Source organism: Plutella xylostella, chromosome 6, assembly GCF_932276165.1.
Source record: "Plutella xylostella chromosome 6, ilPluXylo3.1, whole genome shotgun sequence".
Lineage (NCBI taxonomy): Eukaryota > Metazoa > Arthropoda > Insecta > Lepidoptera > Plutellidae > Plutella > Plutella xylostella.
The window spans coordinates 735,769-807,857 of record NC_063986.1 but is presented as its reverse complement, the minus strand read 5'-3'; the positions used below and the strand labels follow the sequence as shown (position 1 = coordinate 807,857).

The following is a 72,089-nucleotide window of genomic DNA, read 5'->3' as shown; positions in this document are numbered from 1 at the left end:
ATACGTACCTCCCCATTATCTTTGATTACGGGGACTATCGGGGTTCCGTAGTCAGAATGATCCACCCTGTATATACTACCATCGCTTTCTAATCGGGCTAATTCCCGTTCAACTCGCGCCTTGAGTGCCAGCGGTACCGGCCGCGCGCGAACATAAATCGGTTCGTTATCAGTTATCTGTAGGCGAATTTCTTGTTTACACGTTCCTAACTTATTAGTAAACACATCTGGAAATTCCTTACATAATTGGTTCACGAATCCGTCTTCCGTTATCTCATTTAAATTAATTTGCTGAATTTGGAGGGCGCGCATCCACTCCCTGCCCAGTAGGGGTCGACTACCATTTCTTATAATTTGAAGTGGGAGGTCCTTAGCGGTTACGTCACCCAAGGTCACATTTACTGAGATATATCCGAGAGACTCGATTCGTGCACCTGAATAACCACGTAAAATTAACCCGTCCTTTTTTATAATTTTATTTGGAAAAGCCGTTTTGTAAAAGTCCTCACTGACGGCCGACACCCGGCTGCCGGTATCAATCTCACATTTAGTTTTAAGTCCATCGATCGAAACAGTTACAAAGTATGGTTTGTTACCTTGTTCTGACACTAGTACCTGGAACATGTCCTCTTCTGACTCTTCACTTAAGTAATGTTGCCGACCCGACTGTCGGCCACTATCGCGCACTTCTTTACACATCACTTTTAAATGGCCTCTTTGATTACACAAATCACAATTAAATTGCTTGTATCGACACTTCATCGCATGGTGTGGTTTTCCACACCGCCAGCACTGTGGGCGCGGGCCTGCAGCCTCGCCGCCGCCGCCGCCGCCCATGTTGCCCGTGCTAGGGCGGCGCGCCCTGTAGCCGCCGCCGCCGCCGCCGCCGCCGCCGCCCGCGCCGCTTCGCGCGCTCGCATGATGCAGGCCCTCGCCCGCCTCGCCGCCGCCGCCGCCGGAGCTGGTCGCAACCCTCGTGTTGCCGCTCACCTCCGCATGCCGTTCTGCAGCCTCTAGAGCCAGCGCCAGCTCAACTGCCTCTTTATATTGGATTGATTTCTCCGCAAATATTCTGGACCTCATGGCCTCGCTAGCCAGCCCGGAGACAAATTGATCGCGGAGGTTTTCCTCGAGGTTGCTCGCGAAGTTGCACGTGGATGCCAAGTGTTTTAGATGTTGAAGATATTCGACCAGCGGCTCGCCCGCACGCTGTCGCCGCAAGCGAAACACGTGGCGCTCCGCAATTTCCGAGCGCTGGGGTTCCAAGTGCTCCGTCACCAACTTCACTAGATCCTCAAATGATTTTGCCTCTGGAAGATCTGGAGAGCACAGGTCACACATGAGTGTGTACGTAGCTTCCCCTACCACAGTGATCAGCATCGGCACTTTTAACTCGTCTTTGATTTCATTTAATATTATAAATTGTTTTACGCGACGAATGTATGCTGGCCATTGTTTTGAGGAAAGATCGAAAGGCTCCAACTTCCCGATAGGCATTTTTGGTTTAGATTCGCGACTGTTCTCGAACAATTAAAATAGGTTAATTATTTATCCGCGCTCGTCGCCAGTGATACGTCAATGAAAGACAGTAAGTGCGCTCAGACTGGTTTATTGAATAGGAACACACACACATAGATACAATCCTTACACTTCTTTAATCTTCATCATTAGCAATAAGTACTCTTCAAGTATGTCCTCGGTCATCCTACATAAAACTACCACCTACCACCCACAGAGAACGAGTGTTTCTATAAACATCCCCCACGGTTTCACCAGTATTCCCTAGAGCTTATTGGAATGTCGAGGTAGAAGGTAAAATTAAGATTATGAAATATTAGGAAGGTTTCGTGTTAGAACTATCAATGATAAAGTTACAACATAACATACAGATTTCATTTATTTTCATTTTGAACGTCAAGCAAATCTACGAGTAGTTTGCAACCCCTTAAATGTGAAGACATTTCGGTTCACCCTATCTATGCCAAGTGTTTCTCCTTTAATAAAAATTTAAGAGTCAGAGTAGACAATTTTAGATAGTTGGGGACTTCCACTGCTTAATTTCAAACCTGTTGACAAGATCGCTCCATACGCGATGTCACTATCTGTGGAAATCTAATCGTGATTCGACGGAAGTCAGTGAAATTACCGATAACAGCGCGCTCAGCTGATAGCTGATAGCCGTGTTGGCTAGCAACATTAATTGTCTGTGATTATCATCTATGTTTTCTATATTTCATATCATTGTCTATGTTCAACTTCCTCTTCCGTCTCTGCTCTTCACACGAAAATACACGGATCAATCACAATTCCCGTTTATTATTACTCCCACGAGCTTCAAGCACCCCCAGGGCCTACAAACCAACCACATACAGTCCACTCCGCTCCATGGTCCTTCTCGGATCGAGGAGTAAGCTGGGAAGTACGACAAACGCAAAATCCGTGCGAACTATTTTCGAGCTTCGCGCCATACAAGTTCAAAAAGGGCGCCATCTTGCAGCTCCACGCAAATTATCCATCGTGGTGTGCAACAAGAACGCAGCGGAAGGTGCAATTTCGATCGTCGAGGTTGGCAAGACTGCGCTGAGATCAGCGCCACCAACAACCAATCAGCGAGCGCGAATCTGCGAGTCTGCGCTGAGAACAGTGCCATCGACCAATCGGCGCGCGCGATTCTGCGGGCCGAGAGCATCCGGCGCACGAAGATACCGCCGACTGTCAGCCGAGCCGCCGCAGCCGTCAAAGTCGCAAACGCAAAAAGCAAAACAGAAAAAAAATCAACTCACGCCGCCATTTTTCGGTTGACATCGAACAATATTTAAGTATTAGTGACTATAAGTGCTAAAAGTTAAGTGGTGCAATTGTATTTACAACCAAAAATGGATTTAAAAAAGCTTAAATCCGCAAGGGGCTTCGTAAAAGGTACCATTACACGTTTATATAGCTTCGTTAGAAATGAGTTGTCACAGTTGCCACTAGAAACTTTGAAACTTAAATTGGATAAAGTAAATAGTGCATTTCTGGAGTACGAATCCCTCAGCAAAGAAATCTTGTGCATAGATCACGAAGATTCTGAGGATTTCGCAAGTGTAGAAGACCAGTTTTATACGATTGCCACCATTTTAAACAAAGAGATAAATTCACGGTCACCACCTCAGATTCCAGCGGCAACTGTACATTCAACTCCAGCTACAAGTGCAATAAAGTTACCTCCTATAGATATACAAACTTTCACAGGTAAATTCATAGATTATGTACCATTTATAAACATATTCATGTCACTAATTGACAACAACAATAGTCTAGATAACATCCAAAAACTGTATTATCTCAGATCATTTGTGAGAGAAGAGCCTTTTGATCTCATCAAGAACCTGCCATTGGTAGGTGAAAGCTATCAGGAAGCTCTTAAACTCCTTAAAAATAGATATGAAAATAAGAACAGAATTGTCAATGAACATATATGCAACCTTCTAGATTTGAGGACAGTAGGAAAATCTACAGCAAGCAACTTAAGAGAGTTTGTATCAGCTATTAGGCAACAAGTAGCCGCCATAAAAAACCACAATCCAAACATCATATACTGGGATCACATACTAACATGTATAATTCTGCGCAAATTAGATGGTTATACGTCTCGGGCATATCAACTCGAGCGGGACCTGGACGCCGAACCCAGCCTGGAGGATTTACTCTGCTATCTGGACAAAAGGGCTCTGGCGCTGGAGGGCACCGACCAGGGTCTTCACCAACAACAACCCCAAGCAAGATACGGGAAGGTAGCAGCACACGCAGCCGCAGCTGACAAGCCGCCAACCTGCTTAAATTGTAAGTCGACAAATCATAAGCTATTTAATTGCAAACAGTTTCAGTTGATGGCGAGCAAGGAGAGGATAGATTTTGTTAAACAAAATAAGCTGTGCAATGTCTGTCTTGGTGCGCATTTTTCAAAGTGTAGGTTTCACTTCAGATGTGCTGAGTGCAAAGGACCCCACAACACTCTGGTGCATTACAATGAGCCTGCCCTCGCACCTCCTGTTACTTTAACAGGCAATAATAACAGTAATGTACTTTTACCCACAGCTAGAGTGAAGGCTATTGCAAAGGATGGTACAGAGGTTCATTTCAAAGCACTACTGGACAGTGGATCTCAAGTTTCAATAGTCACCTCAAAACTAGTCCAGCTCTTGGGTTTAACTCCCAAACAAAGTGCCACAAATATAATAGGCATATCAAATGCAAAGAACCATTTGAAATACTGCGTCCCGTTGGAGATTCATTCACTGAAATCAGCCTTCAAGACCACAGTAACCTGTCACGTCACCGATCAGATTACCTCTCAACTGCCCCAATCTAAAATCAATTTAGATGAGTTACAGCTTCCATCTAACATTGAATGGGCAGACGAGCAATTCAATGTGCCAAGTGACATTCACATGTTAATGGGTGCCAACATAATGTTTCAGGTGCTATTGCCGGAGAAGAGCAGTGTGACTCCTGCCAACAACAGCGGGAAGCAGTCGCCAGCTCAGAATGATCTGCACATCTTTAACACACACTTCGGCCACATCATCGGAGGGAGTCTGCCCACAGGTTCCATTAAGGGTCAAATATTATGTAATAAGGTAGTGCTAAAATGTGAAATGGATCTCAATGAAACACTAGGCCAATTTTGGACAAATGAAAAAGTACCTGAAATATTTTCAGAGAAGTCTCCAGAACATGAGCTCTGTGAGCAAATATTCCAAAATTCAGTAGAACTCAAAGATAAACAGTTTCAAGTTCCATTGCCCTTGAAATTACCTCTGTCTGAAGTAAAAGAGACACTAGGTGATTCATTTAATTTGGCTCTGAAAAGATTTCATAACTTAGAAAAGAAATTAATGGCAAACCCAGAGCTATTCATGCAATATAAACAATTCATACATGAATTTTTATCTCTTGGTCATGGTCACTATGTCGACATTGAGATGTATGACATCAATAAACAGGCAGCTTACTACATGCCTCACCATGCAATAATTAAGCCAGAGAGTAAAACAACAAAAGTACGCTCGGTGTTTGATGCGAGCATGAAAACAAACAAAAAAGTATCATTGAATGACTTACAGTTGAATGGTCCTGTGGTTCAGAGAGATCTATTTGATATTATGCTGTTGTTCAGATTAGGTAGGTATACCATTACCTCAGACATCAAGCGCATGTTCAGGAACATCCTGGTAGATCCAGCGTTCACATCGCTGCAAAACATTCTCTGGAGGGACGATCCCAGTCAACCAATAAAATGCATTAGACTAGATAGGGTAACCTATGGTCTCAAGAGTTCGAGTTATTTAGCTACTAGATGTTTAATAGAACTAGCTAACAGGTATGAGAATGAATATCCCTTAGCTGCATTCATACTAAGGAACAACACTTATGTCGACGACGTGTTATATTCTCACAATGATTTAGCCACAGTACGTGAAGCTAAACAACAATTATGCTCATTATTGAGTTTAGGCAGTTTTAACACTCATAAGTGGTCCTCCAACAACGAGTTGGTTTTGTCAGATATACCATTGGAGGATCAACACTTTGACAGTATTGATTTGCAAAAAGACAACTACAATATGAAAACCCTAGGTCTTCAGATTAATACTAAAGAGGATAATTTTATCATAACTTCACCAGGAACGTTCGATACAAATCTACTCACAAAAAGAAGCATACTTAGTTATATAGGTAGGTGCTACGATCCGATCGGTTTCATAAATCCGATAATAGTAGTAGCAAAATCAATAATGCAGAAGTTATGGATCAACAACACAGATTGGAATTCATGCCCTCCAACTGATGTAGAAAGGGAATGGATCCAATTCACCGAAGACTTAAGAGTCATGGAACCAATTCAAATCAATAGAAATGTAAGGTTTTCAGACGAAGACACAGTGGAGTTGATCGGGTTTGCAGATGCATCCAGTTCCACGGCACACGGTTGTTGCATCTATCTGCGAGTAACCACCCCAACAGGTAATACCACGTTACATCTACTCTGTTCTAAGTCTAGAATAAACCCTATTCAAAAAAAGGGGATGACAGTGCCAAGGCTCGAATTGAATGCCGCACTATTGTTATCTAAATTAATGTCGAAAACATACGACACATTAAAATTAAAAGTTAATGTGAGCAAAGTTTACTTATTTAGTGACTCACAGATTGTCCTAGCATGGCTCAAAATGGAATTAACGAATTTACAAGCATATGTCGCAAACAGAGTAAATGTAATCCGTCAGCACACCGTCAGCTGGCAATGGTTGTATATTAGTACTGATAATAACCCAGCTGACCTCGTAAGCAGAGGCGTCAGGCCGCATGAGCTGTCAAGTTGCGAGCAATGGTGGCATGGCCCACGTTTCCTGAATGACAGTGAGTATAACTTTCCTATTACTGAAACGAACACTTCATCTGATTTACCAGAAGTGAAGCACTGCTTGGTGCTCTCCAGCGACCACGGGTCTCACACAGGCCCGCTCGAGTATGTATTGGAGCGCTTAGTCAGCAATTGTTCTGATCTTAGAAAGATGGTTAGACTCTTAGCATACATATTGCGATTTCTAAACAATATAAATAAAAATAAAACTAAAATAAATCACGACTATTTGTCTAGTGCTGAATTAAATTCCGCTTTAATGCTTATAATAAAGTACGAACAACATAAATATTTCGAAACAGAGATAGATTCTTTGTGCAAAAATTACAATCTAAAAGGAAACTTGTCAAATTTACATCCTTTTGTAGATAACGAAGGCCTCCTGCGCGTAGGTGGTAGACTTGACCATGCTGATATAACTTACAACCAAAAACATCCAGTTATATTACCAAGAGAATCTCACATTACTACACTGCTTATTAGAAGTGAGCATGAAAGACTACTGCACGCAGGCCCTAAGCTATTATTATCTAGTTTAAATCAAAGATTTTGGATTTGTAATGGATTATCAGAAGTTAAAAAAATAACTCACAAATGTATTACATGTTTCAGACAAAAGGCTACAGTAGCCAAACAACTCATGGGTTCATTACCGGCTAGTAGAGTAACCTCTACCAATAGAGCTTTCGTGCGAGTAGGTGTAGACTTCGCTGGACCTATCGATGTTAAATTGTCACGCGTAAGACGCTCAGTAATTGGAAAAGGTTACATCTGCGTTTTTGTATGTTTTACAACAAAAGCTATTCACCTCGAGCTAGCTTCAGATTTAACCACCGACACGTTTCTCGCTTGCCTGCGAAGACAAATTTCGAGGAGAGGTCTTATGACTGAAATACATTGTGACAATGCTAGCACATTCAAAGGTGCCAATAATCAATTAAACGAACTCTATAAGTTGCAAAGCTCACAAAATCACCGTCAGCAAGTTTATAATTTCGCTTCTCAACAGGGTATTCAATTCCATTACATACCATGTTATTCACCAACGTACGGAGGCATATGGGAATCGTCCGTGAAAAGTACAAAGTACCACCTGAAAAGGGTGATAGGTAAAAATGTGTTAACCTACGAACAGTTAAGTACTGTGCTGTGTGAAATCGAAGCAGTCCTCAACTCTAGACCGTTGCTACCATTGACCGCTGACCCAACTGACTACTCTTACCTTACACCAGGTCATTTTTTAATTGGTAACGCCTTAATGATGTACCCTGAAAGCGATATCACTAATATCCCACAAAATAGATTAAAGTTTTGGCAAATTTGTACTCAAATCAAACAATCATTTTGGAAAGTCTGGCACAAAAACTATTTAAATGTATTACAAAATAGACCTAAGTGGAAATTTGATGTATGTAATGTTAAACTAGGTAGTCTAGTTATTTTAAAAGAGGACAACGCACCTCCAATGATGTGGCCCTTGGCCAGGATTGTAAAACTCTTCCCCGGGCATGACAGCAAGGTTAGAGCTGTAGAAGTGAGAACTCCTAATAATAAGTCTCACATTAGGGCTATAAATAAAATTTGCATATTACCTATTGAGGATAATATTTAGTAAGTAATTAATTTTAAGTACTTGTTGATGTAGTTGTAATTCAACCTAACTTTGATGTTATTGTTAAACTGTTTTGTTAACACCATTGTTATTATTGTGTTTTATTAGATAACTACATGTGTAATTTCCCTTTGTTGTTAATATAGTATAACATCAGTTGTTAATATACTTAATGTTGTGTTTTGAATGTTATTTCCTAATACGTATAGGTATATTATTAAAAAACCATTATTGTAAAAGTAAATTGATACCTAAAGGTGTTAAGTACATAGGCACAGAGTTATATTTCATACATTTATTAAGAAAAATATTATTTGTTTTCTCATCTTGTGAGGCCGCAGCATGTTGGCTAGCAACATTAATTGTCTGTGATTATCATCTATGTTTTCTATATTTCATATCATTGTCTATGTTCAACTTCCTCTTCCGTCTCTGCTCTTCACACGAAAATACACGGATCAATCACAATTCCCGTTTATTATTACTCCCACGAGCTTCAAGCACCCCCAGGGCCTACAAACCAACCACATACAGTCCACTCCGCTCCAGCCGTGTGTGGCTCGCACTGTGCTGACAAACACACTGATAAGGTGATTTTGTGCGCGTGTACTTACCATACATAATACCTATATGTACATACATATACTCACGCCTGTCTCTCAGAGGGGTAGGCAGAGACTATGGATCTCTACGTGCCACGTTCCTAACATACCACTTTCGCTTCCTTCACAATACTCCATATTCATAAGTCTCTTTCAGACACATGTATAATATTATTATACATATAGGAATTAGGTATGTAGTGAAATTTTCACAACTACGAACCTACCTACAAAATAATATATAGGAACCTCCAGAGGTTTAAGTTTAACTCTCTGTAGTTTCAATAAAATGGCAAATTGTTATTACATTTAGGTTTCAGGTTACAGTGATACAACTAGTCATTGTTAACAGTATACTGTAGGTAGTTCTAAGACTTAAAAAATAATGATCCACCACGCCACGTAGAAATAACTTTTACCTACTACTTACTTGTAAGGTAAAAGTTATTTCTTGTGATAAACTCTGAAGAGAACAAAACTGACTGATTTTATTTTATTTCAAAAGCTCTCCTGTGATTTTTAAGTTTGAAAGCTCACGAAACAAGGTGGATATTTTAGTTGAATTTGATCTGTACAACCAGCACGAGTGTTGTGGTTGACCGCTAATGTACCGCGTCAGGTGAACTAATCATACTCACTGAACATGATTACTGATTACTGATTGATTACAATAAAACTATTCATCGTAAAAAATCCATGTAGGTTTTATGTTTGTGGTTTAGGCTGATGTAAGTAAGTAGTTATTAAGTAGTAGAGTTTATGTAGTAAATCATATTAAAATTTGTTTTATAATGCATGGTCTTATACAATTGCTGACTATGTTATTTTATATCATACAGAGTGTTGCATAAAAAGAGTATACTAAGCCGAAAGGGGGTGACTCAGGGTGTCATTCTGAACATCTTATAAGTTATGTATAAGCTTAGTAAGTATACTCTTTTTGAAACACCCTGTATTGTGATTGTTATACCTACTTACATTGAAGATATAACCCAAAATTATATTTTTTTAGCAGGAAACGCATTTAAAGTTTTGACTTTTTATCAATCTGTCGTGACAAAAAATAGTCATCCAAACAACAGACACATTTCCTCGCTGCCCCGTGTCCCTAGAACCTCAATAAAGCAATAAAACCACTACGGTCTTGGGGAAGTGTTGTTTGTGCGTCGTCTGTCGCCCGCGATCAACATTCACACGTCACGGGTATCCGTTTCACGTTTTATGATGGAGGTTTAAAGTAACAGATAAATGGCGCCATGCACTTTCGATGTCTGAAAACGATTTTTTGTCCAATCAAGCTGAAAAATTGTATGAAAATTGAAATAGGTAAGTAATGATTAAAAGGTAATACCTAATTCAGTACTTAAGGTTATCCGTTTAGGCAGGTAGGTACAATACAATATAAATAATTTAATGTCCTTAACCGAAGTCCTAAGATGAGCATGTTGCTCAAATTAATAACCGACTATAGAGACGCCCAACATGCGTGTTGCTTTGTATCGATATTTGTTATCGCATTTGATATTAAAAATGTACTAAGTAGGTACATGTACGCTCATATTATAATATTTATGTGTATAATTCTCGATAATATGCCAACCTACATACATAATGGTTTTTAAAAACCGAATCGTAAGTATTTGAAATATAGTTTTTTTTAGAATTAGCCGCGAGTTGTGAAATATGCTTATTTAAAATATTAAAAAAAAACAAACACTCACACCTTGTACTAGTGTACTCCCTTGCGGGGTAGGCAGAGGTGCATTGCTGCACCCACTTTTCGCTAGAGTGTTATGTTAGTCCCACCTAATGTAATAGGGGGCGGGCCTATTGCCATTTTACGGGCACATCCAAGACCCGAGAGGAAATATCTGTGTTTAAACAAATATCTGCCCCAGCCGGGAATCGAACCCGGGACCTTCGGTTCAGTAGTCAGGGTCACTAACCACTACGCCATTCGGTCGTCAAATATTTTTAATATAATTTGATTTTATAGTTATGTCGCATTGCGTTGTATCGACAAACCGATATATCGATACTCATCGGCGTCTCTCTAACCAAATATTAAACCAACAAGTCAAAAACCCGTGACCGAATCAAGATAGCATCGTGTCACACTGTCGCTCGCGCAGGACCGGAAAATTATCCTTTTTATTTTATATTTTTGGCTATCACATCACAACACAATAGCTGTTCTCTGCTGACATTGTTTAAAGTTGTAGCCTGTTATACATAATTATGTGGGTTCATCTCATAAACTTATTAGACAGTTCCACCATTCTGTGATTTCTGTGTATACTTATACGGATTTGTTTGTGTGTAAAATGCTATTCTGTGCGAATTCCATGATATGCAGTTGCTTCTCCTACGTACTCCCTACCACTTTCACTAACTGTAACTCTTGTAGCTCGTATAAATAATTATCTAATTAAAAATATGTAATGTGACTCCTTTATTTATAACGATTCAGTAAAATGTTAAAGAGTCGAGGGATTATTTAAAATATAATAAGAAATATGATTTCGTATTTCTCATTGGCTTAATAAGCATGTCCTGTTGTCTGTCCACTGACAGGGCTCGTTATTTGGCTCCGTACCGTATCGGATGTGGGTTTTTGACGTTTTGGGACAACGTGGTTAATGTGTGATGTCATCTGCATATTGAAATGTTGAATAAAGCAGCCAGTGATGTCGATAATTTTGCAGATTTTGTTATTGACACTTACAAAATCATGCTGAGCTTTATTTAACGAGATTTTTTACTGATTTCTGTAAAGGACGGATTTTATAAACAACTACCAATAATAATTAGTACCTACTTAAATATTTAAATCAATTTTGCAGGTTGTACTGAAGATCTGTACGAATAAGAGTTACACATATAACTTATGAGTTATAACTGTTATAAGAATAAAAATATCGATAGTGAAAAGCTGGCAGGCACTCTATAATCTTATACATTTTAATGTAACGCCTGAATATTTGACTGTAGCTGTCTCCCAACACACAAACTTTGATACACAAAACGGTATAGCCACAAAGGAAAGCATTTTCCAGCCACAATAATATAAATGCACAAACGCATTTGAACCTGACCACTATCTGTTTCAAGGTGAGTGTAGTCACGCGTCCGCTGCATGCAATTTCCTGCCGTGTCCGCGCGCGGACGACACTATCAGCCATCACTCCAGCACACAGGGTGCGCCACCTCGCAACACCCTGTGTATCCGCCGGCTGATTGCTACGGGGTGAATTAAAACTGATTTGGATTTAGTTGTAGTGTGAGAGTTTTTTTTATGTTGACAGCATTATTGGCGGGTGAAAAAGTGATAAAGGATAAAATAACTAAATAATGTATTTTTCTGGTAACATCTGATCATAAAAAAAACACATCTGTTCATCTAAAGGAAAAATTACATTCAGTGTGTTCGATAATATAAAAAAAACCGAAATGTTCGCGTTTCCATCTGCATCTCTACATCTTCTGTCATTTATTGAGGTCATCATAGAGGTTTCATCATAATGACCCATACCCTATACCAGTGTTTTTCAACCTTTTTCATGACGCGACCCCCCTGGTATTAAAAAATATTTCGCGACCCCCTTGACCCTTCGGTTTTTTTAAACATTTAGGTATGTATAAAGGGGCCAAAAAAAATTGGGTTTTGTTTTATTGGCGACCATTTAAAAGGTCCTAAATATAGTCAAAGTATCTTATTAGTTATTTATTTATTTATTTAAACACTTTATTGTATGTATACACAAATTACACAGTTTAAAGTAAAAGTTAACAAGTACAAGAAAGAACAATACAAGTATATATATACAAAGGCGGACTTATCGCCTAAACGCGATTTCTTCCAGTCAACCTTAGTTATGTTAAAAATGTGTTGCAAAAAGGGTATATATATAAGCCGAAACCTACATGTGCATCATGGTATATCTAAGTCGGAAAATGAAATCAGAATTTCATAACTCGCGAAAAGAATACCCATTTTGCAACATCCTGTACAATTCATTTCTGTTATTATTAACAGCCTCTGTATTCACTTTGAAAAATCTGAAAAGAGTAATATAATTAATTTAGACGTAATTTTGAAAACCATTATACATTCTGTGTAAAAAGTATCGGGACCCGATCAATAGACAAAAAATTATTGTTATTCATCCAAATTTATTTTATCACCTTCAAAGTATGCTCCTTCAGAAACGATACACATACGCCAACGAATTATCCAACCATCACAACATTTTTTTTAAACGCATTTTTTAGAGTTGTGTTTAGTTTTCGCGGCGATTTTTCCTTACATTTCCCAATTTTATCTTCTATCGATTGAAAACAGTGCCTCGAAGTGGTATTTTGAGTTTTGGAAAAAAGAAACTAGAAGCGTGATACATACCTGGTTAATATGGTGGATGCTCGATGGTATTTGTTGAGTTTTGGCCCAAAAATTCATTCACAATGATGGTCATTGTGCGAAGGCGCATTATCGCGGTGAAAATCTTTCTAGTTTTTTTTTCCACACATCTGGCCTTCTTTGTCCAATTTGCTGTATTAAATTCCACATAACGCGCAAATAATATTCTTTCTGGCAAGAATTCCGAGTGCACAACACCACGACAGTCAAAGAAAACAGTCAACATGACTTTGACTAACAATCGATGGAAGACAAAAAGGAAAAATCGCCGCGAGTACTAAACACAACTCTGGAAACAGCGTTTAAAAATTTTTTGTGATGATTGGATAATTCGTTGGCGTATGTGTATTGTTTTTGAAGGAGCATACTTTGAAGTGATAAAATAAATTTGGATGAATAACAATATTTTTTTGTTTTATTGATCCAGTCCCGATACTTTTTACACAGAGTAGTATTTTATTAAAGTTAATATTATTTTCTGCATTCATTGAAAGCAAACATGACCTGAATCAATCAAAAAACCTTCTCTAATTTAATAATTTACTGTGGAAGGTAAGATAAAGTAATAGTAGACTCGAGCTAATTGTAGGTACCAACAAAAGATTTCTCGGGAAAACTACAGATTTTGGCCAGATTTAGTAGTAGTTTGCTATAATAATCTATGCTCGCAAGGATTGAGTAAAATGCCTATAAATGATCGCTGATCTATCATATATACAATATCAAGAAATATTAATTAAATTAATTGTCTTTATATGGTTTTTTTTTCACTGAAATACCCAGTTATTTCGATCTCTGGCGACCCCCCTACAGAAGCTTCGCGACCCCCCAGGGGGTCGCGACCCACAGGTTGAAAAACACTGCCCTATACCATGAGACATTATGGCAGTTTGATATTATCGACTCATATCTGCTCTGCTCCACCATGAAGAAATAATTAGGTCTGTACTTCCATGGTACTTCCGAAGTACCTCAGATTAATGATGATCTGGCGCTTACACCGCGGGCGCGCCTCGTACGGACGTAGACGGAAGATGCAGATGATCTTAAAATAATGGCAAAAAATTGGGGACCAACACCGATTCGGAAAACTTAAACTAGTTACATAACACTTAATATTACTATTTTGCATAACAGCCATGTAGTAGTTATAAGTTATCGCATATGGTGGAATTCAGATCCATTGGACTCTTGTATTGGCTCAAAAGACTTGAGTTTTCACTATCGCACTCTACCTTAAACTCTTATTCCCTCCATCCAAAGGTTGTCTGGCAGAGATCGCTTTTAGTGATAAGACCGCCTTTAGTACCCTAATTAAGTTCATCATCATTAGCCTACAGCAGTCCACTGCTGTACGTAGGCCTCTCCCAAAGCACGCCACTAGATGCGATATTTAGCTTTCCGCATCCAAATTAAGTTACAACTTGTGTATTTTATTAATCTTTTTGGGTGTACAAATAAAGTGTATTCTATTCTATTCTATAATCGGTTTTGTCTATGGTGGAAAATCCCAACAAGTTACTGTGACTTGTTGGGAATTTTTATTTTTATAATCCCAACTAGTTACAGTGTTACAGTTGTATGTGACACGTTGGGAATGAAGGAAAAAGGTGTTTCAACGAGTAACAGAGTGTGGACTGATGGGAATTTTGAACATAAAATTCCTAACGAGTAACAGTGTGACTGGTTGAGGTGTGACTGGCTGGGAACAAAGGTTTTCTACGTATTGTTTTATTTATACTTACCAAGTTCCTCAAAACATGGATCCACCTGACCGCCGCATCATTCCGGCTCATTGATCAAAATATCCAGTGGGTATATAAGAAATTAACAAAATTGACGAAGAAGATTTTTTCCTACCTACATTTATTCGCTTCCAAAAAGCTTAAGCCCATATCAGTAACAAACAACAATAAAACCACGTAGAGGCTTCGCCAACAATGCAAGCCGCATCACAATGGGCATCACACGGACGAACGGTAGCTGCTGTCACACATAATGCTCTTAAACTTTGTTGTTAAATGTTGAAGTGTTTTTTACTTCTTTTGTACAGTTTTGTACTGTGACTCATTCGATATGGAGATATTTTTGATATATTTATGTGTTATGAATTAAACTGTAGGTACCATAACCAAGGCGGGTAGCCGGTAGTGGCTGGATGAGGAAGGCCGAGGACCGAGTGTTGTGGCGCTCCTTGGGAGAGGCCTATGTCCAGCCGTTGGATGATTATTTGTAAAAGTATCTGAGCAGAAATCGTTAACGGAAAACTTTGCTGATCATTTTGTCAAAGGCACTTCTCTTAGTAGGTATTAACCTAGTTTATTGAGGAGATACAATAATAATTTATGCCACTTATGTTTTAAAACTTTATTTTTTTATTTGTAAATCTAGGTAGGTAATTAAATTTAATACAACTTACGTTTATTTTACAAAGGTATACTCGTGGAGGTAGATGCCTCGATGTGTGAATATTTTACAAATACATATATTTATTCTCAAAGTTTACATACATTTGGGTATTCTGGAATGATTGGGTGTTACAGACTAGTCTACGCACATAGTAGGTATACACATTATATACATATAAATGAGATTGGTGTATTTCGTTATGTACAAGTTAATTCTTTAAATCTAAACAATGAACATTATTTATTTTACTAACTACTTATACATAGTAGGAAATAAAATAAAAGCCGCCTACCATTCCTTCATGAAATATCATAATCATAATTTAATATTGTACTTCTTAATATTTAGATTATTTAGTAGGTATTTCCTAAAATGGCTGGAATTAGTAACATATCCTCAAAAAGTCGTTTGAATCAATGAATATCATAAAGCTCACTTAGATTTGTAAGGTGAACCTACAATAGTGAACAGTTCAGTTCTGAACACACAAGAGACTTTCATTAAATTGACTGAAATTAGAATTAGTTATTACATTTGATATTTTTTTTCACTCAGTTCCTAGCTCTGAATTAGTACCTCAATGATCTGAGACTTAAACTATGAAGAGTATTCATTTACTGATATCTATTTTATCAAATTAATAGCAACACACGGTATAAAAATCGATCTTTACTTCTTGGGCAGATTTAAAAAAAATGAGCTGAATAGAAGCTGGAACCTCAATCATATTTTGTGATCTATACAACAGTCAAAGACACATGCCTAAATTTCTTTGAAAATTATCTATATTATTCATTTTATATGTCTGAGTATACTTGTAAAAAGGTTACCAGATCAGGGCCTCAAGTCTGCTAAGGAATAGCGACTTAATGTTGTGTCGCCTGAATGGTTTTCCGACTTTAGGTATCCGTTTTATCTTGGTTAGTGATAAGTAGAACAATATGAAACACTTATTACTGTTTATTAACGTTAGTTCTTTAGAAAAGATGCAATAAATATTTTCTAAAACGCAGATAACGAATATACGAGTACCTATCTGCTTTGCTAAACCCATGCTGCCGACACACAACTTTTTCGTCATTCCTTAGCAGACTTGTGGACCAGATTTGACAGCGGTATTTCCCCAGACGAGTTAACTTGGCACTTGGCTGACAAGAACCATTGGATGAAGATGGGCAATCCTTGATCTAATCAACATGAAATCTAGCTCTTATAGCCCAGGTGCCAAGGTAATTAGCCCGAGTTGTACGAGAGTGTCAGCGCTGACGCCAGTATACAAACTTCTACGAATAGAGGATGTTGCAAGAGAGTAAACCGAAAAGGAGACATGGGGAGATTTAGGGGGTAATTCTAAAGTCTTCTGGCTTATTATACTCTTTTTAAGACTCTAACGTCTTCCCGTTGACCACCTCTAAACCCTCACTTGCGAAAACTGCCTGACAACCCCGCCATCTTGTCAGACTCTCGTCCGCTCCACTTGCGCCTGGAAGCCGGCGGCGTCGGACGCGGTGTAGCGGACAGTCCGCACCTTGTTGTCCGCGTCCAGCAGCCGGTAGTACCCGCGGACCACGTCCCCGGAGCGCGACTCGTGCGCCATCTTGGAGTCGCCTGTCCGGCCGTCCTGGAAACGAGATGGGGATAGGTTTAGGGTTGTCGATACTATCATTTGTACACCAATACTATACAGATCATCGAGTTATACAGGGTGTTGCAAAATTGGTATACTAAGCCGAAACCTACATGTGCAGCATAGTATATCTAGGCCCGAAACTGAAATCAAAATTTGGAAATTCGCGTAAAAAAAAAATCCATAGTAAAAAAGTCACGTGACTAAAAAAGTTTCTATGGAAAATGTTTTTTTTTTTCTAGAATTTTCAAATTTTGATTTCAGTTTCAGGCTTAGATATACCATGCTGCACATGTAGGTTTCGGCTTAGTATACCCTTTTTGCAACACCCTGTAGATACAGTTGTTCGTGCCATGATCATCGAGTCATAGGTAGGTGAAGAAGCAACTTGCTCGATACTGGGAATGGGTGGACGCGGAAAGCATCTGATTACATCCAGTAACAATTTAAGATGACGATGACGAGTGCTCCAATTGAAGCCATCCATTTGGACGAAACAATGTTAATTTTGAGAATTCATCATTTGGCTAGGCAGAACCTACGTACCTACTTTATTAAGATTTCATCACTATGCAAAACCAATCAGTGGTGGTCCCCACCCAGAAACAAAGCGCTGGAATGCGACCAGCAAGGTCTAGGTTTGTGCGCGCAACCTCCATCACTCACTCTATACACGACTAACGAAGTAATCACATTTCGATACAATAATTGGTCTTGACCGTCGCCATGTGAGGGCAAGTGCGTGGCCGAATGCTGGTCGATCGGCGGGTGAAGGGCATCCGGAAACACCCATGTCAAACAAGGACGCAAAAGTCACGGTTTCAAGTTTTGGCTATGAATGAGTGAAAGTCACCTATCAATCATACCCTAAATGATAAAATGCAAGTAAAATATGGTTATGATAATGATATCCTAAATCACCTTGGGACTTTCGAAAAAGACCTGAAAAATTCACGAAACCTGCTAACCTGCTTGATATTTTATATTGGGTAAAGTCTCGATTTGTAGTTTCCGTGAGTCACATAAAGGGTCCCTGCTGAAAATCAGCGCTGCAGGTACATTATGTACTTGCAGCAATTGCTGAGCTCGGGGCCTTTTTGGCGCTGCGCTGATGCACCATCTACACAGGCTGGCCAATATTTAAGTTATTTTATTTATTTTTTAGGAATTTAGTTTAGTTTTTATTTTTATGTCATTTTTTTCTGGTGTTATTAATTTTATATTCAAATAGTATCTGATGTTTTGTTGTATAATTATGTTTTTGTTTTGTTGTATTTTTCGGTGTATTTGTGCAGCACCAAATAAAATCTTTTTCTTTCTTTTCTTTCTTTCTTATAAATATTCAGGTATTTTTATGAACTCTCCATAGTTTGGATCTTATTAGCTTAACCGATTGTTTAGTTATTGATGATGGTGTCGATGATATCTTTTTGAACAATCCTGTATGAAAAGTAACTTTGATTTTATTTGAAAATGGTAACCTCGATGCGCGTAAATTATAGTGGTATCGACCTTCATGAATTAGAAATTGAAGTTCACACTATGTAGATACAACGTGTATAATTAACAAATTGGCAAGGTGCCAACACTTACACGCCCCTCAAGCAGTAATTGTTTCATTAAAATTCCGTATTATACTTGTTTCAACGAAGGTCCAATAAATTTTACGATATTGCCTATTTGCATTTTGAATGTATTTATCAAATACCATCCATCTCATTATTATTTACTGAACAGAATAAAACTGATTAGATTTGCAAAGAACTTAAGATTTTATAATTATTCAAGGATAATAGATAATTTAATATTACTTATTAGGTATTTACCGTTTTGGACTTATCCATTATTACAGTAAAGTATGCTTCAATAAAATAACTGGATTGCAAAAAAGTTTATTGGTCTCTTAAAACATGTCGTTTTGAAAGTGCCCAGCATGCAGGTAAGCCAGATGCTGGGTACTTCAAGTATTGTTGAAAATCAAAATCAAAGGAAAAAGAAACATACATTTAGGTACGTAATCTACACTTTTCTATCACATTGGTCTTCTTTGACTCTTAATAAATCTTTGTCCATGCAAACTTAAGTACATACAAAATGTATGGGAAGTAGATTTTTACAAGTACAATAAGCTTTAAGCTCCTGGAGGTCGTCCATGTACCTAGTTAGTAGTTACCTTCACTATCAGGTTCGCAATCCGACACGGATATAAACACCCAATTGGTTTGCTCCTAACATAGATAAATATCAATAAATTACGCACAATATCGAATCGCTCCTATTGCCAGCCTGGGGGGTCACTCTACAGGGTGTTGCAAAATTGGTATTCTAAGCCGCAACCTACATGTGCAGCATGGTATATCTTAGCCCGAAACTGAAATCAGAATTTGGAAATACGTGAAAAAATAACATTTTCCATAGTAAAAAGTCACGTGACCAACAAAGTTTCTATGGAAAATGATATTTTTTCGCGTATTTCCAAATTCTGATTTCAGTTTCGGTGTCACGCAATCGGCACGCTTAAAATAACGATATCTTTAGTGCCAATTTCTCCATAGTCGGTTATCTAACCGACAGGGATTGATTTATAAATTAAACGTCATCTCCATATAAAATTCATGACAGATGTGTCAAAAGTCAACCTCTAATACCTGCTCTAACCGACTATGGAGAAATTGGCACTCCTGTTGTAGTTTCGCAAAAGCAAATCTGCAGCGCTAACCACGACTTTATTTGAGTGCGAATTCTTGTTCATTCGTTTAGATTTAGAGAATGACCCCTGGCTATGCGTAGATATTAGAGGATATTATGTGATACTGATAAAGCCAGGTATTCGATTATCAGCCGCAGTGAGCTTGATCTAGTTAAGTAAGCACTAGACTCAGGTTTACTACAATGTAACAGAAATATTTAAATCTAATAAATACCTATCTTGTTCAGCAATAAAATGGCACAACTTAATGATTGTGTGTGAAGTCTACTTTTAAGGGCACTTCTATAGTTTAATGTACTTACGTATTTGTGTATGTAAGCCGTAAGCTGACAAGTTACGTAGAAACTTCGTAAAATGTAAAAATATGATACGTAATAAAGCCAAAAACTCGCCGTCGTAACAACCTTATACGGGTAATACGAGCATGTTTGCGGATAAACGAGTTATATTTCGAGGTTGCTTACTGTCGGAACTTTCGTAAGTAACGTCACCGTCACGATCACGTAGGCACTGCCCTATAAGCACAGGTCACTCTAGCTTACGGAAAACGAAGATTCAGAACGCTGCAGTGCTAACCACTATTCTGTTTCGTTGCAATAAACGTATCGATTGCATGACAACTATCGTTCGTTCGTCTTTTGCAATCTAGAGTATCCCTTCTGGATTTTGGTGTGACGTTTCATTTTACGTAATGACTGGCTGAGCGACTGTAACCTTAACATTTTAACGAGTGCAGTGCACTGATTTTTGCTGGGTATCGAAGGGTAGCCACTCTTACAATACATTTACATTGTCAGTATGGGAAATTCTGAGTAGTGAAGACAAAGATGCAAACACATACCTCAAACATAATACGATTTCCACTAGGCTAGGAGAGAAATGTCCCATAGACATCCCACCCAAACTTAATAATAAATCAGACAACGAACGAAGTAAATGCCCTCCAAAATCTCCGGGAACACGAGTCACTCAACATTTGAGCAATGAAATAAAAATAATATAAAACGTACTTTTCCATAATTACCCAGAATAAAGTATTAAGCTACAAGCCCGATGTTAGTGGCTCACCGTATAGTAAAATCGGTGCTGACCATGGCATTGCGTAACGACCACACCTCTCCGCTTTGTTGGCTGCGCGTAACATGGCTGTACCGATGGCAAAAAGGCGATGACGAAAACACAATTTTTCCTGAGATTTGAGAGTTACTCCTATGAAAGTTGCTTATTATGATGGGTACATTCGCTGGCCAATGTGAATGTCACTGATTGAATTCCTCCCCGTATACTTGCAACGATGTATTTATTAATGTTATACCTGAAAGAGGGGTGGGTGGATGCTTGTAAAGGTCTGTACCGTGCAGATGATAATGTGTGCACAGACTCACGAAATTTCAGTAGGAAAGAAAAGTACGCACCCGGTATTCAGGAAACTTTGGGCTCACTTTAATTTACTGAGTACGTAATGTTTTTTTAAAGGTACTTTTATCAATTTATAATGTTTAGAAGAATGTTAAAGTTTTGTAAGAAGTATGTTTTATTCTGATTGATATTGCTGTATTTCCCTTTTCTTTGGAATGAATGTCAGTTAAGCAAACTGAAAAAACTTAAATTTGCATATTTGGTAAGCTTTTTTGCTATCGACCCCGGCAGTTTCGTTCAAGAGCGCACTCACTGCACGCATTAATGAATGGCGGTGATCGTTCGTTCTACAAGTTACTGTTACTATAGTTTTTTTTATATTTTTTCTATCTCAGGCTATGTCAAGGTCATTGACCAATCAGGCAGAAATGGCTTCGAATCAATGATTACTAGTTTCAATCTTCTTATTGTGAGATAGTTGTGAATTCAACTAGGTGTGTAATTTCGGTGTCCACTGCGGAATTATGTGTTTTGTAACCCATTTTCTGTATAAGGTTTCGTTATAAATATTGTTGGCATGGCAAGTTGGCAAGCCTATAAATTAAGTGATATGCAAGCCTTCTGCTCTTTGTTTACCATGTTTATTTATTTATTTATTTATTTATTTAATAACTTAAAACCTATCATTACAGCTACTCCAATGCGATAGGCAAGCAAACAGTTTTTAGTTAAAATTAAACCCTAGAGAGTTTAGAGCTTCTAGAGATCCTTGTGCAGGTAAGTACAGCTATTAAGTGTTTGTAACACAGTACTAAATATCTTTCTAACAGATTCATAGTTATAAGTACTTATTTAATCTATTAACCTAAGTACCTACTTCTAGTTCGATTACTGTCAATAAAATCCCACCTTTAATGTTGTGATATATTTTTTCTTTCATCGCATAGTAACTTAATTATAGTTCTCGTGTTTGCAAACGTTGCTAAATCTCATTCATAATTTGTGAAACAGCCCATTAATAATTCACTATAGAAAGGCTATAATTTACATCCTACACCTAACTAACGATTATTCTAAGTGCAACCTTCACATTAATGGGCCAAGTAAAACGTCTAAAGAGAAATAACTCCTAACTACTCAATAATTTTAGTTGCTAAGCCACCCTGTTGCTATGAGAAGTAGACCTGCATAATTATAGGCATTTATGATTGCAATAAAGATCAATTTCGTTTGCACGTGTTGAAAGCTCGTGTTAAAACAATAAGCAGACAATAGTTGAAATATATCCGTCAAGATTTAAGATAATGACAGCCAGTCATTATGTCTTGTGTTTAAATTAAAGGTTAATTTGACTGTTCATTCTATAATGTTGACATGAAAAGGTCATTATTTTGTTTTATTAATAGTAAACGAGAGCAATTTAATCTATGAAAGACATTTAACTGAATTAATAATATTAACAAAACAACCCACTGCTTTTCTGCTTATTGTCAGCTTTTACAAATACAAATTCAAGACATTACAGAACTAAATTTTGCTACCTTTAACTCACTTTAACTGACGGAAAGCATGAAATATCTATGACCTTTTAGTAATGTACTGACCAAAAGTTTTTAGGAAATACAATTTACGCTCTTTTTGACTAAAAACAAGTTAAGGTAGTTGCAAAATTTTGATTGAACGATTCCATCGATGCATGAAGTTGTTTTGCCAACGAATTTCACACTTTCCCGCGATGCGAGACATTGAATTGCTGATCAGAAACTCTAGAAATACCTTTTTTACGTTCATGGGTGTTAATAATTTACCAAGCATAGAAAACGTCTCTGTTTTGATTCAAAAGCAGATTAATCTTAATCTTTATAAACTTTATTATAAAGTTGAGTTTCTGAGCGCTGAAGATAATAATCTCATTCGAGCACGGTTACGTTTTATATTAAACTAGCTGTTCCCGCGCGCTTCGCTTCGCCTTAAAAAGTTTTCCCGTGGGAATTCCGGGATAAAAAGTAGCCTATGTTTTTTCCCAGGGTCTAGACCGTATGTATACCAAATTTCATTCAAATCCGTTCAGTAGTTTTGGCGTGAAAGAGTAACAGACAGACAGACACAGTTACTTTCGCATTTATAATATTAGTAAGGATTGTATTGTCTTTTATAGTTGTTGCTCATACTTAGGTAGGTACTTAATCTTCTTCCATGGTTTATTTACGTTACTTCCAAGTTTACGAAACATTATTAAACTGTGTAGACTGTGGTCTGCCCGTGTGAGATCAGATGATACGCCCGCAATCCTGACCTTAATTTGCCTTAATGTAGAGCGCAATGATTCGCACATATAATATGTTTTATAAAAGTTAACGTGCCGTGAAATTAGTAAATACTTACTTACATTATGCCACTGGCTCACAGGATCTTATAATTTGTTAAGTATTTATCGTCTCATTTCAAAACAACCATTAATGAAGATCATAAATTCATAATTCGTCAGAGACCTATGAAGATGCTAAGTTGCTGGCTGATGATGACTAAATGAATCTTAGACAGGCAGTCCATTATGGTTGAATGCAGAACACCAAGAACAAAGTATTGCAGCGCTAATTGCGTGTCATCGTCCAGCACTGGACGACTATTTCATTGGGTAACGATGGCACACGTCACGTCACCTTAAAACCTATCCATTTCTGACCCAAGATATACAATACCAATTCAACTTACATGCACTTTATAAGCGTAGCTGTACTTAGGGGCCTTGTCCTCCGGCTGCCTCCGGTAGTGGGCGAGGTTCAGCGGGCTTTCCTTCACGTACTTGATCTGCCTCAGCTGGAAGGGTTCCCGGTCTGTCAGCAGCATATGGTCTGAAGGTACATGCACGTGCTTGAACCCTCGCAGATCCAGTGGAGCCCGCGGACTGTCGTGCAAGAAGCCGTAGAGCAAACCCGGATCTTTCGTCACCTCTTTCGGGAGATCATTGGCAGTTTGCGAGACAAACGACACTGCGTTCTGCTCGTATTGAGGATAAGTTCGTTTGGGTACCGAGTAGTCTATGTTAATCGGTCTGCCTAGTCTCTGGTAGGCTCGCGCTTTGTCGTACTCGGACAGTTTCGTGTCTGGGTCGTCTACGTACGCTGCTAGAGCGTCGTCGAGGTGTTTGTAAGTTTTGTAAGCATATTCCGGCTTGGTGGCTCCGGGGCCGGTGTCGTCGTATTTGTTCTCGACGGCGAAGCGGATCTGGGCATCGGACGCCGCCGACCGGTGATCGAAGGCGGAGGTGATGCTGAGCAAGGAGAGTAAGGATACCTGGAAGAAGAAAGGTGGTTGTTAACGATATGAAGACAAAGATTAAGACGTTGATGGCCAAACTACAACAATCCTTGTTAATATTAATTGTATCAGTCTTCCAGCAAGAGTCCTACGTGTATGATGCACTGTAAATGGTAAATACACTCTGAAATTGAAGATCGCATTGGATTATCATGAGTATGACCCTAATTTGAACTTTTTGTAAGAAATTCCTAAAACACTTTTCACGATCGTATACTTGGAAACAATTGAAAAATAACACTAATTACAATTGATTACAGTACTTAACACATTAATTAAAATTTCTAACGTATGAGGAAACTGCAAGCGGGTGTATATTTGTACGTTCCTCACCACGCGTCAAGTGCATACAGACGTACGTGAGTTGAGTTCCGTAGTCGCTTCCACTTGCGTCGCTTTCTCCCGAGGTGATTATCTTAAACGTAATAAATTGCCTTATTTATTTTACGGTGTACGGCTCCTTTTACGGTTTCCTTGTGTATGTTTGATGTGATCTTCTACTTCTAAATTCTACTTTCTTAGATGGAACGGTAGATATGATACTATTATTCATTCCTGAATCCAGCTTTGAAATTTTGAAAGAAGAATGAAGTACGAATTAGAAATAACTAAAGTCTAACAAACTTTATCAATACTGATTGGAAAAAAAGGTTGACCTACCTACTACTTATGAACGGATGGATAGAATTTGATGCACAGAAGATAGTGTAGCTTCGATGATTTTAAATGTTCCAGTTTTTTATCAAGTTTAATAAGAGTCTGATCTACATTTTCAGGTATTCGTAACTCATATTAGGTAGCTTATATGTTATTGGATTGCTATAAGATACCCTGATAGACAATACGTGTTTCTATCGATAATAACTCAGTAATGAGTCTGCATTCTGTTCCACTAACCCGAAGCATCACATAGCTGATAATTAATTCAATATTACGTTATGCGATATACCTACCTGTCGCATTTTGCGAAAGTGGCCTCTAATGTTATGTAATTAATGGTCCTTTAAGATTGTTTGTTTTTTCGTTAGATTGGTAGATGATGTTACAAGAGAAACTCGATGTAAGTAAATAATGTAAAGAAATACATTTTATTTCTGAAGTAGGTTAATGCATTTAGAAGGTGAATAATATTATTATGCATTGCATATTATGTGACAATTTTAACAAATATTTATTTAATGAATTTAAAGTCTAAAGTCAAAGGGGTCGTAGCGTAGGTAGGTGCCTGTCATTTTGTTTTGCTATAAATATTGCATTGCACTAGTTATAAATTGAACCATTCATTTACCGTGGGTTCATTCATAAAAAGACCAGATATCTAGTTCAGCTATTCAGCAGTTTAAAATTCATTCATCTCTTTTTCTGCTCTACTTTTTTAGGACAGTGACCTTGACAGTGTCGCATCTTACGATAGTAAAGTTAGTAAGATACCTATTACATAAATATATTTACTACGGAGATGAATACGTATACTTTATTACCATAAAGATCGTTTACTATTTCTCATGCATTTTGTAAGTATATTTTTCGTTGCTCATCATCATCGTAGTCAACTTGCATTAGACATTACATAGGCCTCTCTCAAGGAGTGCCACAACACAGTCCTAAGCCTTTCTCATCTAGCAAATAGCTACTATCTTTTCGATTGACTTAAATCTACCCTAAATTTCATTAATTTTGCTATCAATAAAGTATTATTCTTTTCTACCCTTGGTACAGCAGGAAACTATGCGATCTACCTCCGAGTCATTGTGATTTGACCACAGAAAGCAATGATGGCTGTACCTACATATAATGCCCGTGACTGACTGAGCAATAATCACCTTGAACAATGCAATGATGATGATATTCCCCGTACTGCGTCGAATCAAACAAATTACTTTTCGTATATAGCTGCAAAATTTACGCCAGTTGTTCCTGATGATAACTGTTCTTCCAGAAACCAGCATGATGATTGCCAATATCCAATATGAAACGAGAAGAAGTACATAAAGAACATTTTATACCCCCGAACCGAATTTAATGAAACATCAAGCTACTTCTCATTCTCAACAGCAGAAAGTCTGATGGGTTTAGCCATTTCGAAGCTAGGCACCTAGATACACATCATAGCTCATATAAGTACATATCAAACTCGAAACAAAGTTGGAGATTAGAGTCGTTTGGAGATTAAAAACATGACCTCTGCAAGATTGCAATCGGCAAACAAAACAATAATAAAATGTAGCAAATCTGATAAAAGCCCGTGGGAATGCATCCACGAGCGAGATGGCGTCATGAGCTCATTACAATACAGGGGGGTCACTTCTCTACGACGAAAAAACGACGTTTAGGAGCGCTGCTGAGCGAACCATGACTCTATCTCGTTGTATTAAACGTGCCGATTGCACGACAGCTCTCGTTCGCTAGTTTTCGTCAGTATAGAGTAACCCTTCTGGGCGACCTGGATACCTCTCTCACGGAATGTTTTATGACGACTAGAAGAAATATATCTACGCGTGATTGTTTACATCGAAACACTGATATACTCATTATAACCAGATAATGGAATGTGGGTGGAATGATTTTCAAGGAGTGCCTATGCTATGCTAGTCCTATGACACACAGAATGGAAAAGTATTTTTGGGGCTCTGAATCTAGCAAAAATAAGATTGCTATGAACCTTAATAAATAACTATTAATGTACGTAGTGGTTGTATAAGAGAAAGATCTAAGTGGAGGTTTGTGATTGTGGCACTCTTCGGGAGAGGTCTTGTCCACAGCATTCGATGATTTTTGAGTGATGGTGATAACGTTATGGCGGTTTCAGTCGGTAGAAGATGTTGTTTAGTAACCGTAACCTTGTTAACAGCATGTACACAATGTTCAACCTTAGACCCTATCAAGTAAGCTAGCTATCACTCTACAAGAAGAGTATCACTTAGCCATTGCATAAATATTTTTTGTAGGTCAACAAACATAATATATGCCTACTCAAAATAGATTTTGTTTTGTTCTCATTGCTAAATGTAATAGTATATTGTAATTAATAGTTGTGGTAGAGGTCTTTAGAGTTTTAACGACACTGACAATAAATATTGCAGCCTTGAAGTGTCTCGAAAGAAATGTTGAGTCCCATTCATCAAGTTGTGTCATTGGGAGGCGGAAGAAAAGTGTTATAAATTTGAATGTATTACTATTTTAAATTTATGTAATAACTGTGAATCTTACGGATACACCTAATACCGGATTTTATAAAATTCTAGACTAAAAATTAAGCTTGTGCAAAGTCCTGAACTTGATTTTATATATTTAAGTACCTTATGATTTTTCATGAGACACTTGTGTAAATTTAATAGTGTAACTGATACATTACTACTGTCCGGACTTAGCTTACTAGTACAGTAGGTATACTCGGTACTGTCAAACGAAGTTTCGGAGTGATGATGCTGGCTGCCCTAACCTAACTCTATCTCTTGCGTGCTCTATTATACAGGCTGTTGTATAATAGAGCACGCAAAACTTGCTTGCTTGTTCAAAAAGCCTTCACGAAGCCCCAAGGAAGTGACTCAAGAGGTCATTCTGAACAAATTTCGGGGTTCCCCTCATCTCGCCTAATCTTTATTGCCCTAAACTCGTTTCGCATAACTCGTAAGGTCTAAACTTTTTTGGTAGAATCATCACTTCGCCTAGAATTATGTGGCATAGGACTCGTTTCGTCTAAAACTCTTTTGGCACAAACGACTTGAAACACCTAAGTCTCGTTTGCTCAAATTGTTCGTATGGGTATAATCATGTTTCTCCTAATATTATCTTAATAAATACTATATTACGTATGTTGTAAATCTACAAATTGTGGTATTTTTCTCCTACATCCCGAAAATCACGATATTGAATGATCAAAATATCGAAAGTGAATGACCATTATAATGATTACAAACGCCATTAAACCCCATGGATAGGAAAGATAGGTGCGACGACGAGCAAAGCGAGCGTGTTAGGTGCACATTATCGTCAAAAGCAAAGCGGAGCGCAGCGAAGCGGAGCGGAGCGTTTCCTACATAGCGGTTACAATACAAGGCACCAGTTTGCGCTATGTAGGGAGACGCTCCATCAAAGTTAAAGCCAAAGGAATATTATTACTTTGTATAACCTATGCCATGGCATTCTTAGGCTATTCAATATTTGGCCATACCATTATTAGACTAAACAAGATTATGCGAAATAACTTTTTACTAAAAGAGATTTATGCCATACGATTTTCGGCGAAACGAGACTTTGACCAAACGTTACTATGCAATATGAGATTAGGCAAATAAATCTTAGGCCAAAAAAGGTAGAACCCAAATTTCGTTCTACGAGTTTTATTTATTCACGAAAAAAACCTTTTCCATAGAAACATGTTGGTCACGTGACATTTTACTATGGAGAACCACCAAATCAGTGGAGCCCTTCTACAAAATTTTGTCACTTAAAAATTATGATGATAATGGGCTAATAAGCTAAGATTATGTTTTTTAATGCATTGTATACGTACTCTAAGGGTATGCTAAGTTAGGCGATCTATTACAATGTCTGTGTGTGATTAGTGCAATAATTATAATTAGCCTCTTCGAGGGCGTTCTACACACGCGATTAATATCCGTAAAATGTATAATTAAATTAATAAATATCACGCTCTAGTTACTGTGGCCAGTGACACTGAAAGTTGCTGAAATTGTTCCGAAACTACGGTTTTCAGTTGGTTTCAGTATGCGTAGTTTTTTAGACTGTTAAAAAGGTACTACTACTATAATTTTGTTGCAGTCCTATGGCACCCCAGAAGTGCAGAGGGTCTCCACTAACGTCCGCCACTTCCGCCTATCTTCGGCTGTACTTTTGGCCTCGCTCCAGCTTAGTCCAGCGGCTACTTACTATAATTTAAGTAAAGATAAATCATTAAATTAATATCTGATAAGTATCTTAATTTAATTTGAATAACCTAACTTTTCTTAATTTGAATAACTTAACTTACCTACTTAAAATACCGTCTCTATAACCAGTCTCTTTAAAGTTACCAGGTGAAGTATCACCAACCCAGTTGATTAAAAAAACCCCTCTATATGAACTTTCTTCAATAAATATTTATAAGAAAATAGTAGTATCTAGTCTAAATCACATCGCAATTCGCAACTTACTTTGAATAAAAACATTTTGCAGTCCTCAAAATGATCCACTGTGTCCGATCCAAGCACAGACTAGAAAAAAATATCACAAAAGAAACAAACACCGACAAAAACTAAATACATTCGCGCGCTTTTCGATTTGAATTTTAAATTAGGAACACAAGTTAATGGCGCGCGCGACTGTTACCGAATGGCGGTCGCTGCAAGGAGGTAGTAGAGAAAGCGACCGTTTATATTTAAACCTCGCACTTCTGACATCAGTCGGAAGTAAATCAATAAAGTTAAGTATATTTTTTCAATAACACCAAGATGATTACAATAAATCTTTTTTGCATAGAACAAAAGTATGGCGTCAGATTTCTTGCTACGAGTGTGGATAAATGTAAACGATGGCGCAATGCACGGCTATGAGTATGATGAATCCATTGCATACTCTTTCTTTATGCTAGTTACATAGATTATAGTAATGTTATTATTACTACAAACATTTACACCTGGTACAATATAAATAACTTCTGTGCAACTATTCTAAAACCTGTAACCTGAACTAAAGGCCGCATTGCGGAAGCCACCAGAAAGCACCACTATAACCACCAACCAGTAGCTGCTAACACAAGCACCTATTTCTTAACATATTTCAGCAAATCATACGCCATGTGATAGTAGGAATAATATTATAGTCTGAACTCTGGACACACCTGCATACTTAAATTATCTTATTAAGTTCTCTACCACATTCCAATGGCACATTTCCCAAAACTGCCGTAAGGGGCGCTGTCATTGCCATTCATTGGACTATTACTTCGGTATCTACTACCACGGATAGAGGGCAATCATCATCAACTGTCAATTTAGCTGGCATATCGACTCTACTTGGACACCAGGAATGGACCCATTTGTAAGAAAATTAGGAGGAAGGTCGTGGAGGTGCTCCTTGTGAGAGGTAAAATACTCAGTTTTGTCCAGCTGTGGATAATAGTGATGATGCCAGTTTATTTATACCTTAAGCATGACTAAACGGGTTCATAATGATAATAATATAGAGATAGAGCTATTATAGTCATTATTACATTAATATATTTGTAACTTAGTTATAAAATTGCGCTCTCGCTGATAAACTTAGTAAAACATGGAAAAGTTGTTCCGAAATTGTGAAATATTTCCTCTACGTTTCTGTAACTTTTTCTAATTTAGATTTGAGTCCACTCTATCATCCGAGTCAGCACAAGGTTACAAATCGATTGTCGATTCGATTGTTATATTCGAATAAGTGTCTCGCGGTCGTGCATTCATGTTGATATGTGAGCTAAACACATGTTGATTTACTACACTACTTACGAGTATGTAAGTACCTAGTAGTAACTACCCTATTGTTCGGTGAATGGTAAAGTTCGGGGCCAAATCGGTAGGCAGAATAGCGTACGTAGTTACCTAATATTAAACTTAGTTATGTAATGTGTATAGTGTTACTGAGATTATTAATTAATTTGCAATGTATTTTGTATGAAGACGAGATGATAGCCATAACAAAGACATTATTGAAAAGAATTCGCTAAGATATACATAGTTTCAATTGAGTTTGAGACTATTATTATAAAACATGGCTTCACATAAATTATTATCCTACTTACGTAAATATGAAACTTACCTATATTCATCAAAAATATACTTTTAGACCCTGAATCCTTCATCGAGATCCAGAATTTCATGCATCGTGATATTCGTGATGAACGTGATGTATGTTGATTTTTTGTATCGAATCAACGATCCTAGATGCCAACCACAGAGATATGGCCATAAAAGACATAGGTACTGTAACTTTTTCACCAGAACATCTCAATAACAACAACAATAACGCACACAGCTACCAGGATCGCAAAGATCTCTCTCATCAATAAGAAAAAAGCTCTCTAATTTCGGCTCGGGCTTGCGGGGTGCGGGCGCGGGGCACGGGGGGGGGGGGGGGGGCGTGATCCATCACCGGAGCCTGTCACTTGCCATTAGCCATGCCGTCCTGGTAGCGGGACCACATGTGGCGGAGAGCTAAGATTGTGTTCTACCCCCGAAAAGAGGGGTGGTATAAGTTGTAGCCGTGTGTCTATGCCACTATGCCATTGGTAAGGTTAAATCTGATGGCGCTGTCGTTTTAAAGAATACCGAGTTGCCTGGCCATCGCGAAAACGGTGACGGCTTAGGTGCTTATGTTGTAAAAGTCTACGATTGTAAAAGATTTTCCCATAAAGTTTTCAAAAGAAACATCGGATGATTTTCTAAAATATATTTTCTAATTAGTAGATGAGTTGCATGCAAATATTATACTTACCCCATTTAATCTGAAGCAAAGGAAATAATCGATTAAATTAAAGAAATCTACATAATATATCCTCGCTGCACAGGAAGTACCTGACAATCTATGGACATGAAATGTAGATATCAGTTAAATACTAATGCTAGTTTATTATGTACTAATAATGCCTGATGATTTCAGGATGGGAATGTCAATGCACCCTAGCTACACATGGTACAGTCGACCGCAGACTAAACTAAATCAGCCTTAATTTTGCCACGTCTTACGTATTTATAAGGTCCCCTTATTTTTATAATTTCAGGTCTTAAATACTTACCTATTTTTGTTAACCATAGCCCAATTGATATCTGTCGCCTACGCTTTCCTAATTTGATAATTTTCAGGCTGTTATTATGTGATTATTATATTCCGCATTAGCATATTCCAGTTCCTGTCCCTGTCACATGAAATATATGCAATAAGTCAAATAGTCCAGATCCCTTTCTCTCAATCTGTCCCGAGCCCACTTATTTGTCAATCCATCTCGCCCCATCACCCATCGCCATCCTCCACTTTAAAACTTTAATCTTTCAATCAGTTGGAGCCTTTAACCCTACTTCACGCGCGAGGTGCGAGCCCGCACCCTTTTTAATAGAGCTTTTACACTAAGTGCCGAGTAGTGGTGCCGCAATCGAAGGCTTAGCGGAAAATTGAGCTTAATTTTGCAGGAAATGTAGGGGTATTTAATGGCTTTAAATGAACTTTGAGTCACCTATTTTAACAGCTGATAGCCTTTAAGTAAGTAGGTAGGTTGAAGGTATAATTTCAGGGGAATTGAAACTCTGTAAGTTACCTAACCTTTAACAAAGTCTATTATTACATTTATTACAGGTAAGTTAGCTGAAGTTAGCAGTATCAAAATGACTGAGGTAAGTGGGTAATTTAAATAGTAACACTAACTTTTAAAAGTTACGTGCTCATTTAGACCGTACACAATATCCTGCTGAACCCACATTTTGCAATAAAAGCCATTGAAAGATCAAACATACAAAACTATGAATTCTACCCACCAGTAGCGTTGCCAGTATGAATGGAAAGATCTCTCTATGCAAGAGTTCTAAAACATTGATAGATGAGCGGGCCCGTACTCCGCTAGGGACAAAGGATGATAGATAACTTTCTCAAACTCCGGCCGTTGTTAAACTGTCGAACACACTTTTGGACAGTTTGACAGGATGCAGTGTTGCGCTGTCAACAGTGCGACCGAGTTGGCAAATGTTTTTGTTAAGTTTGACAAACTAATTTTTCAGATATGTATAAGGTGATCTTTTTTTATAAAATTACCTAGGTGCTTACCTACATATTATTAACAACACTCGGCTTGCTTGCTTGTAAAGTAAATATGATTATGTAACATTCGTCGGGCTGCTGTAACATTCATTTATAGTGGAAATAACTGTTAGAATTGAACTGTAACGAAACCGACATACGTGGCCTTATTTGTGTGAAGCCTCAGTTGGCCGCATCTCTGGCATTAGAGGTTTGCAAAAATTACCTAAAAGGTAAAATAACCCTAAATTCATATAATACCGTGCAAATATTGAGTTTTAACTCCCCCATCTCATCCTGTTGTCAAGCGACAAAATCCGTTGAAATTCGACAAAAAATACGTCCTCCTAACCTAACAAAGCTAGCTTACCGTCGTCCTGTGCTAACGAAAATGTCAATCTTGGTCGGAAAATAAAAATATAATTTCTCCGTTTCTCCACAATGCAGGAGGTGATCCATCACGGCGACGACGGCGACTGATTTTTGAGAATAACCCTCGATATTGCTCTCGGCTCTCGCTCGACCATTTTTGCGCGCTACCGTTTGCTAGGGAAATATAAGATTTTTGTGGCTTGTGTATAATTGTATATGTAGTTATATATCTACCTATATACCTACACATTAAAGATTGTGCACTTCCGATATCATAGCTTTGGAAATACAGGGTTAGTTATTTACGACTGTTTAGTGCCTATACATATTTACAACTAGAGTCGTATATAAGTAATAGCTTACTCCCAACTACAGAGGGTAGGGAGGTAGGGTTACCGACGGCTTCTGTATTAAGACAGGTAGCCGGAAGTGGTTGAAAGAGGAAACCTAAAGAAGCCCATGTCTAGTAGACGATAGTTACTTCATCAAAATGTCCTTCCTCACCTAATTTCAGATTCGTCAGTAGCTATCTATCTACCAATTTATGTTCTTTCTCTTCTGCACTTTTCTTTCATACTTGTACAATTATTGTACCATACAAAGCGACCCACTCACGGAACCCTCAACACTCCAACTGCCCGCGTCGGTGTCCACACGACCCTTGGGACATGGGGTCACTCTACCATAGCGGATCATCCTTGTGGATAGTACGAAGAACTAATCATAGCTCTGCAGCGCTATACAGATTAACCACGATTCTATACTGGATTGTATGACTCTGCATCTCGTTTTGTGTGAAGCTAGTGTAACCCTCCGGTCTACGTCCAGCGTCCCGCGTGCCCGCTGATCCATCACTGTGACATGACTCGCTCCCTTGATACAGACGTGGGCTCGCGACATGACATATTCTAGCGAGTTGTGCCTAGTAGACTGGCAGTTAAAAGAATATAAGTAAATAATTTGATGAATAGGTTAGTGTTCTACAATTAATACTAAAGAACTCACCAAAGTAAAAGTCCATAGGAACATGTGATCTCTCTCTCTCATTTAGCGAAACGGGAAAATGTAAACTGGCTAATTAGCTTACCTTGTTTTTATAAAACAAACTTCAGACATTTCAGCAAAATTAAAACTTTTCCGCGAACTAGTGACAACTAGCGCCATCTCTGTTGTTTCAGTGAAATCAGATTCTTATTTTAAGTAAAGTTGGTAACTTACAGTTTCAATGATCTAATTTGGGTAGATGGCGCTTTACAATCTATGGTTGAAATTAAAAGACGGTGAAAGTTTTACTAATAAATAACATTTATTTAAATAACGATTTCACTAGTATAAATTTCCATTCACAATCATAATACAGCTTGATATATCCAATATCATGTGTAACAGGCAGTGAGAATTATTCACCCAAAACAACATGGAAATAAAAAGTATGTACAATATAATTTAAAAAAATCTCTGGAATTCGTGTTCAATTATTTTTCTTTGCTAGAGATTCCTACCACTATTGCGCTGCCGAATTGCTGATTCTGGAACAAAAGAAAGACAGTAATTTAATTTCGCTCGCAGAAAAAAGAAAAACCTATGAAAATGCTGGACAGACTCATGCTTTGCTCGTTGTCTTGCAGGGCCCCAAGTCTGCTATTGGTTACAAAAAATATCAATGAAGATATCCAATAGAGACTCCATTTCAACTCCATTGTCATTGGCCCAAAAACGGTAGTCCCTACGACTCACGGCCAGTCTCGATAAAATATAAATGCTATTGACACAGAATGACTTCTGGGTGATCGTGACGTCATCTTGGAATATTATCAGTGTTGCCGGTTTTGTCAAATTTGTAAAGCCACCATACACGGATCGTTCGACTTGGGCTTAATTTGAAGATTTTCCACACTATTTATTTAAAAGTATTAGTGTTTTATCTTATTCGATGTTTTTTAAATTCAATAATTGACGTGTTATGGCATTTAAATATATTTTTCATATATTAAACTGGCTGTATAATTAAGACCACAGGCAAAAAAAAAACTCGTCGTGTCGATATGTTGCATTTCTTATGTCAACTTTAACAACACAGAGTACATTTTAACAATTTATCGTTTTGTTCTCTGACCAACAGGGTTCCTTTTTCTGAGGTTTTGTTTTGGTTTTGTCTGTTAGTTGAGGATAAAAAAAAAGATACAGGCGAATTGAGAACCTCCTCCTTTTTTCGAAGTCGGTTATAAAACATGGCTAAAAGAATGCAATGCAATGAGTATATGAAACATATATGTATAAGTATTAGATCTTCTACCATCCAGTACAGCTATATTTTGCCAAATTATAGACGGCTCCAAACTTTAATCATAACAGATATACCATCTAGCCTGCGTTCTTTGGCTATCAGTGTAGTTAAATCCGTGGCAATCTCCTTCACCACATCCTTACTGAGGCGAAATGTCTTCACAAACTCCGAGTCCGGCAAACTCAGGAAAGGATCGACATTCCGCCTCATGAAGGCGCGATTTCGACGCCGTTCCTTCAACTCCCGACGACCTCTATCCACTCTGTCTGCTAATAATAGCATTTCCCACCGCAAATTGAAATGAATATTCCAATTCATGTTGACAACATCTGAATAAAACGTGTATCTTAGGTGTATCTGCTCAATGGCCTCACAAAGGTGATTTTTGACATATAAACCATAATGAAGCCATTGACGGAAACGTTAATAAATAGTGGACTACGCAAATTGTCACCCGAGAGACGATATCGGTGTGGCACTTGTCAGTGGACTAGCGTTTTGTTCAATGTAATATGAGTGGCTTCATGGTGGCTTCCATCCAACTTCCATCGAGCTGACACTATGGTCTTAAAAAATACAAGACTGCCAAATGTGTCATTTTTCGCTGTCGACATACAATCGACATCCAATTTTACTCTAATGCGTTTAGTAGACTTGGGGCCCAGTATGTTTGCTATTCATAGATCTGTCAATACCTACACGAGTTACATCTTGTATATTCATCCACAATTTATGAGCAATTAAAAGTACCAGGCAATCACAGCCCCAAAAGAGATCTCACTGTTTCACTGTGACACTTGCGTATTCTTCTTCAACCTAACAGCGAAAGTACCAGGCGCCCACAGCGTTGGAAGTTAGCTATGGGATGAGACTCACTCATTTGTTTGTTAACACAGTCTACAACGCCGCCACCACATTATTAGGCTGGGGCATGGGCATGGCGTATGTCATAAATATATGTATGTAAAGTCCTGCCATAAGGCATGGTCCCGTTTACACCATTCATCATCATCAGTAAAGAAGTCTGAATTCATGGCTTCAATCTAAAGGCGAAAGTACCAGGCGCCCGTACTTCCATAGGAAGCAATAACTCACTTGTTGGTCAACACAGCTTCCACCGCCGCCACCACATCATTAGGCCGGGGCAGGGCATACGTCTCTAGAGTCCTGGCATACATCATGGGCACATTTTCACCATTCATCATCATCATCAGTCCAAAAGCCGTAACTTTCACCTCAAACTAACAGCGTAACTACCAGGCGCACATAACACCACAGGAGCTCTCACTACTTGACCATGTCACCAGCTTAATCTTCCACAATCTAACAGCGAAAGTACCAGGCGCCCATATCAGCGTAAGAAGTTACATAGTTACTCTACTCACTTGTTGGTCAACACAGCTTCAAATGCCGCCACCACATCATTAGGCCGGGGCATGGCATACGTCTCTAAAGTCCTGGCATACGGCATGGGCACCCACCATTCATCATCATCATCATCATCGCCTTCATCAGTAAATAAGTCTGCATTTATATCCTCAATCTAAAAGCGAAAGTACCAGGCGCCCATACCAGCATAGGAAGTCACCTACTGTTCACGCCGACGCCTCCTTATTACGAGCGTCGGGCTCTATGCCCGGCGCTTTACGTTTAGAAGAAGAATATATCAATGTCAATTACGAAAATAACATCAAGAAACCACAAGATCACAATTTTATACCAATACATAATTCTAAAGTTCTAATTCTAATACCTTGTAAAATACGTTATTTAATATACTACTACGAAGAAAATCTCTACATATCTTTATTATCATCTTCACCACCGTCACCGCACGTCACCCTCGTCTTCGAGTCTTCGCCAACACCTACGCTTATATACTCACTTGTTGGTCAACACAGCTTCCACCGCCGCCACGACATCATTAGGCCGAGGAAGGGCATAAGTCTCCAGAGTCCTGGCATACGGCATGGGCACGTCGGCGCCCGTCACTCGCCACACGGGGGCGTCCAGTTCGAAGAACACGGGGGACTCCATCACTCGCGCGCAGATTTCTGCTCCGATACCTGGTTGGGGGTGAATGAGATTGTTAATATAACGGGTTTATAGACTTTATACAGGGTGTTGCAAAAAGGGTATACTAAGCCGAAAGGGGAAGAATCAGAGGGTCGTTATGAACAACTTTTGTTCTATGAGTTTTGGAAATTCGCAAGCCTAGTGCGGTTGATGTAGCCCAACACAAGCAAGCTTGTGCTGAGAGAGTTGTCGGGTAAGTGGGCAACCCTACTGTCAGATGTTTTCAAGCTGCCTGAAGGCCTCTGACTAGGCTTAACGACTGCTGCCGAAACAGCAATCAGGACACGGTTTAACGTGCCATCCATAGCACATTCAAGCGTCCATCTGACTAAGAAAGACTAAACTCTGATTTTTAATTGGAAAGAATTCTGACATTTTATAAGTGATGCTACTAAAAAAGTTCTTTACCGAAAAAATGAAAAATTGCGATCCATTTCTGGGCAATAATTTTTTCTTAATATTTTTATACAAAAAGATAAATCTAAATATTTACTTGCTCAAGTAAACTAATACAAAAATAACAAATATTTCAATATAATAGCTGTTCCCGCGAGCTTCGCTTCGCCTTAATAAGTTTTCCCGTGGGAATTCCGCGATAAAAAGTAACATATGTGTTAATCCAGGGTGTCAGCTAACTTCATTCCAAATTTCATTAAAATCGGTTCAGCCGTTTTGACGTGAAGAAATAACAAACATACACACATACATACATACATACATACATACACATATACACTTACAAACTTTCGCATTTATAATATGAAGTAGGATCACGACTCACGACCCATGTATCGAATTAATTTTAATTGCTTTATTTTATTCTTTAGCATGGCATCACTTCCTACTAAATTCAGGGATAATAAACCTTTTTAATCAATTTCAAAAAAAGATTGTCTAATCGGTAAGTACATATAATATGTTCGGTATGTATGTAAGATTATTGGAACTGCACCATATTGACATATGAAAATACGAGTATTAGGGCTAATAAACAAATATTCAAAATTGTATAAATGTTTATGTACCTATGTACGTTTATATGCTTGTTGGTATGTATGTTTGTCCACGCATATCTCCGAAACGATTGATCCGATTGTCACTATTCTTTTTGAGGGTTCCGTACCTCAAAAGGAAAAAAAGGAACCCTTATAAGATCACACTTTGTTGTCACCACCTTTTTTCTCGGAAACGGGTAAAGATATCAAGCTGATATTTCGTATAGATGTACATAATTATGATGAAATTAAAAGGAAAACTACCTCAGGTAATTAAGTATACTTGTACGGAACACTCACTGCGCGAGTCCAACTGGCTCAGTCGGGTAAGCGCCCGCTTCTCAAGCAAGAGATGCGGGTTCGAATCTCGGCGCTGACATGTAGGTAACAATGAGTTCTTTGAATTTAAGTACAATTTATACCATCGCTCTTACGGAGAAGGAAAACATCTGTGATCATATGTGAACCCACCAACACCGCAGTGGACCAGCGTGGTGGGAAATGGTCCAAGCTTAGGAAGGCACTATGGAGATGCTGGAGGCGGGTTCCGCTCATCTGGCATAATCTTTATTGACCAAAACTCATTTCGCATAACTCGTATGGTCTAAACTTTTTTGGTCGAACCATCACTTTGCCAAGACTTATGTGGCATAAGGCTCGTTTCGTCTAAAACTCTTTAGGCACAATCTTTAAACACCTAAGTTTCGTTTCCTCAAATTTATGTTCGTCTATACCTATGTATAATCTTGTTTCTCCTAATGTTATCTTAATAAATAATATATTAAGTATGTAGTAAATGTACAAATTGTGGTATTTTTCTCCTACATCCCGAAAATCACGATATTATATGATAAAAAAATCGAAAGTTAACGACCAATATAATTATTACAAACCCCATGAGATCGAAGCCTAAAAATAGGTGCGACGACGAGCAAAGCGAGGAGGAGCGTGTTAGGTGCACATGTTCATCAAAACCAAAGCGGAGCGCAGCGAAGCGGAGCGGAGCGTTTTCCAAACAGCGGAAACAATACAAGGCACCAGTTTGCGCTATGTAGGGAGACGCTCCGTCAAAGTTAACTTGGCAAACTTCGTCAAGTCTTCTCGTCGCCCATACCACAAAGTCTCAAGACGAAAGTCTTTGATCAGTGTGTCCTACCGGTTATGACCTATGGGGCTAAAACGTGGACACTTACTGTGGGACTGGTTCACAAACTGAAGGTCACTTCCACCGAGCTATGGAAAGAGCTATGCTTGGAGCTATGCTTGAAAGATCGCATCCGGAACGAAGTAATCTGACAGAGAACTAAAGTCACCGACATAGCTCACCGAGTTAGTAAGCTTATTTTTTTATTTTACAAAAATAGACACCCCAACAGCACATATGATCATACATTATCAAGACATAATTAAAGGTATTATTATTCTATCTATGCACCAATTACAGGCGTGCAACAGCATTCAAAAGGACTATCGTAAACAGTAATTTAAAATTTAAATAAAATTATTATTAACATGCAAAATCTAAACTAAAATATACAATATTTAAAGCCATGTACAATAGAATTATAATATACATATATTTACAAACCTAAATTACTTAAATGAATCACACATGAAATTAAAAATAAATTAAGAATATATACAAATAAAATCTGTCTTAGGAATAAAATATCTAAAATTAAATTAAATCAAATCAAATTAAAATTAAATCAAATATGAAAAATTATGTTGCATAAGTTATTTGAAAATTAATGGTGATATTATGGTTGCAGCAGTTTCTTCTTCCAAACAATAGGGGAGTCATTATAAATATCTAAGTTATATTTCGATTCTAACTCATTGTAGCACCTTTCAAACCGGTTTATCGGGGAAAATTTACCAAGTTGGGTTCGAGAGAAAGAAGGAGTAAATGTTTTTGTTTCCCTGCACTTTCGTTGATTATGTTTGGGCACTGTGAAATTAATTTCCATCAGTAAGTTGGGCTCAGACATAGTACCACTCAGCAATTTATGCAGACAGTTAAGGTCATGGTAGTCTCGTCTATGTTTAAGAGAATGCATTTTGAAGTAGCTTAGTCTATCCTCGTAGGAGCAGCGAGTATTAATATCAGAATTATTTGATTTAAATGCTAGAAACCTAGTGAATGATCTTTGTACTCTTTCTAGTCGATCGATGTGCACCTGGTATGAAGGGTTCCAGATCTGGCAGCCGTACTCGAGACGTGATAGAACTAAAGCATTGTAAAGTGTTTTAAAACTTTGAATCCTTTTAAATCCTTTAGCCATGCGCTTAATAAAGCCTAACATTTTGTTGCTTGACTTAGCAACATGCTCTATATGGCTGATAAAGTTCAATTTCGAATCAAGAATGATGCCCAAATCCCTTATCGTATTTACTTCTTGTAAAACAGTGGCATCCAGAGTATAATTAGATAGCAAAGGGAGTCTTTTGCGAGTAAATTTTATATGGAAGCATTTGCTTGCATTCAATTTCATTCGGTTAATGGTGCACCAGTTGTTTATGTTGTCCAAATCATTCTGCAGTAGCTGAGAGTCTGTTTCAGAGTTAATTTGTTTATAGAGTTTAAGATCATCAGCAAATAGAAGACATTTGCTGTGCTTGATTACTGATACAATATCGTTGATAAATATATTAAATAATAAGGGCCCAAGATGCGAGCCCTGAGGTACACCTGATGTAGAAAAATATGGCTCTGAGCAGCAACCATCCTTGGCTACGCGTTGGCTGCGATCTGTCAGATAAGATTTGAACCAACCCCACATCTCACCAGTAATCCCAAAGTTGTAGCGCATTTTATGCAATAGAACATTGTGATCAACCTTATCAAAGGCGCTACTGAAGTCTGTGTAGATTGCGTCAGTTTGGTTACCAGAATCAATTGAGTATGTGAGATCGGTAATAAAGGACAATAGATTTGTTGTTGTCGACTTTCTAGGCACAAAACCATGTTGCAGAGGAGAAAGTAACGTTTTCACATGACTATGTAACACAGGATAAACCAAACTCTCAAAGACCTTGGAAAATATTGCCAACAGTGAAACAGGTCTGTAATTTCCAACATTAGAAGCATCGCCTTTTTTATAAATAGGTACCACCATAGCTTCTTTCCAGAATTTAGGGAAAGTAGATGTTTTCATAGACCGATTGAAAATTAATGATAGAGGTAGTGCTAAACTTCTCGAACATCTTTTGACAAATACAGACGGGATCCCGTCAGGGCCTGCTCCCTTACTGGGGTCGAGAGATCCCAGAGCTTTTAGGACGGAATTTTCTGTGACTTTAAATTTGGAGAGAGTTGAGGAATTGGATTCGTTCCCAATTGAATAACCAGATCTATCAGCCACCGGCAAGAAAGTCGCAGAAAAATGACTTGCAAAAAGGTCGCAAATGTCTTTATTGCTATCAACAGTTGTATCTCCAAGACTCATACTACAAGGATATTCTGATTTACCATGCCGCGATTCCTTAACAAATGACCAAAAATTTTTAGGACAATTCACTAGGCTGCTCTCCACTGACTCCAGAAAATGTCTATAGTCGATCTTGATTTTATTATGGACTCTTGACCGAAGTAACTCAAACTCTAAACGGTCGCGCGGATTCTTAGTTTTCTTAAAAATAAGACGTTTCCTCTCTTTTTCACGTAGCATTTTTAACAATGAGGTACTAAACCAAGAGGGATGGTTGCCTGAACGAGACCTGGCCTTAGGTATGTTATTTTCAATTATAGATTCAACCGACAAGTAAAATGCTGCCACCATACTATCCACATTGTCACAAGATTCCAATAATGACTGCCAATCAATCTGACTAAGTTTTTCATTAACTATGGAATACTCAGCCTTTTTAAAATTGTATTTAGCGAATTTTTTCGTCTTAGATACTTTATTGGTAGCAATACGGCCATTAGCAACTTCCAATTCCAATGGAGGGTGGTGTTTCCCGACGTGGCAAAGGGGATCAAGTGATAAGCTTACTGTTGGGCCCGCAAAATTACATAAGATCAAATCTAAGGTGTTGTAATTGCCATTGACCGTATTATTCAGTTGGTACAGGTTATTCTGAGACATAAAATCAAAAAGTGATAGAGCTTTACCCATACTACATGAGGACGGGTTACACCAAAGACCAGAAACGTCAAGCGTCCACTTAATTGCACTTATATTGAAATCACCAAAGATCATAACTTTACCCTTGTAGTTACATAATTTATCACACAATTGATCGAAATACCTGTTGTACACTGACACATTGGAGTCCGGGGGGATATATACAGCACTTATTTTAAATAATTCTCCACTCGAATCAGTCACTGAAACCCATACATCTTCCGGTCCAGATGTGACCAGCCCATTGCTTAAGTGGCAATGGGCTGGTCACATCTGTCGAAGAACCGATGACCGATGGGGTAAACGTGTTCTGCTGTCTTACTCCCAGCGATGAGTCGCTGACACAATTTCACCTGTATCGCTAATTTGGTACCACCACCGCACATTTTAGACGCACAGTTTGCTGTGACGTCACGCAAGCCAGTCAGTGCACACAATACAATTTTATAGAGCGACATCTCTTTTTTTTACCTCTATTCAAATACGAACGCAACATCGCCCTGACATCGGCGCGGCTACCGTTTCAAAAATAATTACTAGTTGTTTTTAGATATATTTTCTACGACAGCGATAATTATATAAGATAATTGAGATTATCTTTAATTGTATTTTTCACTGTTTGTAATATATTTAGGTAGGTACGGTAATTATTTCTCACCGAAGGTAAATCCCCTTTTAATTTGGAGCGCCGCACTTAATAAAATGGATACAGGGACTAAAAAAAAATATATTATAGTCTCAGATGTCCAGACTCGTATTGAAAAAGTGCCCAGCCCAAAAAGGTTTGTGATCTCTGATTTGTCTAAAATTGATAACTGTCAGAATTCCGTAAGATTACTAATAACAGTGTAACTGCCACTTTCAATAACTCTATCGATAACTGACAGTTACTTTCATACAATTTTGACAGAATGCAACTTTTTATCTATCAAAGTCGTATGATAGTAAGTGTCAGCTATCGGTAGATAGAACTAAAGTCACCGACATAGCTCACCGAGTTAGTAAGCTTATGTGGCAGTGGGCTGGTCACATCTGTCGAAGAACCGATGACCGATGGGGTAAACGTGTTCTGGAGTGGAGGCCGCGACTAGCCAAACGTAGTGTGGGACGCCCTACGGCTAGATGGGGTGACGACTTGCGAAAGGTGGCTGGTTATGATTGGATGCGAAAAGCTAAAGATCGCATCCAGTGGCGGGCTTTGGGAGAGGCCTACGTCCAGCAGTGGACTGCTATAGACTGATGATGATGATCGGTAGATAGAGTTATTGAAACTGGCAGTAAGAAGTAGTAAATATCCAATACTGACCGGACTGCGGCCAGCCCTGCTCCACAGTGATCAGATGGTGCGTCTTGGCCACGGACTGCGCGATGCTCTGGAAGTCTAAAGGACGCACCGAGCGCAGGTTTATCACCTCCGCTTCTATACCTAGAATTATAGTTAGATATAGGCATAAGTGTTCATATATATATATAGGTTTCATAGGAAGACAGGTATTTATTATTTGGTGTAAAAAGTGTAAAACAAGGAAATACTCTCCTTAAGATTATAATAAATAAATAAATAATCTTTATTATCTATTATGATCACAGCAAAGCTGTGGTATTTTAATTAATGTAGGCGATAACCAGTGGATAATCAAAATTCTTTGGATAATACCTCACCTGTACCTAACTGTTTTGTCTGGAGCTACAAAAGCTCTTTGAACCGTTAAATAATAGCAAATTTTCAAATAAATCAAGAGCAAAGTGCAATTTTGTGTAGCTGTCGATTATTGTTTTGAAATTATGATTATGAGCGAACAACCGAACATCACTGTATTCTGGATGGATAAGACTCGACTCGCTCCATTGACTTCGCTCGGTCCGTCGGTCCTGACTTTTGAACTGACGCCTATATCTCCAAGGGAACTTAAATTAGTCTTATATTGGTCAAGTAAAGTGAAGTGTACCTTTCCCAGCCAGTTCGTTGGCAGCCTGCAGCGCGGTGTCGGTGGCCTTGCCGGCGCACACCAGCGTCACGTGCGACCCCGCGCGCTCGATCTTAGCCTTGCCTGGGGAGAGGGAGAGAGAGAATAAGTTGTGAGATATTATATTATTACGTCGAGCCTTGACTGGGGAGAGAGAGAGAGAGGGATAGAATATGTTGTGAGATATATTATTATGTCGAGCCTTGCCTAGAGAGAGAGAATAACATGTAATGTAAACTAACTGTAACTGTGGTTAACTAGTAGTAAGTAGGGGATGATTGTGGATTGGGGAGCGTGACATTTCTACGGGTATAAGATTTTATTTAATTTTCCAGTGTGACAGCAGTAGCTTTGCAAGTAGCGCGAAATAAGTTTGGTAGCGAAGTCACAGATATACTCTGAAAGTGTGTCGACAGTTTACTTCTAGTAAGTACTATTTAAGTAGGTACTCATCATTATTATTACAATGTATAGGAAGAAATAGTAACTTGCAGCTGTATAAACATTCAGAGCAGTTGAAGTACACACAATTATGGCATATAAATTTGTTGATAAGCCATTCTATGGATTTTGAACTGCCCTCGGCCAGCTCACTATAATGCTGATGCTGCAGACTCACCGATGGGCACGAGGAAGTCGGGCGACTGCGCCTCGTCGCTCATCTCGAAGGGCACTCCGTACAGCAGCTCGTCCTCAAGGAACACCACTGGGTCCGGGTCGCGGATGGCTGACTTTAGGAGACCTGTGGAGATGAGATATAAAACTTTAGATTGAGATAAGCGGATGTCACTAAAATTAATCTGTGGGAACTCAGGGACGAAAATTTGCCCATGTATGTATTGGTTTCAACTTCTTACATAACAAACTTCATAAATGGACTTGTGAAAGATATCCATACTTACAAAACTTTCACCACCAGTTCTGTTTATCTTTGGCTTTGGATATCTCCAAAAGGCTTGCAAAGGAAAGTATGCGCTTATAAGGTTCCAGATTAAGAGCGGTGGTAGCTCAGTCGGGTGAGTGCCCGCTTCTCAATCAGGAGATGCGGGTTCGAATCCCGGCGCTGACATGTACCAATGAGTTCTTTGAATTTATGTACAATGTATACCATCGCTCTTACGGTGAAGGAAAAACATCGTGAGGAAACCTGCATATCTAGATTTAGCACATCAATCTAGATATGTGAACCCACCAACCCGCAGTGGACCAGCGTGGTGGGAAATGGTCCAAGCTTAGGAAGGCAGTTTAGACCTTGGGGATATGCACAAAGGTTCCATTCGAGAGAGCCAGGTGCAGGTACTTACACCCCCACAGAGAATAGAATAGAATAGAATAGAAGGTTCCAGATTTCTTTATGTATAAAATAGAATAGCCTAGAATAGTGATGTCCCGTACCTTTAGCGTCCTCGCTAGAGTATGGCATCAGCACCTTCAGCCCGGGGCAGTGGCTGTACCAGGCGCCGAAGCACTGTGAGTGCTGCGCGGCCACGCCGGACGCGGCGCCGTTGGGCCCGCGGAACACGATGGGGACTGGCTTAGTGCCCGCTGACATGTAGAAGGTTTTCGCCGCTGAGTTTATCACCTGGGGAGCGATTGAGTGAGATTAGTTTGTTGGCCACTAGGGCTCAGTGGTGGACTAGGCCTAAAACCCTCTTGAAAGGAGACCCATGCTCCAGCAGTGGGGATGTGATGGGTTGAGTTGAGATGATGAAGTTTGATTATATTGGTACAGTTATTCATAACTTTTGTTTTATGTAGCCTCTTTTTCCAACTCTTTAGGCATCTTTATGAACTATCCAGTATCCATAGTTAGCGCTCCTTTGCCTCTTGTGTCCCTTCATAACCAATATTATGTCGTTTGGTTCCTCTACCATCTCAATAAAGAAAAATATGATTTTGTACAAAGTTGTGATATCCTAATAATAATATACAACATATTTTTGGTATGGTTTATTGATAAATGTAAGGGGTTAACGAATTCAATACAGACACTACAGTCCAGTCTTTACTCAAGGTCATTTGAATGTTATCATTATTTACACTGTATGACGTCAAATGTAAAATCTGATTGGCAGAAACTACATGTCTCCTACATTCTTGATTTGAGATAAAATGATAAGATTTTTAGCTTTATTTGCTCACTTGATATTGCTGCATTGGCTATTCACTGCTCATAAGAATTTTGTGATGTCAAGTTCTGTTTTAAATTGTATACTTACTTTGCTTTTGAAGCTAGTTAGGACAGGAGATCCTTGAGTGTGATTGGTTGAAGGTCCTTATTATTATGAGGTTATCATGTCCATTAAAAGCAATCAGCTATAACAAGATCATTCAGCAATCATGCACTATCATAATCATAACATACAAGCATGCCAAACCTTACTTACTAACTAAAATAGTAAAAATATTATATTAATTGTTGATTTTCACTCAAAAACAGTACACAATATGTAGGTACTTAGGTACATGCTGCTACTTTTAGAACATTTAGATGTGGTGTACCCACCAACCCGCGATGGACCAGTGGGAGATAGAGTGAAATGCTCCAAGCTTAGGATGGTGGTTCAGAGGTCAGGGCATGAACAACGGTTCCATTTGAGAAAGCCAGGTGCAGGTACTAACAGCCTCACAGAGAATAAATACATGTACTTACATGGTCAATAGCCTGCATGGAGAAGTTGAATGTCATGAACTCGCAGACGGGTCTGAGGCCAGCGAAGGCGGCTCCCACGGCAATACCAGCAAACCCTGACTCGGTGATAGGGGTGTCAATCACCCTCTTGTCCCCGTGCTTCTTCCATAGCCCTCTGGAATGTTTTTAATAAAACTGTTAGCTAGTTTTATGTACCATGGGATCTAAGATTTCATTATTATTCTGCTAATTTACTGTGTAGTGTTATTGTATTGTTTTAACTTGGAGATTACATAAATATTATTCCAGATAGCTGATCTCTCAAGGGTGGCTCTTGCTTGACATAACCAAACAAATGAGAGCAATCAGGTAATCAATTTACAGTATGTATAAAGTGAACCCACTGGATATATCAAATCAGTATGAAGAAAGTTAGAACCCCACTCATATTTGTTTTAGTTTATGTATAGTATAGTGGTATAACCCCAATCACAATTTATTGATAGATTGTCAGTGCCATGGCCAAAGATGACTGTTTTGTAAACAAACACAGATTTACCAAAACTGATCATCACACTACATCAATTACAGGAACTTACATGATTATCTACAATGCAAGTCTCATAACCTCCAAGTAATGTATTTATCAACAAACCAACAAGCAAGTACTTCTTGGTTATATAATGCACAGAGGAAACATCACTTTGCTCTTGACTTGAACTCTAAACTAACCCCAAACTTACTCACACCAAATCTATTCAAACACTGCTAAACTCCCAGCTTTTAGACCAATGAGGATCTTAAGATACTTGGTCAGAAACAGGTTAGTAATTGGTGGAAACACCTCACCTCGTAACTTTGTAAGCACCGTCGTACTCTGCGACTTCCTCGCCCATCACGAACACCGTCTCGTCGCGGTCCATCTCCTCATGCAGGGCCTGGTTGAGGGCATCTCGCACCGCCACCGGCTTCGCAGCCACCCTCGACGTGGAAAACGCACGACGGGAGAACCGCGACAGAAGGTCCACGATTACCGGTGAAGATTTCAACGCCATTTTAAAACGAATAGCACACTTTCTCACTGGTTTCGAAAACTGTGATGTTGTAACTAACTATTTAAAGACTAAGCTATTGTCTTTTCGGTCTATTTTGCATGAAAAATGGATTTTGGAAAATGATTTCAAAAGTGAAGGATGAATGGAGGTCGTAAATGAATGAACGCTAGCACGCTGAAGTTCGCGCAGATGTCAATGTCAATGTGACATTGAAACTGAACGATGTCAGCGTTTCGTTACTCAGAACAAGGACTAAGTTTGTGCAGCGTTCAGGTATTGTTTTTTTTTCCCTAGTTTTTTGGGTAGCCAGCATGGAAGTAATAAGTACTACATATTACTTATATGGTGGCAAGTTGTTTCACTGATCTCACCGTTCGTTTTGCCTTACTGGTCACTGTCGATGTCGGGCCACAGTTATTGGCTAGACCAAGAAACATAATACTTCGCTAAGGCTATACCATGGCTCTCGGCTCTCCCAAGGAGCACGATTAGCAACATCGTCCTAGGTCTTCGTCATACAGTCACTACAGGCTCCCTATCTAGTGTAAGTCACTGTCGTCGGTCCGGTGGCTGTAGGTGTAGGGGGTTCTATAAGTACTAATAATACACACACACACTCACGCCTTGTACTAATGTACTCCCTTGCGGGGTAGGCAGAGGTGCATTATAATAATAATATCCATTTATTTCAGGCATCAATGGCCCATAGTATAAAATAGGTACACAAATACATTTTAAAATAAATCAAACAATATTAATATATACTCTAGAAACTTATATATAAAAACTAAAATTAACTAAACTCTAGCACTATTATCAGGGGGTTTAATAGTCTGTTTGGCCTCCCTGTATCGGCGGAACACTATCCCCGCAGGCCAGAAGTTTTTATCCAGCAGAACCTTCTGCTGGGCCGCGGGAATCCGGATACGGAACGACTTGAAGTCCGTCTGCTTGGCGGACTGCAGCCTCTCGATCGCCAGCACCTGGACTGGCTGTTCGGTGCGGCCGACACTCCTCTCCTTAATATAGCGCACGATGTTATCATGCTGCATTCACTTTTCGCCATAATAATATGCTCGTAAATGTATAGTAACGTACGTAGTACTTATAGGTAACGATTAAGGAAAACCTATTTATACTAAAATTAAAATACACTAGCGCATTTCCTATGAAGTATGCCTAATGTACTACCTCAACATAATGTCAGTGTTTGTTTGTTTTGTCCCATTAACAAAGAGCCGGGACCTCAGCATGATTTCACACTTATCCAGGTTTCACTGTACCTACCTAACTATAAGACTTCTGAAAAATGTGTAGGTTAGTACCTACTTACTTAATTTAGGCCAAGGTTGCGAGTGTGTGTAAACATTTAATGACCGGATAAACTTCGCCGGTCAGTGGTCCGGAATAGTCCTGATCCGGAAGATCCGGGCGTATGGCAGGCTCATTTCTTGCTGTGCTATGGATTAGGAACCCATTATTGATGCATTTTATTTATTGATATTTTGTATCTTAATTTAAAAAAAAAAAAAAAAAAAAAAAACACGCACTCACGCCTTGTAGGCAGAGGTGCATTGCTGCACCCACTTTTCGCCAGAGTGTTATGTTAGTCCCAATGTAATAGGGGGCGGGCCTATTGCCATTTTACGGGCACATCCAAGACCCGAGAACAAATATCTGTGTTTAAACAAATATCTGCCCCAGCCGGGAATCGAACCCGGGACCATCGGCTCAGTAGTCAGGGTCACTAACCACTACGCCATTCGGTCGTCTTAATTAAAGTGAGCTTTTTTAAACACTTAACTACCTTCAAACACAAAGAACTTAGTAGGTAATTAATTATGTACCTACTAACTTAAAATTTAAGTAGATAACTTAACTAATATAGTAACGTCGAATGGTTTAGTCGTCGTAGTGGTTAGTAACCCTGACTTCTGAGCCGAAGGTACCGGGTTCGATTCCCGGCTGGGGCAGATATTTGTTTAAACACAGATATTTGTTCTCGGGTCTTGGATGTGCCCGTAAAATGGCAATAGGCTCGCCCCCTATTACATTGGGACTACCTAGCATAAACACTGGCGAAAAGTGGGTGCAGCAATGCACCTCTGCCTACCCCGCAAGGGAGTACATTAGTACAAGGGGTGAGTGTTTATATTATATATATTATATATTATTTTATAGTAACGTAAGTAAGTAAAGCAAGTAAGCCTACCTAGGTATATTTAGATAAAATAAGTAAGTACAACAGAGGTGAACTTTTATTGATGTGAATAACTCATTGGTTTCTCGGTCGGGCCACAATAAATCACATATTTTGTCTATGTTAACTAGGCTGAAACTAACATCCTAGAACAGTTCAATAGCCCTTCATATCTATGTACCTAGTACCTATACCTACCACGCATCTGCCTAGGTGTTTACTGAGATTCAATCTAAACGGATTAGATAAATTTCCATTTTAAGCGCCTAGTAGATTATATAATATTATACGGGGATATACCTAGATACCTACCTACTCTATTAGAAACTACATCACTATCAAGGGCGTACCCAGGATTTCAGCTAGGGGGGGGCAGCTCATACCGGTTTCTAGATGATGGTTGGTCGGGTATATTTTAAACAAAAAATTGTGATATTAAAAATGTGATAGAGAACTAATAAGAACAATAATTAATGACATTAATAACATTACGGTTATGATGTACTTATGTTCATTTATTTTATGCTTTTATTTTTATTTTCGGCTGTACCATTTTAAAACATAGTAAGCCAAACTATGAGACAAAATGTTCAGAAGAGCCAAAAAAAAATTGTCATCTCAATGGTAAAACTATGATACACATCTGAACGAATGTTAGCTTAAAAGAAGTGGCTTGACATACAATACGGCTGTCCCATTTTAAAACACAGTAACAGCCATGAGACAAAATGTTCAGGAGAGCCAAAAAACGTTTTTGTACCTTCATTTCAATGCCCTGGTAAAACTATGATAGATATCTGAACAAATGTAAGCTTAAAAGAAGCGGCAGAACCTAGGCTTTATATACAATACTATTTCATTTAAATATGACTAAAATTGTTGCTGTAATGCACAAAAGAAAACACTTACTAGGTTTTATATGGTTTTCTCACCCTAAAACCGCCCTCACTGACCATTTCATAACCTAGTAAGGGCCATTATTGTGTCATTTAAGACAAGTTAAGTATATTGAAATTGCAATAATTGCGTAATAATTTCATTTTTTATATGTTTGGGATCCTTCACATATTATAAATCCAATTTTGCAGCACTTTTACACGACGGCACTATAAGTAATAGCTGAAATACGGGCATATTTTTATGTTTGTTTTTTTGTTTTATGTAAATGAATTAAATAGCCATATTCAGAAGGCTCTAACATGAAAATTATTTATGGCTGCCTCCAATTAGACAATATTTCCTAAATTTCTATCTAAAAATCAGTTTTATAACTTGTTTTTTTTTTTGTTTATGCAAAATAGGGCTAGTAGAAAGGTTCTAACGAGAAAGGTCTGTATAGCTTTTATAAAGAAGACAAAATTTACTTATGTTCTACTTTTAATTCAACTCTCTAGGTTTCATTGGTGCAAAGATACAGGTTCTGAAATGTCTGATATTTTGTTCGAAAAAAGTGTTAGTAATAATGTATGCCATTTGTGACTTACTAAAATTAACGGACGAAAATAGTCCTTTGCTGACCATTTCAAAACCTAGTAAGCGCCATTGACCATTTTAAAACCTAGTAAGTCATTTTCACTTACTGTGTTTTAAAATGGTTGGTGGCTCTTACTATGTTTTGAAATGGTTTTCGTGGCATTTTTGATTTCGCAGGGTGGAGTTACTAGGTTTTTAGAAATTTTATTTTCGTTTCTAAGCGGTTTTTTGATATTCTGACAATGCAGTTTTGTGCGGAATCGCCTAAAATAATGTATAAATCAAAGACCCGTTTTTTTTAAAAGTTGGCGGTTACTGTGTTTTGAAATGGGACAGCCGATCTATTTCATTTAAATATGACTAATATTGTTGCTGTAATGCACAAAAGAAAACACAAACTAGGTTTTACATGGTTTTCTGATCCCAAAACCGCTCTGACTGACCATTTCATAACCTAGTAAGGGCCATTATTGTGTCATTTAAGACAAGTTAAGTAGGTATATTGAAATTACAATTATTGTGGTATCGCTAAATTTTTTATATGTTTGGGATCCTTCACATAATATAATACAAATTTTGCAGCACTTTTATACAGCCGTACTATACCTAAGTACTTAATAGCACAAATAACCGTATATTTTTACGTTTTTGTTTTATCTAAATTTAAATAAACTAAATAGCCATAGTAAGAAGACTCTGACATGAACATTATTTATGACTGCCTTAAAATAGACAATATTGCTTAAATTTTAAGCTAAAAATCTGTTTTCTATCTTATAGGTTGAGATTTTTTTATTTTTTATGCAAAATAGGACTAGTAAAAAGTTTCTGACGAGAAAGGTCTATATAGCTTTAATAAAGAAGAAAATATTTTTTTATGTTCTACTTTTAATTCAACTTTCTAGGTCTCATTGGTTCAAATATACGGGTTCTGAAATACCTACCTGATATTTTATTCGAAAAAAGTGTAATAATGTTTGTGCCTTATACTAAAAATAAAGCTCGAAAACCACCATTCCATTGCTGACCATTTGAAAACCTAGTATGAGCCATTGACCATTTTAAAACATAGTTAGTAAAGTAAAAATTAAAGTGGTTGGTTGCTCTTACTAGGGTTTGAAATGGTTTTTCTGCCATTTTTTTGACAGGGTGGACTTAGTAGGTTTTTGAAATTTAATTTCTGTTTCTATGCCGTTTCTTGATATTCTGACAATGCAGTTTTGTGCGCTATAGCTTAAAATAATGCATAAATCAAAGACCCGTTTTCTTTCAAATATGGCACTTACTAGGTTTTGATATGGTAAAGCCGTATTAAAGAGACACATCGAGATTGTTTACATTTTGTCTCAGAAGAAGTTGAATAGGTTGTATAGAACGTTCTTCGTGTTATTGTTATTCAATACAAGATGTCGCGATTGATCGTATAAATTGATGCTATTTTTATTTACTGGAAAAGTACTATCGTCCGTAATAACATAGCACTAGAATACTGTTGTTTTCTCCGAATTATATTCGGCTTTAATCCTTGATGGCTCTGATTGTCTCGTAGAGAGCGGAAACTATGTTTACGAAAATTACTTTTATTTTGTCTTCTAGGGGGGGGCAGCTGCCCCCCCCTGCCCCTACCTGGGTACGCCCTTGATCACTATTAACTATGGGTACTTAAAAAGATAGCTGAAGGTGCCGAGTCGAACAAACTTATTTTAGAATGTCAAAATATGCTGAAGAAAAGCGTGAAGCTTCAGTATATTTCATATATATCAGACGCATATGATTGGGAGATCCTCAAACTCTGAAAGTGCCGTTAAATAACCAGATCGCCTCAATCCTCTTCGAGGCCATTAGTTCTGAAACATGGCGCATTAATGTCCCTCTCTTCCAAACTGCCTGATGTTATCTGCACTGACCTTCCATCCGTCGTGGACTCGTGGGTATCTACGCTGAATGAAGTGTGCAAAGATTTGAATTGGTACCTTTTATTATAGGGTTGAATTTTGTTAGTGAGCTTCCCGTTGGTAGTCGGGCTCGTCTCTGAACTACCTACATCTAATTTTTAGGGTTTAAAACTACTCGTATGTAATACTGCCTACAAATCATAGGGTAGGAAAAATCGCCATTTTTGTACATAATAATATGTGCTAGTATTTAAGTTATGTAAGTTTATTTTATGTGTGTGTACAAATAAAGAATATTCTATCTATCTATCTATAATTATATAAGGTTTCCTTATTGCTGAATAAATAAACTATCTAACCTGTAGGTACCTACCTAACTAATAACTTTCTACTTAAGTAGAAGACAATAACCCTTACAAATATAAACATCGTTACTTCGCCAAAATGTGAACACTAATGGACACTTATTTATAAATAACCGAAACACAATTTGTTTGAAAGTTATCCTCAAAGCTTTGTTCAGTTGAATCTATTAAAACTTGGTAACTATCTGTTCAGTTTGTTGCTTGAAGTCGGTAACCGGTAATTACTTTACTGAAAATATCCGAACGCATACATTAAGTAGAGTGAGAATTGGTTTTTATTGTCCCTAAATGAATCAGTGTAAATAAATGATATAGTATTATAAAATATAATTTCGGCATAGGTAAGGAGTAGCTTATGTATTAATCCAGAATAACATCCATAATTTGAATAAAGTACGAAGTTCCAGACGTTTTTTTGTGAGTAACAAACATGTATCCACCCTAAAATTGTTGCACATACGTACAAGAGTATACATCCTACCTAATTTGGATTTATTGAATTTGGATAAAACGACACAGATCCGATATAGATTGTTTAGCTAATCTTTTATTTAAATGTTGACCTTTAGCAGTGTCTGCTAGGGCTTATCCCGCGGCACAATGACTAGCTTTACATTCTCGCATCATCAGGGTGACATTTATGTCTTTAATTAATATAAAAAAAAAACATCCCAACAAAATACCATGGGTACCCACACAAAAACTTCAAAGCCAGAGTTTTTAATAAATATGTTTTATGCTAATGTACTTAAAACATCAAATATAAATACATATTTTCATAGCGTTATATTTATAAAAATATATTTTTACTGGAATTCTATAAAGTAATATCAAACATAATGTTGTATGTGTACAAAGTTATTCAACTTATTACCATACTTAACAAAGACCTGCTTCGATACATTTTCAATATCAAAGAATTATGAGGCTTGGATGGAAACCTTCTAATAATAAGCCAATGTATTAAAAAAGTTCAATCGCGCTTTTTGGCTTACCATTTATTAAAACATATACCTATATATCTATTTACAACGTGTTAATATACTTTGATAGGTGCTTACCTAGTCAACTCCAAGTAATGTTTAAATTATTAAAAAATAAATGGGATAGACGATATCGTAGGTACACCGTTTTCATTAAATCATGGTGACTTCAGACACACTCACTCGACTCTGTCTAGAGTGTAGGGACTAGGGACTCATATTTGTGTGGGAATACTGAGTTGATTGGATGTGGTGGTTTAGAAAATTTACCCTCAGACAGTGAAAATCTGTCTAAAAATGATTAACGCGGTTGTAAGCGGTCTAATAATATAAATATGTAAAAAATAAATATGTTGGGACGTATAATATTTACTTATGAAATGTTCAAGTAACCAATGGCAAGTTATATGGCAGCACAACTACGAATTGGCATAAGCATCGCCTAGGGCCTAGACAATAGTTGGGTAGAAATAATATGTATATACATAATTATAAATGCAGGGAGGCAAATTAAAAAAAAAATATTATAAGGAAGGGAAAGAGACCACAGCAGTCTTATCGCTGAAAGTGCCTGAAAGCGAGAAAAAGTTAGAAGCTTCACGCGCCATGTTTTCCGGTTCCGCTGAAAATCCGCTAAATTGAATAACGGCCTGGAACTCCGGTCGTTGCCCCCTCTCTCCCATTTTCATATAATAATATGAGGAATATGTTTTTACGACAATATCGTTAAAACGGTCAGAAGAGGTCATAAAACATATTACAATTAAACCACCGGATGCGAAAGATGCCTACTAGGATAGGGGAATTTTATTGTAAAAAGGGTCTAAGTATCATATTTTATAGATTTTTTGGTCGCTGTTAGATTTTAAAAGATTTCTTGTTGAAATTTTGGGTGAAGTACCCTAGGTAGGTATATCACCAAGAATAATCATACATAGGTACACTGGTACATAGGAAGGTGCTTCCGGGTCAATAAGTCGACAAAAAATTATAAATAGATCTTTATGGTACTGGTACCTACATACATACGGGTCTTTATGGGTACCTACTGGAAAGTTACGAAAGTTATCCATGTAGGGTATATTATTATAGGTATTAGGTATACTTACTTATATTTGTCCTGCCAATAACGATGATACATACTAACCTAGATACATGCTAATAATGTTAATAAAACGATAGTTCGTTTTACCAACGTTTTACAAAATACAGAAGCTTGTTAGTTAGGTATGTATAAGTAATAACTTAATTAATAATTTAGATAATTTTACAATTCATGAATTTTCATCTTAGTATATGAAACTTAAAATTGAGGCAGTCAAGGTTCACTGACACATGAATTATAATGTTTTTAAACGATTAAGCTATTTACAAACGGCTTAGATCTAAGTTCAAATTTGCTACTGTATAATGAATTGACTAGATGTAACAAAAACAAGCTGAAGTTGGGTAAGCCTAGCCTTTTAGTTAATTGACTATTGACTAGGAAGTTTGAAGTAGGCTCTGTTGTAATTCATTGTTAGACTTAACTTAACTGACTACCTGTGGAGACAATCATTTGATTTCTTTACAGCCGTATTAGTTGACACTTAAATAAAATCGGACGAACAAATGGTTAGAAAATTTTTCTAATCATGAACGAACTTGCATATTGGGACGTAAAAAAACTATTTAGGTATTTTAGCTTTATTGGCTGGCAGTATTATTGGGCAAGTCGTAAACCACTTCGGCCATTTGCAGCTTTTAATAAAAGTCAACAGCAATACGCGAATTTTTACAATTTAATTGCAAGTAATATTTTAAGGCGACTAGTCATTCCGTCGCAGTTCCCTTTTCAACGCTCCGAATGGGCATTAAACTGTGATATTGTAAAATACGGAGCTAATATAAACGATTGTTAAACAACGCCGCCACCAGTGCGTTCAACCCATCTCCTTTATGGGGAGATAAATGCCGTTGTGTGATTGCTAACAGAAAACAAAACGATCAATTTACACATAACGTTTGTATTTAATTTGATTTCTTGGCGTGGCTGTCGCAGATATTTATATGAAAGATTACTCCTAATGCGTTAGACTATTACGGGCACCAGAGAACCTGTTCTAACGTAATCTAGTGTCAACAAAATAAAGGAACAAAGAACGGACCCGACCTTGTAAAGTTATCCACACGGCACGCATGCCGCTCTACTGCGTAAAGGTCCGGAGGGTCACTCTATCTTAGCAAAAAACGAACGAACGAAAGTTCTCAATCAATCGCAACAAGATAGAGTCGCGGTTAGTGCAGTAGGTGGTCCCAAACTTGTATTTCATTAGGTAAAGTGACCCCGTTGTACACAGGCCGCTGCTTACAGATTACCTTCCGAATAGTTGACGCAACTTGAGGGTCTGCAGATGAGGGCACAAGGTCACTGGGACACTTTGTAACCCCTTTCCATGATGTTCCAGACTTGGACCTTAGGGTTTGTCCAAATTTTCATATCTAGAGATCTCTATAACACGTAAGTAAAGTCACGATATAGGCTCAAGTTCGACATTTCTTACTTTTTTATAGGGTAGGTAAATAATCCCAATTTTATGGCCTATGGTTAGGTAATGTAAGGTCTGTGCAGGCAATAAAATGAGAACTAAGTGTGTCAGGGTTTTCTAGAGTCAGCTTAGACAATGATAGGAACATCAAAAGCTAGGAATACTATCACAGATCACAATGTTTGATCTCAATGACAAAAGCATTAAGCATTCCCATTATTTCTAATGAATAAACTTTGTGACTACTATTTTCTATTTAACTGTTTGTTATTCTTATGATGGCAGGTTGTTACAAAAGTGGTATAGGTAGTAGGCGGAAAGGGAGTGACTCAGGTGGTAATTCTAAACCACTTCTTCTCTACGTCTTAAAATTGTTTACTTAAGTTACCCCCTTTCGGCCTATATACTTAATATTTTTTTTAACATCCTGTATAACAATTATGGTCCAACACAATGTGCTAACGGGACTACCCTACTCGACCGCTGCCTGTAGCAAATTTAACTAGTCGTCGTACACAAAGAATCGCCTTAATTACGAGTGGGAATATCCCTCCGGGCCAGGGGGGTCACTCTATATATGACGAAAAACTAAGTTTCATGGCGCTGCTGCGCGAGCCACGACTCTATCTCGTTGTATCAAACGTGCTGATTGCAAGACAGCTCTCGTTCGTTCCTTTTTCGTCAGTATAGAGTAACCCCCTTGGCCCTAGCCTGGCGTGGACCTTGGAGCGGCCATCATAGTTTATGGTGGTCAAGAGGTACTAGATATACCGGAAATGAGCGACGTTTATGGTTTGTTTTTACTTTTTTCTGGAAACGACCGGATGTTGTGATGGGTGTGTTTTCTGCTTTCCTGGAGTCTTGGAATAGACTTGCAAAAGATGACTACTATTAAGAACCTATTGAACAGCAAAAATACATATATACCTGTCGCAGCGTTGGCAGACAAACGCCGCATCGATGTTGATTTGAGCGTGTAAACGCGTCGTAATCGAATCAGAAACGTCAAGGGATTTTCCTTGGGTAAGGTCGATACAGCCCTGGCAACATTTTAAAAAGTAAGAGGTCACGTGACGTTTAAAAAGTGAAGGGGCCTTGCCGCGTTTCTAAAAGTAATCCGTCTGCATCATCGCGATCTTGCATTGTTACATTAAGTGTTGATTGTAATCTGAATAATCAAGATACGAACTATACGAAGAGCCTATTATTTCCGCCCGCCCGATGAATCCACCGCCAGACGAGATGCCCGGCGGACCCCTTCCCCGTCATCAGATGTGGGATCAGAAGACGCCACCCCACGTGCTTCACACCACGACACGAACTACGAGAAATGGCAGCAGCTTCTAGAACAACAGAATCGGAATTTCCTGACGCTTGTTCGAGCTATAAAAACGCCGTCGTCGTCGTCCGAGCTGAGGTTACCTGATTACGATCCCAGTAAATGCGATGTCGACGCATGTTCTTGGATGTCGATTGCGGACCTGTGCATCAACGACGAGAACCTGCAAGGCGCACGGCTTATGGTGGCCTTGAGTCGTGCTCTGAAAGGTACGAGTGCCCAGAAATACAGCTTCATTCCTAATTAATTTGAGTGACAGTAAACCGAAAGAAAATGGGTGCCTTGCTACTTATGCTGCCTCGCTGATGACTGCAATCATGTCACGCTGGAAGAACATGAATATCGAACAGCTTGCTTTGGCTACAGTGTTGGCACATGTTTCCCGATTTGACCGAAGTGTCCAACGACTGGCTTTCACTACAGAAGTGACTACGCGCAACCAGCTTCAGCAAAAGCTCAAGGCTGTTTCGTTTCTAAAACGGAAAGTAGCTAATAGCGAGGACTACCTCGATAGCAAGAAAATTCGCAGCTTCAGTGCCTCTGTTTCCATAAAGTGCAACTACTGTGAGAAATTAGGGCACAAGTCCACGTTCTGCTTACAAAGAAGATGTGGTTGGAGGAGACCAGAAGAGCGTTTCCCTTCCCAACCAAGTGACAATTTCAAGAGGATACCGCCTCCATCTACAGCGAAGACTGCGGTCACTGGCTTCCACTGCCAGGGCCAGGGACACTTCGCATCCAGCTGTCCAAAGCGTCGCAGAGAGGACCAGGATGCTGCCAGTGGAGGAGCGAGTGAATGCGGTGCAGCCAAGGAGAAGATCTATGCGTAGTGAGCGCGCCTGCTGGGATGTTGCATTAATCTGGTGAGCTGTTTTCGTTTAAACTATGACTGTGGTTTCAAAGTTTAGAGGCTAGATGTTTCATTACGTGGATGAGGTTAGTGTGACCGGTACTGTGGAATTATTTTCGAGGTTCGAGTCCTGGAACTATTAATCTGTCGGGTTGCCAGACCTGTTGAATTTAAAAAAAAAAGATTATGACATTGAGGTCGATCAAATCCTGAGGTCCTGCTAAGCTAAGGTCATGAGCGTCTTGAAATCGATGTTGACTGCAGTAGAGACCAGTGGCGACAAATCATGGCAAGATGCTCTAGGTGAAGTACAACTTGCAATTAATTGTACCTTGAACCGCGTTACAAAGGCTTCACCACTGGAGTTACTTATCGGTAAAGTCGCAAGACCGTTGTCGTTGATGTGTAGTGAGGTTGATAACAAGTCAATATTGAAAGCGTTCGCGAAACTGCGTCAGAGAATATTCAGAGGAGAGCTGACTACGATAAGACTCGTTTTGATAGGACTAAGGCCAAAGTATTGAATTTTGAGATTGGTGATTTTGTTTTGCTAGAAAATTAAGAGCGAAATCAAACTAAAATAGATGCAAAATTTAAAGGTCCTTTTAAAGTAATCGAGGTCTTAGATGGTGATCGTTATCGACTAAAGGCTATAAATTCAAAACCAACTTACAAATACTCACGATAGGTTAAGAAAGATGCCAGCGAGCGATACCAATCAGTATTGACGATGATGTAGAGAATGATGAAGATTGAGTTTGGGTGGATTCGAGTGGTTACTATCGACCGTATTAATTCGACTTAACCAGTAGCTGAGCCGAGGTAAGTTCTCTTTGTTAACTTCTCTTTGTGGAAGAGAGTGGGTGTAGAGCTCGTGCTTGTGTAAGGCTCTGGTTGTAGTCGTGGTCTTGTGTGACGTGTGACCGTAGCGTGTGATAAAGCGTGCAATCCACATGAGGTGGAGGTGCGTCTTTGAGTTCGGTTTGGATTAACCGTGGGGACAAGTGATTACTCGAATGGTATATCAGAATAAATCATTGTGATGATATTTTTGTTCGTGATTGGTACATGGCAAACTGATGAAAGTTACCTAGGTACATAAGATTTGACGTGTACTAGTTGTGTCTGTGTGTAAATTTGTGCTAGTGCTGATACTGTTGATTGAATAAAGTTTGATTCTGACTTATGAGTTTTCATAAAAGATGAGAGATGAGAGATGACAGAGACAGAGAGGGACTTTTAGATTGTTTTTTTTGTAGCTAAGGTCATTAGGGTTATGAACATGCGTCCATGACCTCATTAGGTAAATTTCCGAAAGTTGATTCCCAATTTTTTTGATTATGATCTTTTTTATGCTAAGTAATGATGAAACAATAGATTGGATTGCGTGTTTCTGTGGTGTGTCTTGCTCAATTGTTTAATGCCACTGGATGGAAGTGGTAGTACAAGACTAACACTGGATGGAAGTGTTAGTGAGTGCTGGATGGAGGCACTGGAATGACGCCGGATGGAGGTGTTAGTGAGTGCTGGATGGAGGCACTGGAATGACACCGGATGTAGGTGTTAGTGAGTGCTGGATGGAGGCACTGGAATGACACCGGATGTAGGTGTTAGTGAGTGCTAGATGGAGGCACTGGAATGACACCGGATGTAGGTGTTAGTGAGTGCTGGATGGAGGCACTGGAATGACGCCGGATGGAGGTGTTAGTGCGTGCTGGATGGAGGCACTGGAATGACACCGGATGGAGGTGTGCATTCGTGATGAGTACTTGGGTAACCGGATGAAGGTTGCCGGACAAGTGAGCAAGGACCATTGGTAATCAGATCCTGATCCGTGTTTTTGTTTAGTACAGAGTTAAAGATAGTGGATTAACTTTCGAGTAGGTATTGATTTGTTTTGTCTGATACCACTAAATGGAAGTGGTAGTAGACTGACGCCGGATAGAGGTTGTCTTGAGTCACTATCAGACGCCAGAGAGAGGTTGTCTTGGATGAGAGTATGATTAATTTAAGCTGTGTATACATTCTTCGATTATTTTTAACGTTATAGCTGTTCCATCAATGGGTTTAAGCTGTTTTGAAATTTTCCTTTTTGAAACGTGTAACTAATTGAACTTTGATATCCAATTTTGAGATTTAATGACTTTTTGTCTGATACTGTGAAAGTTAAAGCTTCATAGTTCATCAGTGTGATGAATGCAGAGTTCATGAGCCCACTGCTTTCTTCTCTGACTAGGTCAGGACTGGCCGAGTAAAATTCAGTTACTGCGGTTGTTTTTCTTTCTTTCCAGATAACTCACACGAGGACGTGTGAGATGTCATGATGGCCGTGTCGCAGCGTTGGCAGACAAACGCCGCATCGATGTTGATTTGAGCGTGTAAACGCGTCGTAATCGAATCAGAAACGTCAAGGGATTTTCCTTGGGTAAGGTCGATACAGCCCTGGCAACATTTTAAAAAGTAAGAGGTCACGTGACGTTTAAAAAGTGAAGGGGCCTTGCCGCGTTTCTAAAAGTAATCCGTCTGCATCATCGCGATCTTGCATTGTTACATTAAGTGTTGATTGTAATCTGAATAATCAAGATACGAACTATACGAAGAGCCTATTATTTCCGCCCGCCCGATGAATCCACCGCCAGACGAGATGCCCGGCGGACCCCTTCCCCGTCATACCTATAGGCTTATAGAAAACAAAATCATTTGAGCTTTGCCTATTCAATATAATAAAAATAACACATCTAAGTATACTACAAGTAAAAGTAAAATACTGGTAGGTTATTAATTATTAATTGTTTCACACACGCAAAATATTAGGTTTAGTACGATGACGCCATATACTCGTACCTCTGCCCGCTTCAGCGGTAGGCTGATGTGCAATGCTGTTTTGATTTATGTTCCAAATCTAACCACTACCAAATCAAAAACTCTACACACCTACCTGTGTTCCAATACCAAACAAACCTGACTTGCACAAAAGTGTTGCAAATGCGTTATAAAGTACCTAAGTAAGATGACAGTAACCGGCTAGGTATCGATAAGGCACAGAACCTTATTGAAAACTTTTCCTATTTAAGTTCAGCTTCAACTTGAAGAGGTCACTGACCTGCGGCTGCGCGTTTCAAACAAACAAATTGGTGTATAATGTACCGAACTCAGTGGTTTAGGGTCTGTTTCACAATGTCTGTATAATGGCTACATGTATGATAAAAGACATGATGTCACTCTCTGTAATTATGTTTTAGACAGTGCATTTTATCCCACAGGTAGCCAATATCCAGACATTGTGTAATAGGCCCTTAGTCTCACCGCGCACGTTAAGCCCCAGGTCTTCTTCTTCTTAGCATGTCGGTGAAATCACAGCTGAACAATGGTTTGTGGTGAAAATCCTTGCATCGTTTGCGTAGGTACGATGCCGAAAAGTTGACGCTTACATTATAGACCATAATAATAATGTAACATTAGTAGAGTACATACTCCCTCTAATAGAATAACTTGACAACCTACATGTTAATTAGTTACTCTTGTTTAGAACCCCCGAACACCAGCCTTCCATTGGGTGAACATGAAATACACAAACAGTATACTACCGTATTCCGCTTTCTAAATCCTCAAGATAGAGTGTGACTGTGTGTGAAATGGGATATCGTTTACAGAACGAAAATAACTGAAACTGAATCTAACTGAACCAAATATTTTTTTTCTACGGTTCGAAGGAAAAATATGAAAAAAATAAAAATAAGTACAATGAATCAGGAAGGTTTAAATAGTTAGAGATTAACTAACTATGCGAAAGGCATTACAGTAAGTTCAGGTTCAAAACAGCGACTGTTGAAAAGTTGCATGTAAAATGAATTTAAGTTAATAAGAAAATATTCTCATAAGTATGATGTAAAATTACCTCAACTATTTTATGAGCTTCTGCGCTTCCGTAGTAGTAGAAAATATAGATCAACTTACATACATTTTGGGCAAAAGAACATAATTTCATCCCATCGTAAACCACTAGGGTATGTCGTGTGATAGACACATATCTTTGTTATAAATTCTAGTAATAGGGTCTTTGTAACAATCGGCTGGGTATTTTTCTTAGACAAAGGAAACGTGAGAATCTGGACGTGGGCAGACTTACCGCGGGTTTACAAATATATCAGAAAATTTTCGGTTTTCTTTCTACCTACTAAGAATAAACTTAATGAAGTTCGCCAAAAATCAAATGCAATTTGTAGGCAGAGATTTTCATGTGGTTTCAGTACGTATATACTTATACGTATACGTAAGTAAATAGTTTTATTTAAAGTTAACTTAAGTACGCTTTCTTTATTGTTACTACATTTTTTACACACCTATTTTCATTTTATTCCTGTACAAAACGCTTATTGCTTTAAGTCCAAATTTTTCACACTAAATTACATAGGTAAATAAATATGTTTGTACACAGTTTTTCAGCGAGGTCACTGGCACATCATCCGGTGTTCAGAGCCGGGTCAGATTAAGCCCGGTCCTGTAAAAGTGGCTTTATTTATTGTCATTAAAATGTGCTCCCGTCGCCCCATTTCCGTCAGGTCCTTCAGGGCAATAACGACGCTTAATAATATTAAATCTGTAAGTATTTACTTCTGGAAAACTTGAGGCTGCTTAAGGGATACTTAGCAATATCTTCTCACTAATATTTATTATAAATGTGAAAGTTTGTAAGTCGGTAATGTTCACTTTATTTAATAATACAACTGTTCAAATATCTAAATAACACGTATGTCTCCCATCTTCTTGTTTCGGATATCCTAAAGGAAACCTATAAGATGAAGCGAAGCTCGCGGGACCATCAAATGATTTGTAATGTGTAGAGACATTTTAATTATATGAGGCTTGACTTTTGTACTCTCCCGTTTGTTGCAGGTCAAAACCCCCTTTTCGATTTCACATTACAGAGCCAAAATATCACGTTTTCGGCATCATCGGTCGTGACTTACTGAAGCCAAACAAAAGGAAAATATAATTACTTTCGGAGCAGCATTTCACAATCAATATTTTTCAATTTCAAACAGGAGGTAGACGGAATGCCAGATCAATTATACCTTCTTGAAATCGCGAAAGAATATTTTATAGGTTTTGTTCAGTTATCAAGTAGTATATACGTATTTACATAGATGTCACTATCCCGCAAACTACATCGCGGTATTAGGATTTCTCACATGTTAATGACCCTATGAAATATACAAATAAACATTCCTTCTACTACCAGCGATCCGAACATAAGGCTACCAAGCCTTTTCATGGTCCTTCGAGCAACAGCGAAGACAGAAGATCCCATCAAAATTTTATTGTAAATTAGCACTTGTTAGCACTTATCAAAATTATATTGTAAAAATGTATGTAAATAACTGTATATACCAGCCACATCTTATAGCACACAGGATGCATGTAGGTCCTTATCAGCTTGTTGTCAAGTCCATGCATCTTGTGGAGTTACCCCCTTGACCTCATGGTGAGGGTGGTAATGAAGAACGTACGTTCTTGGTGGGCGGTATGTTCAGTTATCAAGTAGTATTTACGTATTTACATAGATGTCACTATCCCGCAAACTACATCGCGGTATTAAGTTATCTCGTATGTCAGTAACCCTTTGTAATATACCAATAAACACTGCATCTACTACCAGCGATCCGAACATAAGGCCACCAAGCCTTTTCAGGTTTTATTTCGAGATTCGGCTTTTTGCGAAGGTTTTTCTTTGAAAATCCGGGAAAAGATGATAATTTTTATTCTTAGAACTAAATCGTTGGTGGTGGTGGTGGACGTGGTCTGAAATAAAATTCTATTCTATTCTAAATCTAACACATTTTACCGCGGCGATACGGTCATATCTGTTAGCATACCTATATCCGAGTATTTGTTGCGTGAAAGCCTAGGAAAACAAACACAAAAACTTTCTCACTCACTATAAAGACAGGCAAAGGATATACCCTGACGGAATAAGGTATTTTTAGTATTTCTATGCCCGACTTTTAGCTTGCGGTACTCAAGTGACATAAATTCATCACTAAATGCCTACCTCTACATTAATCCTAAGCTAGCGAATCGAGGCCTAGTTTCACTTTTCTGTTTATCTTTTGGACCCTAACCCCAAGTTCAATATTGAAAGCCTATAGGTACTGGAGTGAGTCAACAAACAGCTTGATCCAGGTTCTCAGGTCCACACAGGAGTCTCTAGTTATGGGTCACTTGATAAACTTATTCCAGTATTCTTTATAAAATAAAAATGATGAAATTATAATGAATGGTCATTAAAATTATACAAAATGGATTTAAATTCCCAAATTCACCAAAATATCCATTAACCCTGTAGTCTGTGGCACCCATCATACTTACGTAAATCCTGGCTTGATCGATAGGTATGGTATGGACCTACTGTTGAGTTATGCAGTAAAGAGTGATCCGAACCTTTGTAAATTATGAGTCCCTCTCACATAACTGTCGGTTACTGTTAACTTCAGTTATTTTGACAGACATGATAAGAGAAATACTTATTAAGCATCGGTCATCGACCTCACTGAAAGGGGAATAACCGTGACTGAAACAGTCACTTTAAAATAGATAAAAAGCACTTGCGGCTGTAAGAAGATGGATGCACTCGGAAAATGTGGACAGATTGTGATTCTCTTTCCACATGGCTGAGCGACATCTTGTGAATGTCTCTTACCTTCGGAAAAAATAATATTTACCTGAAAAACAAGAATTCAGAAACGTTTTGTTATTTTTAGAAGTTTTAAACAGATACCTTGAAAATGTTCAGCATATTTCTGTCCATAGTTTTAACCACAACATGAACGGTGAAATACCTCCATGTGGCAAAAACTTTAACTCAATTTTGATTTGTAACATTGGTATATCTATCATAATAATAATAATGTAGGTTAACCGATTAATGCTAATTATTAGCTTTTAGGTTAATTAGTAATGAACCTACTTATATTCTAGTCTATTTATCTTAAACTGAGTTGAGCAGGTCACAAATTAAGACTAAATTACAAGCCTCAACTCTCAAATAACTCTAATCTCAGGAGATAACGTAGAAAATAACCATCTGGCACAAGATATTATTTGAAGCGTCCGTAGTCGAGCGGGCCTCAGTGATCGTAACTGATCGCTGAGGTTAAGCAACAACTGACACGGTCAGCCATTGGATGGGTGACCAATTTCAAGTGGTGCTTTTCTGGACGCTTCCGTGCTTCGGACGGCACGTTAAGCCGTGGGTCCCGGTTGCTGCTTCGGCAGCAGTCGTTAAGCCTAGTCAGAGGCCTTTGGGCGGCTTGAAAACATCTGACAGTCGGGTTGCCCACTTACCCGACAACTCTCTCAGCACAAGCTTGCTTGTTGTGGGGTCCACCAACCCGCACTTGGCCAGCGTGGTGGTCTAGGCCTAAACCCTTCTTTCATTGGAAGGAGACCCGTGCCCCAGCAGTGGGGACGTAATGGGTCGTGATGAGGTACAAGATATTATTTGAAATTTTTAATGTACAAGTACTTATGTGTTCTTACGGGTACACCCGAGTTCGCGTTGTTCTATGGTTCTTACATATAAACAGCCACAAATTTTATCAAATCCAAAGTTCAATAATTAGAAAATTTTGGTACATTTACATGGTTAAGCACAAAAACAAAAAACACCAAAATAAGGAAACAATTATTATACTTAGGGCCTGTTTCACAATGTCTGGTTAGTGGCTACCTGACGGATAAAATACATGCTGTCACTCTCTGTTATTATTTTTTAGACAGTGACAGCATGTATTTTATCCGACAGGTAGCAACTAACCAGACATTGTGAAACAGGGGCTTACACATTTATTTTACGAATTTAAAAACACGAATGACGAAATCTATCACTCTTTACCGGATCACTTTTCAAACATCCTCTAGCTTATCCCTGTCAAGTCTCGGTTTCCGTACATCATTCATTGAAGGATACCCAGGATGCCGGACCCAGGTCAACCTAACTAGGCACCTTAATTTGTGCTTGGACCCTAATAGAACGCAACTGGGCCCTAAATTGATGCCGACAGGGCCCGAGCGGGACATGTCCCAAATAGCAACAGACCCACGTGGACTGTAACATTCGACCCTAATTCGGTAAATTGACGTTTGGACTACTGTGTTAAATTAGCAAAGTTATTTAGCTTATGTGTAATGGGTTATGTGTTGAGTGTTATCAAAGTTATGTAGGGCGGTTGGGAATGTAAATAATATGATTTAAGCGGCTGGTGATTTGTGTTATGGTGTTGTTACAACACTGCACTGATTAAGTCATTATTATTTATGTAGGTATGTATAAAAGTGTTTAATACTTATGGTCAGTATTTAATATAAACATGATTGATTTTTAAGAAAACGGGTAGCTATTACCCATATTGTATTCCCAAAGATGTGACCACAAATAAAACGATGATTGATGACCAGCAATTTGAATAATGGGTTAACACTTCACGTCCAACGAAGTGTGAGCCGTTGTCCCGACTGATCTCGTCTGGACGGAGGGTCACCCTACTGCCCATTCATCTCCGACGAACGTTTGCTGTAGGTCATTGACCCTGGGCTTAGGTACGGAAGCAGATGTCAGCTCTCTTTAGGAGATAAGCACTAAGCAGGTGCCAGTAAATTGAGTGTTAAAGGGGACCTGGACCGATTGGAATGGACCTAAGACTTATCTCAAGAGCGGGTGGTAATTTGATTGAAGTGAAATGTTGGGAATTTGGCTGTACAGAGATTTCTAAAAATATAATTTTATTATTAACGCTTCAGCTTTTATAGATACAAACCGGACAAAAAACAATATTATGATACTAATCTGCCCTTAAATACTTTACTACTTAGTATGAGTAGTCAGTGAGTGATCTTTTCACCACCATGACAAACGCTATGCATTATAGATACGCTAAAGCGCGTATAGTATGTCTCGTGTTTTGATCCGATACGCTAATAAGACCACGCTAAGAAGACCATGAATACCTACATCGTAATATTATGTACTTTATGAACAATGCTACAACTATAACTAAGACAGCACAGCACTATTAATCATTTACTATAGGGTTCTATGTACATTGAGCTAATGTACATAGAACCCTATAGTAAATTATTAATAGTGCTGTAAAATCTGCTATTGGCACCATTAGAAACTACAAGCTAGTCGCGCGACGGAAGCCTCCAGTAACGCTCCACGTCACCGCCAGATGTCACTTTACAGTTTTTATGAGTTTGTAAACCTCCTGAAGGTTTCAGGGTTCTCTTTACATGTAGTTTCAGTTTAAGTGCGGGTTCCGCTGTCTTTTAAAGCGCCTTCCGGAAAGTTGATGTAAAATTGTAACAATTGCAAATGCATTAAGTATTTTGTTTTTTTGCCCCTTTGAGCTAAACAGGGTAATTTTAAAAGAGCCTACACTTGCATTATATAGCTTGGAGTAAATTGTGTGATTAAGTTATTAATAAGTAATTTATTTGTTATAGATCCAACGGATAAGACGATTTAAAGAGGATGACAGATAAGGATGATGATGAAAAGCTAGAGGTAAGTATGTAGGTAATAAAAAGAGTTTTTAAAATACACTTTGCATAATTGTGAATGATTACATTTACGTTATGTACATAATAATGTGTATAAGTAAAAAAATGCATAAGTACATTAACATAATCTTAGTCCACTGGTGGACTTACATACCGACTGAACCCTATTCTATTATATGTAGATATTCTATACTGATGCGTCTGAGATTGTAAAACGGTGTAGTATAGTGAGACATACCCTGCATGCAACAGAACTCTTGCAGTTAAAATTTAAGTCTTACGGCCTACGAGTTAAGAACGATATACAATACAAAGTGTTGCGGTTGATGAGTCCTGATAATACCCCCCCATCTGTAGCCTACGACACTTTACGATGGTTTTATAGCATTTTTTCATACTGTTAATGGACATTAGCTAAAGTGTTCGTGTCACAATCAGGTTCGGGACACAATACGAGAATGGTTATAAATGAAACGCAGGGTCTTTTTTATTTGAGACATCATAAAACTACACTTTTGTAAGTTTAGATTTTAGTAAGATTTACTAGGTGATAAAGATGTGACCTGAGTTTGCAGTAGGTAGTAGTGATCCCGTAGAAATGATTATTATTTTATTTGAATACTACCTGTTCCCGCGAGCTTTGCTTCGCCTTAAAAAGTTTTCCCGTGGAAATTCCGGGATAAAAAGTAGCTAATAATGTTCTTTCTCAGGGTCTAGACCATATATTTACCAAATTTTATTCAAATCCGTCCAGTAGTTTTGCCATGAAAGAGTATCAGACAGACAGACAGACACAGTTACTTTCGCATTTATAATATGAGTTAGGATATAAGTAGCCCTAGTATATTATTATTTAATTTTAAAATATAACCTTAATAATCTTACCACTAAAAACAGCGAATTTAGAGCTATTTCAGTTCTTTTGACCTAAAGAGTTTGGTTTCACGCTAAAATAAAGTTCTCACTTTAATAGGAATTTCGGCATACTTCTAATTAGCTAGTTAGTAAGTTAATGAAACATCGTACTGACTGAAACTTTTGTAATTATCTTTCTATTAATAAATAATGATCCTTTGAAATAAGAATTAGGTTTATTATAAGAAATATTGCCTCTGGATATTCAATTATCACCTCATCATCATCATCATCGCCATCAGCCAATAATCATCCACTGCTGTACATAGGCCTCTCCCAAGGAGCGCCACAACACTCGGTCCTCGGCCTTCCTCATCCAACCACTACCCGCCACCCTCCTAAGGTCGTCAGTTCAGCGGGCAGGAGGGCGTTCCACGCTGCGTTTGCCTGTACGTGGTCTCCATTCGAGAACTCGTCTACCCCAACGGTTGCCGGTTCTTCGGCAGATTATCACCTGCCAGAGGGAAAAGGTTACAATAATACAAGTCCTCGAGCGAAAACCGCAGTGAGCGATCGTAGCGTGGGACGCCTTTCTGCTTGCTGGAACGGAAACCTCAGACCTGAAGTGGCTAGAACTTTGTTTATCTATCGTTTGCAACAATTTTAATTTGCATTTCTAAGATAATTTATGAGAAGTAGAAACTGCAAGTTCGATCTCTTTGTGACGAATTTTGCACTTTGTTTATAAATAATGTACTTTATCCATTACATAAACTGTCCCCTTACACGCGCTTGTCTTAAGTGAGTAAATAGGGCAATGTAGGGGCGTTATGTACAGCTATGTATTAGCATTTGCTCTATTAATCTCGCGTAAACTATAAAAAATCAGGGGAGCGTTACGAGAAAAGGTTATATTCATTAATACATAGGCTAGCTTTTGTTCGTGAGCTTTACTTGTATTATGTTATGATCCCCTAAGAATTCTGAGATACAAAAAAACAAGTGACTACTCGATCCCATTTTAATAGCAGTGTAGGTGTGGGTTTAGGGGTTTCCCCCAAGAATAATTTTGATATAGAATGATTTAGACATACAGTGGCATAAACATGTGACTCTCCATATTAACTAGTGATAAGTAATAATAAACTAAATAAGTAATAAAATTTAGGCTATGAATAAAAAAAAAGTTTTTGTTAAGAAAATATTACTCAAAATGCGTTCGTTACATGCCTTTGAATGTAAAATACGATAGCGGTCTACCGCCAGCATATTATTTTTTAATCACTCTAAGTTGACCTTTA

At 38.3% G+C, this 72,089-nt stretch overlaps 4 protein-coding genes and 1 long non-coding RNA gene across 5 annotated transcripts; 3 read left to right on the top strand and 2 right to left on the bottom strand.

Moving 5' to 3' along the window:
* The first annotated feature begins 2,187 nt into the window (after positions 1 to 2,187).
* On the top strand, positions 2,188 to 4,638 carry LOC105388975. Its single transcript, XM_048621795.1, has 3 exons — positions 2,188 to 2,918; positions 3,621 to 4,589; positions 4,622 to 4,638. The coding sequence occupies exons 1-3, from the start codon at positions 2,876 to 2,878 to the stop codon at positions 4,636 to 4,638; spliced, it is 1,029 nt and encodes a 342-aa protein (XP_048477752.1). The 5' UTR covers positions 2,188 to 2,875.
* LOC119693035 lies at positions 3,688 to 8,488 on the top strand. Its single transcript, XM_048621697.1, has 2 exons — positions 3,688 to 3,824; positions 4,463 to 8,488. The coding sequence occupies exon 2, from the start codon at positions 4,640 to 4,642 to the stop codon at positions 8,018 to 8,020; it is 3,381 nt and encodes a 1,126-aa protein (XP_048477654.1). The 5' UTR covers positions 3,688 to 3,824; positions 4,463 to 4,639; the 3' UTR covers positions 8,021 to 8,488.
* An 8,211-nt stretch (positions 8,489 to 16,699) lies between these two features.
* LOC105389986 lies at positions 16,700 to 29,816 on the bottom strand. The gene is made up of 3 exons (XM_011561197.3): positions 29,622 to 29,816; positions 23,860 to 24,441; positions 16,700 to 17,069 (listed from the first exon to the last, which is right to left on the bottom strand). Exons 1-3 carry the CDS (start codon positions 29,634 to 29,636, stop codon positions 16,905 to 16,907), a joined length of 762 nt encoding a protein of 253 aa, XP_011559499.3. The 5' UTR covers positions 29,637 to 29,816; the 3' UTR covers positions 16,700 to 16,904.
* A 5,064-nt stretch (positions 29,817 to 34,880) lies between these two features.
* LOC105389979 (pyruvate dehydrogenase E1 component subunit beta, mitochondrial) lies at positions 34,881 to 48,924 on the bottom strand. The gene is made up of 8 exons (XM_048621727.1): positions 48,534 to 48,924; positions 47,706 to 47,859; positions 46,448 to 46,634; positions 45,672 to 45,794; positions 45,035 to 45,136; positions 44,392 to 44,511; positions 37,770 to 37,950; positions 34,881 to 35,126 (listed from the first exon to the last, which is right to left on the bottom strand). The coding sequence occupies exons 1-8, from the start codon at positions 48,737 to 48,739 to the stop codon at positions 35,102 to 35,104; spliced, it is 1,098 nt and encodes a 365-aa protein (XP_048477684.1). The 5' UTR covers positions 48,740 to 48,924; the 3' UTR covers positions 34,881 to 35,101.
* Positions 48,925 to 60,325: 11,401 nt separating this feature from the next.
* LOC125488680 lies at positions 60,326 to 62,967 on the top strand. The gene is made up of 2 exons (XR_007266394.1): positions 60,326 to 61,885; positions 62,074 to 62,967. It is a non-coding gene; the product is annotated as an uncharacterized LOC125488680 (long non-coding RNA).
* The last annotated feature ends 9,122 nt before the right edge of the window (positions 62,968 to 72,089 follow it).

Coding starts and splice junctions, on each gene's coding strand:
- LOC105388975 (XM_048621795.1), top strand. CDS start 2,876: ATGGATTTAAAAAAGCTTAAATCCGCAAGGGGCTTCGTAAAAG. Junction 2,919..3,620: donor CGCAAGGGGCTTCGTAAAAG/GTACCATTACAC, acceptor TGCGCAAATTAG/ATGGTTATACGTCTCGGGCA.
- LOC119693035 (XM_048621697.1), top strand. CDS start 4,640: ATGGATCTCAATGAAACACTAGGCCAATTTTGGACAAATGAAAAAGTA.
- LOC105389986 (XM_011561197.3), bottom strand. Junction 17,070..23,859: donor GCTACGCTTATAAAGTGCAT/GTAAGTTGAATT, acceptor TCTCGTTTCCAG/GACGGCCGGACAGGCGACTC.
- LOC105389979 (XM_048621727.1), bottom strand. CDS start 48,739: ATGGCGTTGAAATCTTCACCGGTAATCGTGGACCTTCTGTCGCGGTTC. Junction 47,860..48,533: donor GGTGCTTACAAAGTTACGAG/GTGAGGTGTTTC, acceptor AAAACATTCCAG/AGGGCTATGGAAGAAGCACG. Junction 46,635..47,705: donor CCATGCAGGCTATTGACCAT/GTAAGTACATGT, acceptor ATCGCTCCCCAG/GTGATAAACTCAGCGGCGAA.